Genomic DNA, 72,089 nt, shown 5'->3' on the forward strand with positions numbered 1-72,089 from the left:
AATTCGAACTAACGGCGCACTAGTGTAGCGCCTATGAAAGTTAGTTCGAACTAACATCTGTTAGTTCGAACTAACTTTGTAGTGTAGACATACCCTTTTAGAATTGAGGGTACTCAACCGTTGGAGGTGACAGATTCTCCATTTCCTGAAGTCTTCAAATCAAGCCTGGCTGCCCTTCTCAAATATATGCTTTAGTTAAACATAAGTTATTGGATTTAATAAAGTGATAATTGTGGTGACATGTGATGGCCTGTACAATAGAGGAAGTCAGACTAGGTAATCTTCGGATCCCTTTAAAAATCTATGAGAGACAAAGGCTTGTTCTGGCTCCCATTAAAAATGTTAAGACTCACATAGACTAAAATGGGAGTACTATGAAATCCTAAAGGTGGGAGGTTGACCAGTGCAGCATATCATTGCTCTTTAAGAAAAGTCCCTTCTCATTAATTCTCAGTCTCTAGCTAAGGCCTAGCTAAAAGTACTTGAAAGGTCAAACAGCGGCTGTGTGACTCTACAAGAAAGGGAAGGTGCAAAGAGCCCTCTTACCTTTGGAGCCAGTCTTAATTTAGTTGACGAGAACAAGTACTAATCCATTCAAGTGCTTCTCTGAGGGGAGTCATGTCAGGCTAGAACTTGCCTGGGTGTGGAATATGGTCAATGCTTATTCCTCTCCAAAGATTTCTTAGTGAGGCCTCCATTTCAATATGAATGAAATTGTAGTTCAGGGATGGAGAAACTCTAGATCACAGGCCAGATGCCATTCGTGGGTTAGCCACTGGTGGGCTCCCAGACTTTTTGTTTACACTGCTCCTACTGGCTGTGGTTCACTGTTCTCAGCCAATGGGATCTTCCAGAAGCAGCACTGGGCCACTGCTGGATCATCCCATTTATTCTTTTAAAATATTGGTGCAACTTTAGCTTTCTTTGAGTCCTCTGGAACTTCCTCAGTGTTCCAACACTTATTGAAAATTAACATTAATATACAGATATGGCACTAATGCAGGGTGGGGAACCTGAGGCCTGGGGGGCCGGCTGCGGCACCTGAGTTGTCTGGATCTGGCCCCTGAAGCTTAGGGCCTCCCCCAGTATTGACGAGCCCACACTGGCACTCCAGGCCCCTTGCCACCTCAGAGTCCCCAGCCCCTGACTGATTTCTCTGTGGATCAGCAGCTCCTAACCCAGAAAAGGTTCCCTGCCCCTGCATTAATCCATTACAATAGGAAATAAATACCCATATCTGCATTTTTCCCTTTCTGAAGAGGATATACTAGTTATAGAACCATATCCCTTTTAACTTTCACCCTGTGCAGATTCGCAGATTTCCCAGGCCGCAAGGGACGATTGTGATCATCTACTGTGACCCCCGTATAACACAGGCCATAGAGCTTTCCCACAATACTTCCTAAAGCAGACCTTTTAGAAACAATTTGTCAATCTTTAACTTCCAGATATTGGATTGGGTTATGCCTTTCCCTGGCTTGACCAAAGAACCCTTATTAAATATTTGTTCCCCATGTAGGTATTTCTTGATTGTAACCAAGTAATCCCTTAATCTTCTTTTTGGTAAATTAAATAGAATTAACTCTCTGGGTGCGTCTACGCTGCACTGTTATTTCGAGATAACTAGTGATATTTCAAAATAACACTGTGAAATAATTTCAAAATAACAGATGGTTTATTCAGAAATCTATGAACCTCATTCTATGAGGAATAACGCCTATTCCAAAATAGCTATTTCAAAATAAGGTGTGTGTCGATGCTCCACTGCTGGTATTTCAAATAGCCCCTCACTAAGGCCATTCTAAGTTATTCCTCCCCAGTGTCTCCTGGGGCTCTAAACTGAGATAGCATATCTACATTAGGGAAGCTTGCCTCTGACTAATTTTGAGGCTTCCCGGCAGTGTAGATGTACTATTTCAAAATAAACTATTTGGCTGTGTCTACATTGGCACCCTTTTCCGGAAAAGGGATGCTAATGAGACAAGTCGGAATTGCAAATGCCACGGGGGATTTAAATATCCTCCGCGGCATTTGCATGAACATGGCTGCCGCTTTTTTCCGGCTTGGGGCTTTGCCAGAGAAAAGCGCCAGTCTAGACGGGATCTTTCGGAAAATAAAGCCTTTTCCGGAAGATTCCTTATTCCTGTTTTCTAATCCTTAATTATTCTTGTTTGGGGCCAGTGTGAAAATGCAGAAGACTGTCTCCTGAGCATTGAGTTGGCCATACTGTGATTTTCCTTCAGTAGGATGAACTGTCCACAGCTCTGTGGGCCGCCAGATTAGAGAGCAGAGTGGGGCACTGTCTCTGCTATTTCCATTTCTTCTTGAAGTAGCCAGTTCATGCATACCCCAAGGATAGCAATTTCTGTGTGCCCCTTCCTGGGGGTGGCTTAAGAAGGTTTCTTTCTCAAGGGCTGGAAATTTTAGCTTGGAAGAACTTATAAAACTTCATAAACATAATTTTCTGGATTCTTTTGTGAATGAGGAATTTGCACAACAAATAACAAAGCAAGATAGATAAAATGAATTTGAATAGTGGCAATGCGCTTATTGACTTCATCATCATTCCATTGTCATCCTCTCTGTTAGTTTCTTTCACAATTTGGAGAAGTGCTTCTCACCGAAGGTGTGGGGAGTCACAGGGTCCTGAACCCCCATCTGCAGTGAGAGGAGGTTCTCAGTCAGCAGGTAGAACAAAAGGTTTATTAGTCAGCAGGGACACATCATAGAACAGACCTGTCAGCACAGTAACAAGAAGCAGTCAGTACAATCCATCTTGGGGAGAGAGGCCTCAGAGCCTCAAGCCCTCTCCCCTCTCAAACCAGTGAGACTAACCAAGTGTTTCTCAACCAGTGGTACGAGTATCCTTAGGGGTACTCGAGAGAAGTCCGGGGGGTACGTCAACACAACTGAAATTTGGAGAAAACTGAATTTTTGTTTCAAGTTTTACAGCGCTTTATTTCTTTTGTATTTTTTACACCCCAAAATTTCATTGCCCACCTGGCTACAATTAAGTTGTTTAAACAAATGTGTTGCAATGGTAGAAAAAAATTGTGTGTCTGAAAACTGTAGGTACTGGGGGCACTTATTTTTTTAAAGGGGTACTTTATAAAAAAAGGTTGAGAAACACTGGGCTAACCCATACTCAGTAGGCAGTCGCAGCCCTGCAGCCAGCCCCACCTCTGGCCTTTGTCCTGCTTCTTGGGCAAAAGGTGTCACCTGGTCACAACCTCCCCCCTCCCCGGCTCAGGTTACAGAAAGCATCATCTATTGCCATGGTCACCAACCAGTAGATCGCGATCTACCAGTAGATCTCAGGGGCTCCAAGAGTAGCTCTTGAGCCCTCTCTGAACTGCGCACCTGCACAGTGCATTTACATTAGATTTCCTCATGTAATGTAGGCGGGGCTTCAAGGAAGGGGCGGGGCAGTAGATCTTCGCCTGTTCTGAGACTTAAAAAGTGATCTTGGGTGTAAAAAGGTTGGAGACCACTGATCTATTGTGTATGTGGGGAAGGTTATCACACTATAATTCCCATCAACATCTAGCTATTGGTGCAGTGTCCAGGGAAACTGAGGGCGCAGACACACAGGGTTACCACAGGCCAGTAGAAATCACATGCAACATAACAAGGGGAATAAAATCCCCACTTTACCACAGTGTTCCTTAGTGTAACCCTTCTGCCTGGTAGGCCTGGCAGTAACCAGGGCAGAGTTCAATATCTTGGGGTCCATCTCACACAGAACCGGCTTGAGCCCCCACCCAGTAATCTGGGAAATTCACACACCCCTGGGTGCCTCTGAGAGGCAATGCTTCCCCACTCACAAGCACTGAGTCTGAGTGTAGGAAAGAAACATTTAGTCTATGTCTACATTGGCAAGATTTTGCGCAAATATTTTTAACACAAGAGTTTTTGCGTTAAAGTATTTGCGCAAGAGTGTCTACACTGGCATGTGCTTTTGCGCAAGAGATATGCTTTTGCGGAAAAGCATCCGTGCCAGTGTAGACGCTTTCTTGCGCAAGAAAGCTCCTATGGCCATTTTAGCCATTGGGCTTTCTTGCACAAGAAATTAACTTGTCTATCTACACTAGCCCACTTGCGCAAGAGGGTTTATCCCTGAGTGGGAGCATCAGAGTATTTGCGCAAGAACCACTGATTTTGTACAGTACAAAGTCAGTGTTCTTGCGCAAATACTCACGGCCAGTCTAAACAGGCAGCAAGATTTTGCACAAAACCAGCCGCTTTTGCACAAAATCTTGCCAGTCTAGACACAGCCCCTTTGTTTTAAGGACAGACCTAAAGCAGACTCCCTGAGGAGTCTTTTCTTTTGCTAATCCCGTGAAAGCTGGATCCCTTTGCTAGTCCAGCTGGTGGCTAAAGAGTTGAAATCACTGGTTTGGCTGAGAGCCAAACCCATTGCAGCCACTGAAGTGGTGGCAGGCGTGGCGCGGTGACCAGCAGCATGGCACGGAGCGGCAGCAGGTGAGGAGCGGTGACCAGTAGTGGCAGCAGGTGAGGAGTGGCGGCAGGCGGCCAGTGGAGCGTCCGGTGGCGTGGGACGAGACAGCTGGTGGAGTATGGCGGAGTGTTGTAAGGTGCCTCCATTCTATCCCCCCATCCCCATTTCTACCCAGGTTGGGAGGTGAAACCCTGTGGGTGAACTTTGGGACTCTGGGTGGCACGGACCAGGGACAGAGACTTGGGGTGTCAGACTCTTTGGACTTCAGGTGATTCTTGGCTGGGGGGGAGGGCTTAGCTCATGTTTGGGTTATGAACTCTGTTTGTGATGTTTTTCCCTAGTTAATGCCGTATGACTTCTCTCTCTGTTTCATTGAGGCTACATCTACATTGGCAAGATTTTGCGCAAAAGCAGTTGCTTTTGTGCAAAAACTTGCTGCCTGTCTACACTGGCCGCGAGTTCTTGCACAAGAATACTGACGTTCTAATGTAAGAAATCAGTGCTTCTTGCTTCAGTGTAAGAACTATGACACTCCTGCTCAGGGGTTAGCCCTCTTGCTCAAATGTTCTTGCGTAAGAGGCCAGTGTAGACAGGCCCTCTTGCGTAAATACTTTTAACTGAAAAACTTTTCCGTTAAAAGTATTTGCACATAATCATGCCAGTCTAGACACAGCCAGGGGAAAAGGGGTAGCTTGGGCCCTTCTTACAGCTCACACCTGGCAGGTGTGGAGCAGGCTGACTCAAGCCCTTTAACCCTCCCCCCAAGCTCAGTTCACTCAATTCTGGAAGGGGGGAGGCTTGTTCCTCAGAGACCTCTTACCATGATGGTGGTGTCTCTCCTTCAACCACTGGTGGCACGTTTTACAGTTCCCACATTTAGGGGTAGCATGCTTAGTGACCCCCACAACAGTCCCAAATTATTTACAATTCTCCACATTCCATTCCAACACTGACCCTCCATCAGCCCTGGCTGAATGGGATTTACAAAGCCACACCTCGGATTCTCTCCTGAGCTGTATTTACATATCAACAGTTAACAGTTAATTACCTTGCAAAGCTAAACAATTGTAGCGGGCACACCCACCCTTCCTTTTATCTGGCTGACAGCAAGCAGCAGTTCAGCCCCTGCTTACATCAGCACAAAATGTCTGAGAGAATGCTGCAATATCTTTGGAAGATATTATAGCACTTATGATATCATATGCACGATCATATGTCCTTATGATAAATCATTATGCATCATTTAATTTAGAAAAAAGGCAAAAACATACAAACAGAGTTACTTTTCCTTTCCCCTCTTTTCTTTGCCCCCCACCCTCTTCTTGCAAAGAAGAAGAATGTAATTCTTTACTGAGATCAAGCCATTATAAGAAGATTGTATTTAGATTAAGGAACCGAGGATTTATTGAGGCCTCAAATTTATTGAAGATTGAGGATTCATTTAAGGGCATTTGAAAGCCTTTTATGGATTATACATATAAGTAGATGCTGCGTCTTAGAAATACTTGTAATTCATTGTCATATCTTACTTGAATATAGGTTGGGAATCAGCCTGAATTGTGTTATGAGCCAGGAAATTTCTTTCAGCAATGGATCTGTTTTCTTTCCTTTCTTCTGTTGGGAGGGTATTTTGTCTGCACTCTTGGGGTATGCCTACACTACAAATAACAGCAGTTATTTCAAATTAACGTTAATAGTATCTACACAGCCAAACTGCTATTTCAAAATGAATTCAAAATAGTGGAGCCCTTATTTTGAATTTGGTAAACCTCATTCTACGAGGAATAACACCAAATTCAAAATAGCTAATTCGAAATAAGTGCTGTATAGACACTTATTTCAATTAGGGGGCCTCCAGCCCTTCCCAGGGAGCCCTGGTGGACACTCTGGGAACAACAGGAAAACTTGTTCCCCCCCAGCCCCGGAGCCCTTAAAGGTGACTGTGCCTGTTGCCTGTGCCAGTTGCTAGCTTGCCAGCACACAGCTAGCAGACCATGCACCTGGCACAGCATGAGCCAGCAACCCGCTGCCACCCAGCCCTCCACTGCACCCCAGGACCAGGCTGGCGGCTCCCAGGAACCTACCAGGGGCCACAAAAGGCAGGTGCCTTCCTGGTCTAGTGCAGAGATCGTGGACCTCATTGAGGTTTGGGCGGAAGCCTCCAATGCCCATGATCTCTGCACTAGGTGCAGGAATGCGCAGCCAGGAGCATGTGCGGAGCAAGATCAAAGAGCTGTGGCAGGCCTATGCCAGGGCCTGACCCGCACTATGAGGCCCTGGACCATTTCCTGGGGGGGTCAGACGGTCAGTGCCCCCCTGGTGGTCATCGACCCCAAGGCAGAAGGGCCCTGCTCCTGACGCAGGGGAAGAGGAGGAGGATGGCAGCCAGGAGCCTCCAGGGAGCGTGCCCTGCACCCAGGACTCCCAAGCCGTACCGGAGAGCCCATCAGCAGCCTCATCTGAGGCCAGGGAGGCATCCATCTGTGAGTGCCATCATGGTCTCCTCATGCAGGGTGGCGGGGGGAGGGGGAGCCCAGGAACCATGTGCGTGGGCCTTGCCAACCATGGAGCAGGCAGAAACCTGTGCATCTGCCGTGCCATCCAGGACATATGGCCCCAGTTGGGTGCCATGCAGGGGCCCTGGCTTGTTCCCTACATGCGTCTATGTGTGAAGGCACATGACAGGCTCCTGACCCTAGGGAGAGACACTGCACACTGCCCTCTCTCCAGACGCTCCCTCTACACAGAGGCAGGGCACATCTTCCCTTTCCCCTCCACACACCACACTATAGGCAGCACAGGGGCTGGGGTGCAGTCCTGGGCCAGCTAACACTCCCGGGGATAGCAGGACGTGACAGTGTGGAGACCTGCCGTCTTCGCCTTGCAGAGGGGGGCTGGGTTTCACCCACTGTGTCCCCAGAGGGAACTGACCACTTCTCTTGTTTCACCACAGCCACAGCCCTGAGAGTGCAGAGTGCACCACCCCGCCTGGAACATCCACCTGCACCCAGGCCAGCAGACGCACCCGCAACCAGGAGGAGTTCCAGAGGCAGCAGCTGTGGTTACAGAGACAGCAGGTCCACAGCTAGGAGCAGTGGGTGCAAGAGGACCTGCAGCTGTGGCAGGAGAGCTTGTGGGAGCTGTGGGAGCAGGGCCATGCCCTCCGCGAGCGCTTGCAGGCCCTGGCAGACCCATTGCTGCCTCCTGCTGCTCCAGCCCCTCTGGCCGCCCCAGCTATCGCTCCCCCATCCCTCCTGCCCCACTCTTCACTCCCCCCTGGGAACGCAGAGGCCCCCACACCCGCAGTGCTGCGAGATGGTTTCAGCCTCAGACAGCATCCACACAAAGCAACTAATGACCTGATGCCCTGGTGGAACCGGTTTCAGCTGCCCTTAAATGTGATCCAGCATCCAATCAGTGTGGATGCACTATTCTGAAATAGCAAAATGCTATTTCGAGTTAGTTTTTGTGTCTAGATGCATTATTTCGAATTAGCTTATTTCGAATTAACCAATTTGAAATAGCGCTGTAGTGTAGACAAACCCGTGTAGAACACAACACCTCTTTATGCTTTTATTTCACAAGATCATGTGCATCCAGGATCATTTCAAGGGCCATCAAGAACAACAAAGCAAATACAGGACAAGCAGAGCAATACCTTTCTTTCAAGAATTCACTTAAGTAGAAATCATGTAAAAACACTTATAGGGGTCACATTAACTCTCCTGTGGAGAAGGAGGGGAATCCAGCTCTGGACTGATACAGTGATGGGCACAGGGACCACTAGTGATCTGCTTTGACCTCTGAGCAGGTTATGTTGTTCTACAATTATATTATCAACATACCCAAAACATCTCAGACCATGTCTGCTCAGTTATCTTCCCAGTGATCCCATATCCATGTTGAACAAGAGATGTGTTAAGGCCACCTGCAGAACATCATGAGTGCATGCTGGGAGTTGGTTCTGAATGCATTCTGAGAATGTGCTGCAAGGAGGAAACAAAGTCTATTCCAAGCAGACCCATCCATCCCCCTTTGATCAACACCACCTCATAATCAGTTTTCCCATAGACTGAGCACTGGGCAGCCACCCAGAAGAAATTCAAATGCCACCCAACTGATTAGCAGAGCTCCCACAGCTGGCAGCATGGGTTTCTATTAGTGGTATGCATCTCCACATGCCTTTGTGCACACGACAAAATGTATGCTGCACATCAAAGGAAAAATTAGGGGGAACATTGCTCATAATCTGTGGTATCAAAGGAAGCTGACTGATCTCATTTCATCATGAACAACTGATCTTCATCTATTGCCAGGAAGAGGTCATCTACTGATGCAATCTCTGTTCCATACCCAAACTGTAACTCAAATCAACAAGGGTCAAGGAGAATTGACATAACTAGTTAGTGCAGGGGTAGGCATTAAAAAAACCCGCAGCCCGCAGGGCTATTCCCTGGTGGGCCATCACCACTATGTATACCTGAGCCCCAGTGGGTATCAGAGGATTGCAGCTCTGGTTGGCTATGAATACCCATTTGTGGCCAATACAAGTGGCAGGAAGCCCATGGACCGGGACGTCACTTCCCACTGCATGCGTTGGCTGCTAAAGGTAATCCGCGACCAGTCAGAGCAGCGATCCTCTAATACCTGTGGAGGTGCAGGCAAACATGGAGGTGGGAGCCTGTAGGGACTAACCCTGCAGACCGGATCCTGCCTGCAGGCTGGAATTTGCCCACCCCAAGCTAGCGTTTATTGTCGATCCACAGCCACTCTATACACTATATATATTTTTTGTATGTCTCTAAGGGTTTGTCTACCCAGCAGGACTAACGTCGAATTAAGCTACGCAACTTAATCTGTGTCAATTGCATAGCTTAAGTCAAAATAGCTTAATTCGCCTTTTTGTCACAGTCTACACAGCAGGAAGTCAAAGGAAGAACACTCTTCCTCTGATTTCCCTTACTCCTCATGAAATGAGGGTTACCATGAGTTGGAGTAAGAAGTCCTCCAGCTCAACAGTACATCGAAATAACGGGCTTGCTGTGTAGATGCACTGTTTGTTATTTCGAAATAATGTCAGTTATTCCAAAATAATGCTGCTCTGTAAACATATGTTTTGGTGCTAGAGGACCACACCCAAATTAGGTGTCTGTAACTTTCTTTAGGACTGTATTTATAGTCTTCAGAAAGAAAGCAGTGTGCAAAAAGTAGAAACAAACAATGTAGGGGTTCAGATGAGGGGCATCTGGTAGCTCTTTCCAATCCCAGGTGCTCCACAAGGAAGATCTGCATGCTCGTTACCAGCAAATATCCTCTCACCCAATACCTAACCTCCACTCAAAGGGCGCAGCATTCTCCTTTATATTGTCCAAGTGAGTGTGGTCCAGTCTCGAAGGGCTAATCAGCTGTGTCCACTGATTTCTGGTACCTGTGTGCTGGGCATCTCTTGCTCTCCCTGCAATTCCAGTCTCCAGGCTATTAAAGGAGTAGATTACCCTGTTACAGAGGGCCTAAATATTACCAAGAGACTAAACATATGTTTTCTGTAGGACTGAATTTTCAAACCTTTCTGTAGAATTCCAAATAGAAAATGTAGACATCCCAGTAAAAGTGCCTTGACTTTGAAAATGTTGGTTTTAGTGTGTGAGACTTCTGAAAAAAATATTTGCCAGGAGCTAATGTGAGTAGGTTCAAGATTCACGTTTTGTATGTGATGGGAAATGGTTCTTTTCTTGAAGTGACCTTAAAAGTTATATTGCTGGGCTAATCAGCATGTCTGCACCTCCCACACAGGGAAAGGAAGTAGTGCTTCAAATAAAATTGTAGTAAGCATAACGACAAAGAGAGTTGACTTCAGTTTGCTCTTCTGGGAGCCTAGTTCTGAAATGTTGTCTCCAAGCACATAGTTACATCATGAGAGGGTTGTTTTAGAGTGTGATATCATTACTGCCATTATTTGTCTAACTTGTACAATATTGTAAATCTTTATCTTAAATACAGAAAGGAAACAATCTCATCTCTGAGCTCAAAGCAGCTCTTCACATTCTGCCCATTAATAAGTTTCACTTCTCATTTATACAGTGCTGCTGGTTTTTATTATTACAGTGAAGGAACGATGAGGATCAATGCACACCCTTGCTGTAGAGTGTGGCTTCTTTTACAAACACCTATGACTCTGGGGCCAAGATGACTTCGACTTTTAGCACTCAGTTTTATTTATCCATGACAGCATGCTGTTAACTACATCTTATCATTTATTGTGAAGTGTTTATAGCAAATTCAAGGTGAACTCAGATGAATAAATAAATGTAAGGTGGATGTTTTCAGATGCTTGAGTGAAATCTGGAGGATTATATTCACAGTGCATTGTTACACTGAACATAATGAAGATGGAAAATTTTCTTCCCTATGCACATTGTGTAGTAAATATTGGAACATTTTCAGCACAAATATTTTAATTCTTCATTTTTTAAATCCCATTAACCTTGGCTCATTCTCTGGGTAGCAATATACTGCTACTAATAGCCATGGGCTGGACAATGGCTGAAGTGTGCCACAGGAATGCAGAAGCACACAAAGATCTTTAATTACCGGACACTGACGGCTGGCTATGCTTATAATTCCAATGAAAGGAAGCTGGTTAGTACTTTTTGGCTCAGAGTTGTGTACATGTATTAGAGGCAAAATGGAACCCTCAATGACAGCTGGAGTGCTAGAAGTGCTCCATGCAATGGAAATCTAGAGAATCAAAACTTGATCCAATATATTTATATTGTACAGGCAGTCCTCAGGTTACGTACAAGATAGGGACTGTAGGTTTGTTCTTAAGTTGAATTTGTATGTAAGTCGGAACTAGTACATATTGTAGGGGAAACTCTAGCCAAACATTTCTCCAGAGCTCAGTTTTATTCTCCCACACCTCACTTCCCTCAGTCCTTTATTCTCAAGCTGAGGTGTCTGCTGAGAAAAGCCGCTCCGCGTCTCCCTGGTCTGCTGGGGGAGGCGCTAGCTTCGCGTCTCCCTGGTCTGCTGGGGGGAAGCAGCTAGTGCAGGGTTGCCTCACCCCGTTTGTAAGTAGGGATCCGATGTAAGTCGGATCCATGTAACCCGGGGACTGCCTGTACTTTCTAGATGAAATTCCAAAGCACTAATTACACACAAACACACCACTTCTCTCACCACTTCAAAGCACCACTGACTTTGAATGTGATAAATCTTCAGTAGAGCACAGCACCAGCCTATAGGATTTTAGACTAAGAAATGAAGAAGGGTGTCACGTGTCACATCCATTTAAACTGCAATGCAGTTTGAGTTGCCAGAATGTCATCACCCACAGTGGAAATTTGCTGGGACAATAGGACAAATAATACAGGAAAATATTGAGCCCATAGTACACTGGGCCAGGCTATCCCATGGACATCAAAACACACATGGCAGTTTACTGAACAGTAGGGGGCTTGCTTTGATTTTACTCTCTAGAATTTCCACTGCTATTATATATCAGTTGATGGCTGCATTTCCATGTTGCTGTACTTCATTGCTAGAATGAATAATAAAAGGTGTGGTAAATACATTTTTCAAAAGTTCTTAACTTACTTCTCATTTTGAACAGTAACTTGGAAGTCAATGGCACTTTGGCTCCTATGAGCCAAATGTTAAAAGACATTTATGTCCTATAAGATGTAGATAGGTAACTTAAAAAAATCCTACTGGCCACCTAAATCCTGTTAAAATTCTGGCTCTGGGTGACTGCAATGGAACTTCCACCATACATATTTTAATATCAAACTAAAATATATTCCTATGCCAATCTTTTCTTCTTGCTCTCATACTTCATTATTATCATGTAAACATGTATGAGAGCTGGACTTTAGTGTTGGTATCTTTTTAAAAAAAAGGTACAAGTGGATTAAATATTTGTATTAGAAGATGGAATACATTGCACTGAAAAAAACTCTTGCCCTGGGCAAACAGATACATTCATAAGCTTCAGGGGGTAGCCGAGTTAGTCTGTACAGGATAAACTTAAAAAACAACAAATAGTCTGGTAGCACTTTAAAGACTAACAAGACATGCAGATAGTGTGGGCTGTGCCCATGAAAGCTCATGATACCATCTACATGTTTTGTTAGTCTTTATAGTGCTACCAGACTATTTGTAGTTTTTTTATGTTGGATACATTCATGTTATGTATGTTTGTACTTTCCCCAAGATAGATCAGATGTATGAAGAGAGAAAAGCTTGGTCAAAATTTGTTCCTACCACCTTTATGTCTCATCTAATAGGAATGTTGTGAATCTGTCTGACATCAGAAAGGCAGCCCTCTCCCACACTTGATACTCTATTTGCAGTGTAAGTAAACAATAGATGAGGCTCTTTGAATGTTTTGAAGGTAGCCATCTTGCAGCAACAAAACTTCAGGACCAGACTTCAAAGAGATACTGCTGAGCTTCAGTTCATCTTCAAGTTTGACACAATCAACTCAGATTTAAACAAAGACTGTGAATGGCTGGCTAACTACAAAAGCAGCTTCTCCTCTCTTGGAATTCACACCTTCAGATCAGCTACTAGAAGTGGGCCTCATCCTCCCTGATTGGATCCACCTTGTCATCTTTAGCCTGAGTCTGGCCTGCATATTTATACCTGCCTCTGGAAATTTCCACTACATGCATCTGATGAAGTGGGTCTTTGCCCACGAAAGCTTATTCCCAACACTTCGGTTAGTCTATAAGATGCCAAAGGACTCCTCGTCACTTTTGAATGTTTTGTGTGCTTACTTACACATCACTTAGGAGAAGAAATAAAGATGACCCAAGAAATTACCCTGATCCCAAGGAAAGAGTGAAAAAAATCTGAAGGCAAACCTTTTGTTCCTTCCCATACAAGGAAAAAAATAAGCCATTTTCCTTTGATCAGTGTGGGTGGAATCTTTAAAACATGTAAACAAGCTTAACTTTTGACTTTAGGTCTGGATGTGGATCTGACCTGCTGCAGTTTGAGGAATTACTGGTGTCTTCAGGAGACAGAGTGCAGAGAGGGCCACCCAGAGGGGCAGGTGGCATGTGGGGATATGCCATTTTAGCAGTTAAAATTTTGTCAGGGGCAAAGGGTGTGTCTAGACTACATGCCTCCTTCGACGGAGGCATGTAGATTAGCCAGATCGGAAGAGGGAAATGAAGCCGCGATTAAAATAATCGCGGCTTCATTTAAATTTAAATGGCTGCCCCGATCTGCCGATCAGCTGTTTGTCGGCAGATCGGGGCAGTCTGGATGCGATGCGCCGACAAAGAAGCCTTTCTTCATCGGCACAGGTAAGCCTCGTGAAACCAGGTTTACCTGTGCCGATGAAGAAAGGCTTCTTTGTCGGCGCGTCGCGTCCAGACTGCCCCGATCTGCCGACAAACAGCTGATCGGCAGATCGGGGCAGCCATTTAAATTTAAATGAAGCCGCGATTATTTTAATCGCGGCTTCATTTCCCTCTTCCGATCTGGCTAATCTACATGCCTCCGTCGAAGGAGGCATGTAGTCTAGACACACCCATAGAAGGGAGGTGCATCTCCTGAGTGGTACCACAAGTCACCTCTTTGCAGTTTTGTGAAAGAAAGAGGGTTGAGATTGAGGTATTGTGAAAAGCAAGAGTATGAAGTATGGTTTAGAAAAAGGACAAATTGGCATAGTACAAGATGTTTCTTCTGAAGAAGTGAGTTGTACCCACAAAAGCTCATACCATCTACATGTTTTGTTAATCTTTAAAGTGCTACCAGACTATTTGTTGTTTTTAAAGTTTTTCTAGTTACAGACTAACTCAGCTACCCCTCTGAAGCTTCTGGTGTAGGGTTAGCAAAGAGGAAAAAGATGCTTCCTTTTTTTCTCTTCCCTATTCTTTTTTCTAGAATTCAGTAAATATTTCATTGTGCATTTTTTATTTGGAATTTTCATTATCCATGTGCCATAGTGATTGCAATTACTGTGCTTATTGTTCTTGAATACAGAACTTAATGAATATGATTAATTTAGTTTGAGGTTTCCTTCCCTCCCTCCCACTCTCTGCTTTCTGAAATTGACTTATGGACTCAAATATGCATAACTCAAAGATGCTTTGGACAAAATACCTCATGTAGCCTATCAATTGTAATGTCTCAGTCTGCTGGATCCGTAAATCTTATTTTGGTGCATGTATCATTCTTTTATGTAAAGTTAGATATATGGCGCATAGAAGGGTTTATGGTTTTACATGTGCAAATGAAATCTATCAAGGGCGTTTCCCTCTATGTCTGGGTGATCACCTGTAAACAGCCCTTTTTGTCCTTAAAGTCTTAGCAGTGGTTAGTCTTAGGAAGTCATGTGACTGCTCCACTGGTAGGGGCTAACCAGGTAATTTTCCATGGGGGGGGGGGGGAATATAAAATTCGGAATTCCTGCTTGAAAGGCAGGCTATTTACAATGCAAAGTTCTGATCCCATTTGGGGAGTGATTTCTCTGGAAGCTGGGCCCAAAAGTGCATTTTCCTCTGACTTGAAGAGTTTCAGTGTCTGTACTGATCCTGGGGAGTGGTGGTGGTGGTGAATCTCAGCTCTGTGTTTTGGTTGAGGGAGACCAGATGATCTGGCTCAGCAGGAGAGGGTAGTAAGATGCCCCAGAGAGCAACAGATAGGGTTTCCTCTACTCCCAGTCTGACAACATCTTCTTTAGGCCACTTCCCAAATGATCCCTCCTAGTACCTTTCCTCTGGTACCTGAGCAAGTCCATCCTGCTCCTCCATGGTATTCTGCCTTGCTCACAGTCCTCAACTATCACCCAGTGAACCTCTTCACACTCAGACCTTGGGTTCCTGCCCTTCCTGCACAGAGACCTTTTAAACAAACCCCAGCAGGTCTTAATGGGCTGCAGGTGCTGTGGTTAGTCTGCTGCTTCTGGCAAGCTCTTACTTGACCCCAGGTGCCTGGTTGATTGTGCTGTACTAGGCTTGGGCCTGTTTACCCAGAGCCGAGCATATCTGTCTTCCTTTAGAGTATGACAGATAGCAGATCTGGGTCTGTCACATAAGCTTTTGGGACCTGTCAGTTTCTTCTTATTGTGTTCTGCATGGACTGAACTGTTCAAATTTTACTTGTGGTTGTCTCCTTATTTATGTTTATTGTAACTGAAGATAATGTCCATGGGTTATAATATAGCTATGTTATGTTGTAAAATTAAACTATTTTATATAGTTGCTTAATTAAATCAATTTCTTTAGCTCCTTTTGGGACTTGTGGGGAGGTTGACCCTGTGCATTTCTTGCTGAAAATCCTTAGAGACTGAACACTGTCTCGGTCTCCAGCTACTTTTCTATGGCAGTTGGGTTTTTTAAGTCATTAGAGAAGAGTGGTGAAGTGAATTCTATCTACCTGAGGTTAGATACAAATGAGCAAACTCGCAAAAGGTTGATCTTTCTTTTGCAAGGAAAAGTTGTACCCACAAAGTTTGTGCCTGTAGTTTTGCATACATATTTGAATGACTATTTGTGCCCTAGCTGCTTAGTTTGTATCATAGCTCATTTAGTGGGTATGTAACCAATCAGGACTCACTGCCATGGTGCCACCCGCTAGTCATTCAGTCAATCAGCTCTTTTGCCTCAGAGTGCTGTCTTCTAGGTGGTGATTACCCTCAGTTACCTGCTTTCTGCACTCTGAGGTCCTACCCTTTCAGAGAACCCCAACCCCTATACCCACCTTGTCTCAGTGATCCACTGCCATAGAGGCAAGGGCTAGATGACAGCTGGCAAACTGCAGTCTGAAATGGCCACTCATCATTGGCATGGGATGCGGACCTGCTGCCTTCTTCTATCTTGGCTTTCTCCCTGCAGTCCTAGTACCCTCAGCCTTGAGAGAAAGGCCTTACCCTAGGAGTATGCCTGTCCAGAGCACGGCAGCTTTGCCTGCCCTTCCCCAGCACTACTCTGTCTCAGGAAACCTCTGTAGCTTCCCTGGCAGCCAGGTCTCTCCTGTTACACAGCTGGAGCAAGAGTGAGCTGTCCTTGCTTCCTTCCTAGGGGCCCTTTTTTATATAACCCCAGGTGGGTCCTAATTATCTGCAGATGCACCTATGGCTGCCTGCCACACAGCCTCCCTAGACTGGTTTTAGCTCTTGTAGGGCCAAAGTGGGGCAGATGCCCATCACAGGGTACAATTTGCACCCACAGAAAGGGAGGCACCTGCACAAAGATACCTCTCATATAATTTTAAAGTTTGTAGTCAACAATGTTTTTCTTAACAAGAAATGTATACAAAAATCCTGCAGTTAGTAAATTTTTGATTAAGGTTTTTGCTATGAAAACAAGGCATCAGAATTTTTATGCTTGTGGTTATTATGGCCATTAATATGCCCTCCAACTTAAATGTTTTCAATATCCCATAGTATGAAGAACCTCCTCGACATTCTGATTCGGGGAAATGAGCATGAAAGTAGTAAAAAGGGGTCATTTTAGAAAGAGGAGCAATTGATATGTAATGAAATGCATAGTTAATGAAACCACACAAATCAGGAAAATCAAAATCTTATTGAATATATCATCATAACTCAATCATATATAAAGAATAAATATTCTGTGAAACATTCTTCTGAGAAAGATTATAAATAAAAGCAGAGACACAAACAGTTCTCTCATTTGTTCTGGGCAGTATCTAAAAACATCAACTACCCACATCTACACATACGTAAGGGAAACATCTCTTATTCTGACTGGAGACTTACATGCTTTTATCTTTGGAAGCTTCAATGGGTTCCTCCTAATCCTGCTTTTTAAATGTGAGGTTACATGTGGACAGATTCTGCCATTTAGATGTTGGCAGTGTAATGGATAGAGAGAAGACATGCTGCTGTGTAAGGAGTTTGTTGTGTAAGGGATTGTGCACTTTGTCCTAAAATACCCTAGTGATAAAGATCATGCAAATACTAAGTGTAGGTAGATCTTTTAGGATAGTGCTACTAGATCTGTCTGATGGAGGTACAGTGAGATCAATAGTTGGCCTCCTTTCTGCTATGAGGCATTGTGTATCATTCACAAAGAACAAGCTTTGCGTTACTCTGAGCACAGGGGGTGCAACTGGGACAGGTCCAGTGTTTCCGCCAAGATTTTCCATCCATGAGCAGAGTGAGATTAATAGAACCATAGAACTGGAAGAGACCTCAGAAGGTCATCAAGTCCAGCCCCCTGCTCTAGTCAGGACCAATCCCAACTAAATCAACCTGGCCAGGGCTTTGTCAAGCCGAGACTTAAACACCTCTAGGGATGGAAACTCCACTACTTCCCTAGGTAACCCGTTCCAGTGCTTCACTACTCTCCTAGGCTATGTCTACACTACCCCGCTAGTTCGAACTAGCGGGGTAATGTAGGCATACCGCACTTGCAAATGAAGCCCGGGATTCGAATTTCCCGGGCTTCATTTGCCTAAGCGGGAAGCCGCGATTTTTAAAACCCCGCTGGTTCGAACCCCGTGCAGCGCGATTACACGGGGCACGAACTAGGTAGTTCGAACTAGGCTTCCTAGTTCGAACTACCGTTACTCCTCGTGAAATGAGGAGTAACGGTAGTTCGAACTAGGAAGCCTAGTTTGAACTACCTAGTTCGTGCCCCGTGTAGCCGCGCTGCACGGGGTTTGAACCAGCGGGGTTTTAAAAATGGCGGCTCCCCGTTTATGCAAATGAAGCCCGGGAAATTCAAATCCCGGGCTTCATTTGCAAGTGCGGTATGCCTACATTACCCTCCTAGTTCGAACTAGGAGGGTAGTGTAGACATACCCCTAGTGAAATAGTTTTTCCTAATATCCAACCTGGACCTCTCCCACCACAACTTCAGACCAGAACTAGACACAATACTTCAGATGTGGCCTCACCAAAGACGAATAAAAGGGAATAATGACATCTCTGGATCTGCTGGCAATGCTCCTCTTAATGCAATCTAATATGCCATTAGTCTTCTTGGCTACAAGGGCACACTGTTGACTCATATCCAGCTTCTTATCCACTGAAACCCCCAGGTCCTTTTCTGCAGAACTCCTACTTAACTGGTTGGTCCCCAGCTTGTAACTATACTTGGGATTCTTCCGTCCCAAGTGCAGGACTCTACACTTGTCCTTGTTGAACCTCATCAGATTTCTTGTGGCCCAATCCTCCAATTTGTCTAAGTCACTCGGGACCCTATCTCTGCCCTTAAGCGTATCTACCTCTCCCCCTAGGTTAGTGTCATCCGCAAACTTGCTGAGGGTGCAATCCATCCCCTTATCCAGGTCATTAATAAAGATATTGAACAAAACCGGTCCTAGAATCGATCCTTGGGGCACTCTGCTAGAAACAGACCGCCATCCTGACATCGAGCCGTTGATATCTACTCTCTGGGCCCGGCCTTCTAGCCATCTTTCTATCCATCTTACCGTCCATTTATCCAATCCACATTCCCTTAACTTGCTGGAAAGAATATTGTGGGAGACCGTATCAAAAGCCTTGCTAAAGTCAAGGTATATCCCATCCACTGACTTTCTCATGTCCTCAGAGCCAGTTACCTCATCATAGAAGCCAATCAGATTGGTCAGGCACGACTTGTCCTTTGTGAATCCATGCTGACTATTCCTAATCACTTTCCTCTCATCCAAGTGCCTCAAAATGGATTCCTTAAGGATCCCTTCCATGATTTTCCCAGGAACTGAGGTAAGACTGACCACCCTTTAGTTCCCTAGATTGTCCTTCTCTTTTTTGAAGATGGGCACTACATGTGCTTTTTTCCAATCATCTGGGATTTCTCCCGATTTCCACGACTTTTCAAAGATAATAGCCAAAGGCTCCTCAATAACATTTGCCAAGTCCCTCAGTACCCTCAGATGCATTAAGTCCGAACCCATAGATTTGTGTACGTTTAGCTTTTCTAAATAGTTCCTAGCTTTTCTAAATCGATTTGTCTTGTGCACCAATTTTCAGGTAATGTGCACTTATTCAGATGTGTGCCACTGTGGCACCCAAGTTATAAACCCCTCCCTTTTCCTCTCTGCTGCTATGTCTCCCATCTTTCCCTTGCTCCATCTGCTCCTGTGGTGCCTGCTGCTCCCTCCCGCTGCTCCCACTGTCCTGGCTCTTGCCCTTCTCACTCTCCTCAGCCCTCCTGGGATCTGGCCCCCTCCCCATCCTCTCTGACCCCTGCATCTGTCCTTCCCTTTCCCCTGTGCCCACCCCTCCTTTAAGTCCCCTCCCTATCCCCTCTCCTAACTCCTCCCTCTACCCACTTACCCAGCCTCTCTGCTTTCCGGTGCCTGTCCCTCCCCTCCCCATGTCTGCCCTTCTGTTTTACCTCCACAGTCCTTCTGGCACTTGCACCTTCCCTGACCCCCTGCACAATCCTTGTGCCTTCCCCTTCCCTCATTGTCCCTGACTTCCCAACACTTGCCCCCATTGCCCTTTTCCTGCCTGGTACCCACCCCCTCACCACCCTCTGCCTCAATTCTCCTCATGCCCTCTCATGACTTGTTCCATCCCCCACCTTCCTCATGCCCAGCTCTCCTGTCATTCCTGATACCCACTCCTCCCCTATTATCTTCCTTCCTCTTGACCCCATTGCCCCTCTCCTCTCCTCTCGTCTCCTAGCATCACCTGTCCCCCCCTTTATCCCTCCCACTGACACCTTTCTATCTCCCCCGCTCCTCCTTCCTTTTCCCTTCATTTTCTCCTGTTGGCCCCCTGGCATTTATCTCTCCTTCACTCTGCCCCTTGGTGTCTTCCCCTTTCTTCTCCTGCCTTGCCCCTTCCTCTCCCCTCAGCACAAGTGCCTTTGTCTCCTTACCCCCACTTTCCCCTTAGTTCTCCCCCATTCCTTCCCTCACTTTTTGCTTTCCTGACATCTGCACCCCTTAACTCTCTTGTGCTGGGGTGGGCAGCATGGTGGGCAGAGCCAGGGCTGCAGTGCTATTTTTAGTACCATGCACAACTCCAGTTCTGGTACATGGGGCAGCCACCCACCTTGATTTTGGGCTGCGGTGCTATTTTTAGTACTGTAGACGGCGGGCGTGATGTAGATTACTTTTGATTTTTCAGGCAGCAGAGGCTTGTCCGGCTACAGCTATCCACAGATCAGCCATGAGGCAACGAGAGTCCCCGAAGTCCCTTTGGATCCATGGGAGGGCTCTACTGCTTCTGGTCCAGTCTCCAGTTTGGAGAGCTGTTACATTTTTTCCTAGGGAGAGCCACCTGGCCACCTGTTAACCAATTTATACACTTTGCAGGATTCTTCCTTATAAGCACAAAAGGTAATATATGTTGTACTACCTTATGATTGGCAGTTTCTCACTCACACTTCCTCATGCACTTCATACCTTGAAAGGTTACATATTCATAAGCATGAATACAATTGAGTCTATAGGGCAATATGGCTTTAAGCAAGTATCTAACATCATTGATGAGTTTCTGCTGCTTGGCATAACAGGAAACTGTTCAGACTGCACCTGAAAGAGCAAATGGGGAGGGGATGCGTCCGGCTACAGTGAGAGGGCAAGAGCTGCTGCTATCTGACGGTGTTAAGAGCTGTGTGCTTTACTCAGAGTGCAGAAAATGAATAGTTTTGTGTAGATTTGGTGTTGCTTTTGCTGTGTGCGTTCATCGTGATCAGACCTGGATCTACTGCCAATAAGTTAGGCTTCAAATGCTCTTTTTTTGCCTTGCTTGCTCATCTCCAAATAAAAAACCATCTCAATCTACAAATCACAAATGTGACTTAGGCTATTCAGTGGAAGATACCATGTCTGTTTTTCTTTAAAAAATATAATTAACTGGATGAAATTTCAGTGCTAATTGATAGTGAAGAACAAATCTAACTAAGTAATGGTACCATGAAATACAGCCTGCATCTATACCTGGGACAAGGAGGTGCTGTCTCTTAAATACAAAATATAAACTCGTTGAACCGCAAAAGATTGATTACATGTCCCATCGTGTGGGCCCTTCCAGAAGTCTGATTGAGGTCATTGTCCCTCTCCGAGAAACTCAATTAAAAGGAAAAGAGAAAGTGTAAAAACAAAACCACAGTTTCTTGCAGTCTGTTATTTTATAATTAAGTCAGGCCATGCTGTCTAGTGAATACTAACATAGGAGTTCAAAACCAATATGTGCTTTCTGAGAACTTAAGGGACTGTGGTATAAAGCTGGATGGAAACCAAGGTATTTTGTCAGTGCTGAGCAAATCTAGCAACATGTTTTCATTTGCTCTAGTAAGGGGAATGTAAGGGTGTGGTGAGGCCTTGTTTAGCTTGTTTAGAATCATACAGTTGGAATAATGGTAATTATGGGCTGATTCTTTTGTGGTAATAGACCTGCAGCTCCATCTGTGTTTACTCACTACCAAGAAATATTAATCATAAGGTGTAGGCAAAAAAAACCATTTTTCTAATTGGAGAAAATCATGGTTGGGAAAGCAAATTATCCTACAAACTACCTTGTGAAAGGAAGATGTTGCTTTAAATCAGTGGTTTTCAACCTGTGGTCTACAGACCCTTGGAGGTTGGCAGATTGTCTGAGATTTCCAAAGGGGTCTGCACCTCCATTCAAAATGTTTGGAAGTCCACAAATGCAAAAGAGAGTTCAAAATCACTGCTTTAAATCATTAATCAATCTTAACAGACTCTACCTGTTGACACTGTATGTGCTGTGTCATTTAAAATGTTTCAAGCATTATTCATGGTGCACATAACCTGAATGATGTTCTGAACAAGTAAAATATAAAACAGATCAATTCATCAATCAGATTAACTAAAAACTTTCATAAATCAAGCTTGGTAAGATTTGGCTTGCAGAATGGAAATGTATTCTTACAACCACTCTCAATGGATGAATGAGCCTTCATAATAGGGCAGTTGAATTTATGACTGTCCATAGTATGTACAAGTTAGACCATTTAATCTTTACAGGTCTTCTGAGTGTGAATTCCTGTTAGATGTGTTCAGAGACACACAAACTGCTAATTCGGCTGCGCTTGGGGTACTATCGCAGCTAAACTGTTGACAACAGTCCTCAAAAGAATTAACTTGCACTTACCTCTGATGTACAAGAAAATTCACACTTGCCATCTGGCAATGCCTCCCATTGTTGGGATTCTTCATTATTGAGTGCAGATGGTGCCATGAAGCTACTTCAGATTCCAGTACAATCATTTCTACTCCTGAAAACCCGAGACCACACATGATACCAGTTTGCCTACTGTCACACCCAGGGCTGTAGTGTCCATGCTTTTCAGGTAAATTAAACTTGCATAATAAGGTTCTTAGGGATCCTTGTGGAGTCTTAAAACTTAATTTTGTTGTAACCATCGCCTTGACATTGAATACGAGTGTCAGGCAACTGATTCTTAAAATAGGCACAAAATACCTAGTCTCTCTCCATAGTTGAATAGTAGTCTTTCTCCATAGTTGAAGAGGATGAAAACTCTAGGGAGGGGTAGGTATGTCAACTCTGTATTATAGAAGGCCTCCCCCCCCCCAATTTCACAGAAACTCTGCTATACAGGAGACAGTGCTATGCAAGGGGAAATATATTTCACCTCACCAATGGATTTTGTGACAGCTGGCTAGGCATGATGTTTTGCATTTCCTATCTGGGTGTTTATAGAGACAGACCACTATCTGAATGCAGGTAGCCACAAACCATGACACACATTGCTGAGCACTGCAAAATGATTCAACTTCATTCTCTGTGCCTTGAACATTATTGTTAAGACCATTTTGGCTTGGCTTGACCAAATTGCCTATGCTAAATAAGTAAATTCCCTCTCTGAAAACTGGGATTCACCAAAGTTATCTATTTATTAGCAGTGGCTGAGAGGAAAGTCATTGGCAGTGTTGCTCTATTTCCATATTCATCAAATTCATACAAACATAACCCCCCTTCCCAAAACCCTTGTTTCTTTCACATACTTGTATGTGCATCTGAAAACACAAAAAGGAGATTATTTCAGGCCAAAGGTTGCTGTGTGCTTTATGACTGGCTCTGTTCTTTGTCTGTTTTTCTGTTTCTGTGGTATTGAAGTGGATCCTTGATCTGATCCTGTCAGTGAAAGATGTCATTTCAACTTCAGTCATAATGCAGTCAAGCACGTGGTATCAGATCTTTGTTCTCGCCAAGCTCTTATCTACCATATGTATAAACTGCTTTACGGGATGAAAGCTATTTCCTCTGAACCCTCAGTTTAAATGTATAAAGCTAGTGAATCAATCTGATTTTTAAGTTATCTAGATATGCAAAAAGCCTGGCAATTTTGCTTCCAAAATAGTTATCAACTAATCAAACCCTGCAGAATTTGATTTAAATCTGTTCTGTTGCTCCCATCACAGTTTGCAAATCACTGTTCTCCTTTCAGTGGGCTAAGCCTGTGGTGCCACTAGCATCCATTTCTGTTGGCAAGGAAGACCTTCACATTTCTGGGATGACAGGAATAATTATCTCTTTCAGATGGGCTCCTACCAGCTGCAATGCCTAGGTGAATTCCTGCCTGCCTGGGTGATTAGAATTCTGCAATTTACAGACTCCGGCAGTGAGATCAGATTCCCCACTCGGTCTGGCAGCTGCAAGGCTCAGTCTCCAAACCCTAAGGACAAAAAGCTGTAGCGTCACATCACCCTGACCTACCTTTTGGAGGGCTAGAATTTCACATTTAATAACTGTGAAGACAATAGGCCAGTGCTTCTTTTTAAGTGAACATTAATATTAACCAACGACGGAATCCCAAAGGAAAAATGTGGCTGAAGCTTGAATACCAAATGAATTAATTACGAGTGGGGTTGAACATTAAAACAAACCCTGTCACAGCCAGGTGAAAGAATGTAACTAAGAGAATTTATGATAAAAAGGCAGGAAAAATCCTCATTGGGGGAATAAAAACCCCTTTAGATGGTGTTAGTGTCTAACCCAACACAAAATAGTATCTTCTGTCTGAGACAAGATATTATTTTAAGATAATTATGTTAAAATTAGCTATGATATAATTATAACGCTCACCACCTACACAGATGCTCAGAAGCACTAATCTTACAATACCAAAAGAATCAGTACTAATCCTTTTTGGCTTTCACTATACTTTTCCTGATCAATTCAGTTCTGTAGCTAAGTACATACTTTGGAAATATTTCTTGTGTAAGTTTTAATATTTAAAGAGCTGTTCTCCATTTTTGCCTATATATTAGCTCTCCTTGATGCCCATTGGACATGTGAGCAAAGATTACCTATTTCTTTATTATATGGGCTCTTAGTAATTCTGTTAGTAGTTGCTAAGGCATAACATACAAGGTACTATATATATAAATTTGGAATGATTGCATATTAAAGTTGAGCAAATAGTTGAAAATATTGTCCATGAACATTTATTTATCTGAGATGCAAACACAACCACCAGTCTTTTTTATTTGCTTTCTGTGACCATTTAGTCCTTGAGATTTAAAAGAACATTCTGAGCTCATATGGCTGGACAGTTGTTGGACGTTAAATTTGCTTTTATTTTGATTGTATAAGGTGAGAGTCACAGTTTGCACTAGCCTGCACAACATGAAATATAAATTTCACAACTGACCACAATTAAAAATTCTCTCTGTGGGAGAGACTGGGAGCTTACTCCTTAGCAAGGAGCAGCATATAGTTAGGTTCTCTCAAAAACAGACCTGAGAATAAGTTTGAGAACCTTAATTCCCTCCTTTGCTCCAAGGGGAAGTAATTTGTTATGGATTTGTGCTGGCTGGTGCACGGGGGTAGGAATGAAGGCTCTGGGTATGTCTAGGGTTGACCAAGCTGTAGAAAATAATTTGTGTTATCACAAAAGGAAAGATATAATCCAGGGGCTGGTAACCTTCAGCACACAGCCCATCAGGGCAATCTGCTGGTGGGCTGCAAGACATTTTGTTTACATAGACTGTAAACAGACATATGCCCCTTCAACTCTTTGTGGCTGCAGTTTGCTGTTCCTGGCCTATAGGAACTGCAGGAAGAGACAGCCAGCACGTTGTTGTGACCTGTTGCCATCACCTGGGAATGGTGAACTACAACCACTGAGAGCTGGGGGGGGGGGGCTGTGCCTACAGATGGTTAAAATCACCAAAATGTCTTGTGGCCACCAGTGGGTTACCTGGCTGTGTGCTGAAGGTTGCCAACTCCTGATATAATTCCCTCATGAAGATTATAGTCAGAAGTAGAATTCATAAAATCAAATGGAATTCATAAGTTTGTATAGACAGATTCCCCAAACTGCCATAGTTCCTTAAGCCCCTGGGCCTCATATTGTAATGAAATTGGTTATCTAGAGGAGTGAACACTCAAACATTGTGCTTCCTTCTCAACTCAGCCTCAAAAAAGGTTGAGTTTCTCATAGAATTTAACCTCAACTGGGGTACGTCTACACTACAGCGCTAGTTCGAACTAACTTAGTTCGAATTAGTTAATTCGAACTAAGCTAATTCGAACTAACGCATCTAGAACTAAAAACTAGTTCGAATTAGCGTTTTGCTAATTCGAACTAGCAAGTCCACATTGAGTGGACTCTGAACAGGGCTTAAGGATGGCCGGAAGCAGTGCCGGCAGGGCATCAGAGGAGGACTTAGAGCGTGGAGATGCTGTCTCAGGCTAGCCGAGGGCTGTGCTTAAAGGGTCCCGACCCCCACCCCGGACACACAGTTCTAAGGGGTGCCCCGCTTGCAAAGAAGTTCTGGCTTGGAGTGCCCGGAGTACCCACACTGGGCACATCACACCACTCGGCCATCAGACCGGCTGCTCTTGCCGCAGGCTGCCATCTGGGGAGAGGGGGCAATTGGGGGGCTGCAGGAGAGCTTCCACCCCCAGAAGCCCGCAGAGCCAGCCCAGTCCTCCCCATCGGGGGCTCGTACCCCATTCCTCCCTCACCTCCTTCCACTTACCCTTCCCTAGCCCCCCTTCTTATTGATGTACAAAATAAAGATAAAGTTTCTTCCAACATTGACTCTGTCTTTATTGAACAAAACTGGGGGAGACTGGGAAAAGGAGGTGGGAGAGGGGAAGAGAAAGGCTGGGAGAGGGGAGGGCAACTAACATGATCAGGGGTTGGGAACAGGTCCCAGATGAAGAGAGGCTACAGAGACTGGGACTGTTCAGCTTAGAAAAGAGGAGACGGAGGGGGGACAGGATAGAGGTCTCTAAAAGCAGGGGTTGGGTGGAGAGGGTGCATTCAGAAAAGTTCTTCCTGAGTTCCCATAAAGGAGGACTAGAGGACACCAAAGGAAAGGAATGGGTAGCAGGCTTGAAACTAGTAAGAGAAAGTTGTTCTTCATAAAGCAAATAGTTAACCTGCGGAACTCCTTGCTGCAGGAGGCTGTGAAGGCTACAACTAGAACAGAGTTTAAAGCGAAGTGAGATCAAGTCATGGAGGTTGGGTCCATGGAGTAGTCTTAGCCAGGGGGTAGGAGTGGTGTCCCTGCCCAAAGTTTGTGGAAGGCTGGAGAGGGATGGCACGAGACAAATGGCTTGGTCACTGTCTTCGGTCCATCCCCTCCAGGGTCCCTAGGGTTGGCCGCTGTCGGCAGACAGGCTACTGGGCTAGATGGACCTTTGGTCTGACCCAGGACGGCCATTGTAAGCTCATGGCTCAGGGTCGGGGGTCTCAGTGGACCCCCTTGATTTTCATGCACACCTGCTCCTGGGTGGCCAGGCTGGCAGCTCTCCTGCCCTAGACGGCACTTTCCTGTGCCTAGTGCGGAGATTGTGGACGAGGTCCACGATGTCCGCACTAGCCCAGGAAGGTGCCCGCCTCTTGCGGTCCAGGGCAAGCTCCTGGGAGCCGCCAGCCTGGTCCCGGGAAGAGGGGGTGGGCTGGGGGACATCGGGTGGTTGGCTCTGTGCTGTGCCAGGTGCAGGGTCTGCTGGCTGGGTGCTGGCAGGCTTGCACCTGGCACGGGCACCGTAGCCAGCCCGTGCTCCTTTAAGGGGTCCGGGGCCGGGAGGGGGGCATAGAGTTTCCCTGGTGTTGGCCAGAGTGGCCACCAGGGAAACCTGGGGAGGGCTAGCCTCCCACTAGTTCGAATTAAGGGGCTACACTCCCCTTAATTCGAACTAGCTAGTTCGACCTAGGCTTAATCCTCGTGAAATGAGGTTTACCGAGTTCGAGCTAAGCGCTCCGCTAGTTCGATTCAAATTCGAACTAGCGGAGCGCTAGTGTAGCGCCTATTAAAGTTAGTTCGAACTAACGTCCGTTAGTTCGAACTAACTTTGTAGTGTAGACATGCCCCTGGTTCTGTTTCCAAAGGAAAAAAACAAACAAAGCCTTGAATGGTAGGGTATGTCTAGACTGCATCCCTCTGTCGGCAGAAGGATGCAGATTAGGCAGGTCGACATTGCAAATGAAGCAGGGATTTAAATATCCCGTGCCTAATTTGCATAAAAATGGCCTCTGTTTTTGCCGAGGCATAAGGGATCTTGCAGGAGGCATCCCTGCTTCATTTCCAATGTTGACCTGCCTAATCTGCATCCTTCTGCCGACCGAGGGATGCAATCTAGACATACCAGTAGACTCTGTGATTAGTGGTGGGATGCTCTAGTAACCCTTTCCCCTCTTTCAACTGATCAGTTTAATAATTATATGTAAAGTACTCTTTCACTGCTAGTACAAACCTGTGGGCCAGGATTTCAGTTTCCCACAGAGCAAATAAATGGAATATCAACATGTCACAAGCATGCAGAAACAATTGACAAAAGATAAATGCGTGGCAAAAGTGTAATGGTTCTGCGTCTAATATTTGCCAAAATGCATAACTGACACATATATTTAGTTTTTCTCTCCTAACACCTCTATAAGTATTTTGCCTGCTGAGCATGTACCCCTGAAAGACTATGGGATTCATCTTTAAAAATATTAGTGATATAGGTAAATCTCTATATTCAGCGTTTTAGTGCTTTGGAATCGCTTCTTTTGGGAACTTGCTAAAAGCAAAATACTATATTTTGTTTTTTTTAAGATCACTTGAATCTTGAAACAATTAAAGCTATTAACTATCTTCATTTGGATTTTGTGATTGAAGAATATTTTTTCCCAAATGTCACTAATCTTGCTTGTGAGTCATTTGTTCAAATATATATGAGTTACAGTTAAAGTATTAATGGTCTGTGATGGGTCAGGTTTAATTTATGCTTATATACGGAGGATACAAGGTTATAATTGGCATTACTGGATGGGGTGAAGGGAGAATCTTGGTAATAGCTGCCATCTTGTCTAGCACCAAAAAATGGACCCAGAAGCTTCAGAATTGAAAGCACTGCAACTTGACATAGGAGCCAGAGTTTATAACAGACCCATATATTCTGCATCAGGCACAGAGGGAAGTATCTCTCACATGCGTATTCTGGATGGAGAGATTTGTCCCAAGCAGTTCAAATCTAGCACAAACCCCCATTTATGTGGTAAAGTCTTGATCAACACTAGCAATAGAACTAGGGCCCTCAAGAAATGAAAGCACAAATTGCTTGAGCTAAAGAGCCAGTCTTTGCATCTGGGGGCTATAGTAGACTCATTTGTGGAATTAGCAGATGACCACTGAAAAGTGGGTTACATTGTGCCTCTTTAAAGAATTAGGAGGTTACATTGGGTTACATTGTAACCCACACAAGTGTTACATTGGGAGGTTACAATGGGTTACATTGGCTTACATTTGGGTTACATAAAGTGAGTTACATTGTGCCTCTTTAAAGAATTTAAAGCTTGCCCTTCCACCACAGACAAACATTCAAAGGGTGGTTAATTACCAACCCAAAGGACTTTTCAAGCAATAAAAATCACCTTGAAGATTAGGAGATGGGAACGTGTGCCAACTATTATGTCGCTATACTTCAAGAAACATAAACAGACAAAAAGAGAAACTCAGAACTGGTTATCCAAAAGGATGGTTTTGGGAAACATTTTGTGGCCATTTCATAAGAAAATGTCATACCCTGATGTCCAGAGGAACATCTGTGTAAATACATTTGCAGAGGATACTTGGAATTATTATAATGAACAGATACTTTTAACATAAAAATATCATAGACCATAACTGGGAACACTTGTGTGGGAAGGTCTAATGACACCAAGTCATAGTTGGCATGGGATCCAGCCTCAGTGTGCTACCTATTCAGTCCTTAGCCTCCTTGCAGCAAGGGTACCACTTAGTGTTAATCGCTATGCTGACACCTTCCCACAAGGAACTGGATCAAGAGCATCGGCTCACTTCATACAGGCCACTGAACATCTGTCAGATGGTAACAACGTACAGTTGCTGCTGACCTGAGCAAGATTTATATCAGTGACTTACTGGTGAAAAGCTCTGTATGCCATTACCAGTCCCCTGGGTGATGTAGCCCCTGTTTTAGAGTTGCTTGACAAATGAGGTTTTGTTGCCAGAGAAATGTTGCTAGGTAGCGCTTTCTTCCCTAATATTAACTTATCACACCTCCCACTGTCTTTCTTCTCTTACCAACAAAGTCAGATAGATGTTAAACAATAGAAAAAGGAAACTAAAGGGAAGGTATTTTATTGCAATATGGTTTTATGTAGTTATCATAAAGAACATTTGAATTGGCCATTTAAACAAAGCAGGAAATATATACAAACCTCTAATGTTGTGAAATTACCAGCACTATTTAATTTTCATAAAAAGAAATGTCCTTTTAAAAAAGCATTAGCTGTGTGTGTAAATGTGGCATTAGATTCTCAAGCTTTCTGCTGGGAGTCCTTTAGTTTTATTGTTTTGGTGGAAGTTTATATTATCATTCTGTCTCTCTAATGCTGATACTTAACATGCCAAATAAAAAAAACGACTACACAAAAGATGTTGAAGGTTTTTGACAGCAAATAATTAAACTAAAGAAAAGTTCCAGGTGTGATATAGAAAAGATGATGTAACAAAACAATAAAATCAAGTTGTTATGGAAACTGGAATCAGAAAGGACATAGGTTTAAAAAAAAAAGAAAAAAAATATTCCATCTGGTCTAATCGCTGTGTTAAAACACTATTGCTTAAAAAAACCCACCACCCAATAAGGATAATTTCACATCTGGAGTCAAGTCTGTACAATATTTTACATCAACAAGACTTCCAGGTGCAAATCAAATCTTGGTCAAATGTCTCCGACATTATATTGATCATGTTGAATTACTGACCGAACTTGGCAGTTTTTAAATTATATTATTTTCCATTCAAATTCTTGAGTCTGCTCATTTTTGCTACATACAGCTTTTATTGATTTTGATTAACTGCATAAGTGCCTGCTAATTAGCTAATGTAACATATCATTCATTGCTTCTGTTTTCTGTTAGATAGCAATGCTCTGGGAAATGAAATGCTTCTTCTTACTTGGTGCTGCAGCCTATTAAACAAAAATATGTATTGGAAATTAGAATAGGGAATGTCTGAGAAGCGGCTTTGTGGAAGGGCTTTTGGGTCCCATAAGGTATTAAAATCCATTTAATTGAACTCCACGGGGAAGAACATACAACCATAAACAAAAACAGGTTTTGAAGATAAGGTTATTTGAGATAGCACACTGGCACCTGTACTGTGAAAATAGAACTAAATTATAGTTCTGCTGCTTCCCAGTTCACTAATGAATCTCTGATTGCCCATGATCATCAACAAGGCTTTCAAATGTGCATAAAAAACAATTTTCTAAAGTGGTCATTATGCCGTTTCTCTATTTCATTATCTAAAAACTATCCACTTTCCATGTTCTCTAGATATAGTTAGTATCAAGCCAGCAAGGAGGTTCCAAATATGGAATCTCTTTTCATGAAGGTTGTGCTTTCCTACTTTGAGCTTGACCTCATCATTGCTGCTTTCTTTCTCCACCAATTTATCAATAACAATACTTGGAATAAGAGGCTACATAGTTTGAGAGTGTTTATTCCACTCAATCACTTTTCCCATTAAAATCCTTTTTATCTTTCATTTCTACACTTATTGGACATGCTCTCTGCAATTGCTGTGTTTGAAGTGACTCTACTGCAGTTACATGAGAAACTAGACCCTCTTCAATCTGGCTTCCATTCCTTGTATGCTGTTGAGACTGCTTTTGTCAAAGACCTCTTCTAGCAAAGCTCAAAATCAGAATTCCATCCTTGTGTTCCTTGATCTGTTAGTTGCCTTAGTATAGTTGACCATGTTCCTTTTCTTGAAATCTTGTCCTCCCTGGGCTTCTGTGATGGTCCTCTCCTTCTCCTTCTCCTCCTCCTGTAATCATTCCTTCGGTGTGTCCTTGAGAAGAGCCTTCTCTTCCCTCTCCAACTTTGTGACTTCCACAAGGCTCAATTGTTGGTCCCCATTCTCCTCTCCATGTTTCCCTTACAACTGAGTAATCTCATCACAAACACAAATTCAACCACTATCTTTATTCTGGTCATGCAGCGATCCACACGCGTACTCCAGAACTTTTTCCTTCTTTCCAAACTAAAAGCTTGATCTAGCTGACATCTTCTCATGGCCTTAAGATAAACCACAAGATGGTTAAAAAGACCTCCTGATCTCTACTCCAAGCCCACCTCCCTGTCTTCCTTCCTGACACAGGAAGTCCTTGGACTTATGACACAATTGCTTCCCAAAAATTGCATTGTAAGTTGAAATATCACAATTCAAAACCACAATCCACTCTTTTGTCACAAAGCCAAAGGTGAAAGTTGAATCTGATTGTCAATTCAGAAATGTTAAAAGTGCCATTCCCCATAAGTCGAGCACCATAAAGGCAAGGACTTCCTGTATTGTGGCTAAAACAAAATCCAATCTGTTACTCTGGCCTGTAACCTGGGCATCATGTTGATTAAGACCTCTTTCTGGGTTTTCACAGATAAATAAATATATCCAGGATATAAATATATTCGGCTATATTTAACTTTTGCAGATTCTGTCTGCATAGCATCTCTATAATACAGCCTTTCTATCCACACACACAGCTAAAACTCTCCTCCAGCCTCTCATCATCTTGGTTATTGCAATGTCCTTTTCTCTGGACTTCACACATGCAGCATTTCCCTTCTCATCCATTCAGAATGCTGCAGCAAAGATCACACTCTGAGCTCCTCACTTTTGTTGTCATCACTTCTCTTTAAATCCCTCCATTGGCTCCTTCTCTTCTATCACATCAGCCTTAAGCTACGTGTTTTCACTTTCAGGGCTCTTCTTGGCCTATCCCCACATTATGTATCATTTCTCATTTTTTGCTGAACATGAGCTTTTGTGCTTTTCCCCATATTGTCCCTTGTGCATCAAGGGAGCTCCTTATAAAAAGCCATAAATCTAACACATCATCCTTCTTCATACCCTCTTTTGCCATAAAAGCCTGAACTACAGTTGGGCTGTTGTTGTGCTGTGACTACTGCTGAGCAGTCTGACTAATGTTCTTTTATTGTTTCCTTGTAATCCACCATCTGTCTGTATTCGTCAGTTATCTCTTGTCTTATACCTAGGGCTTGTTTACATGAACAGTTAATCCATGGCAAACTGGGGTGTAAATCTACCCAGCACAACCCTGCAGTGGACTAACTCTCCATGTGGACCCTGCTGAGTGGTGAGTTAATATGCTTTGATCTAATCCAGTTTCAGAGGACTAGATCAATAGAGCTATGTGTATCTGCATCAGCATCTGCATTTGCAAATGTGAGCCATGGTTATAAAGCATATATCTGCAAATTTGCAGGGTTCTAGATACAAAATTTGTATCTGCATCTGCAAAAAATGAGCAGTGGATATCCACATCCATGTCTGCAGATGTCCACGGATATAAAGCAGATATCCATGGATTTGCAGGGCTCTATAAATCAAAGATAATTAACATACTTTTTCTATGAATAAGATGGACCCAAACAAAATTAGTCTGCTGTCAGCTCCCAGTACACCAGTGAGGTACCAAAGACTGATACAATCCTTGGATAAATAGACAGTAAAATCTCCAACTGGAGTAGAAATTATTTCATCTCTGGTACAACTGCTGGAATACTATGTACATTTCTGGAGTCCATAGTTCAAGAAGGATGTTAGTACATTGGAGATGTGTCAGAGAAGAGCCACAGGAATGATTAAAGGAATAGAAAAAACATTCCTTCTAGTGATAGACTCAACAAGCTCAGTTTATTTAGCTTAACAAAGAGAAAATAAATGGGTAACTTGATTAGTTTAAGTACCAACACAAGGAAGAAATATTGGGTGTTTCAAGCTAGCAAACAAAAGATATAACAAAGTTGATGCTAGACAAATTCAGACTGGAAATCGCACATACATTTTTCGCAATGTTGAGTAAATAACCATTTGAACTATTTGCCAAAGGTCATGGTGGATTCTCCATCACTGACAATTTTTAAATAAAGAACGGATATTTTTCTGAAAGATCTGCTCTGGGAATTATTTTGGAGAAGTTCTATGGATTGTATTACACAGGACTTCAGACAAGATGACCACAGTCTTCCTTTCTGGCCTTGGAATCTATGAATCAGGCTAGTGTGAGGTACATCCCCACCTCCCAGTTTGCTGCAAACCAATTGTTTGTGTCGATAAACACTTTGTTTGTAATCTGTCTTGAACAACATGGCAAGTTATGCACATATTTTTCTATTAAAGCAATAACAAGCTTTATATGAACTTGTATTGTCTTGGAGAGGACTAGGCACGATAGGACATATATTTCTGGGCAAAAATACAAAAACCTGGAGTATGTTGACTCTTACCAACCTGCAGTATAACTAAGGCTGGTGTGGTAAGAGCCAAGATGCGGTTGACTAGCTGGCTGTAGCATAAGCACAGATATAGCTGGGAGTAACTTGCATGCTGGAGGCTGTTTGTGAGGGGTCCGGGTAGGAGGATATAGCAGCAAAGTAGGTTAAAGGGCACCTCATTTAGTGGGCAGAATTGACATGGTTAATTATTAGTCTGGTTTGTACCTGATTGGGTGCCACACCGTGGTACAAGCAATACAACACCGTATGATTTGGTGACGATCATTTTCAGTTTAACTCATCTGTCAAGCAGAGGCTGTTTCCTCTGTTTTATCCATCCACTGTTCATTTTGAGAGTATTCCAGGTCCAAGCATATTTGTGATCTTCCTCATAGAAACATCATTAATGCTCAAAACTTCTCTGAAATGTTAGAGCAAGTAGTTGTTTGTTATCTTGGAGGGAGTAAAATGAACTAGAAATGACTCTCAGTTCCTGTCCAGATCTTATTAGAGAGAATCTGGCCTCAATATAAAACTAGAAGCCACCAAAATGTCTTTCAATCATAACTTTAATTTGTCATTCCATGTTGTCACATAAATTTCACTTTAGACCAACTATGGAAAAAGAATGTTTACGGGCTTGCTTGTGCTTTGGCAAATTATTTTTCAGTTGAAAAACTCTTCTGTGAAGGGCTTCTGTTTTCTGCATTAGACTGAATAATAACAAGTGGTATAAATAATTATATTCATGTTAAGGATATCCATATATCCAGTGTCATTTACATAGTTTGAATCATGCTAGAGACATTTATTGCTGAGTAAGTATGAGGCAACAGAATAGTTGGTTTTTTTTATTAAGGGAAGGGTAATACTTATACTTAGGTTCAGAGAGGATCAGAACATTTAGAGAGAAATTTATCTCAATGCAAATCTTTAAATTAATCTGCTTAAATTCATATTTAAAAATCTGAAGTGAGGGCAATAAAATGTTTTAAATCATCACATTCTTTCAGTTAGCTGAGGAATTGTCAATTCTTTTAGCATTGCCTTAAATAGCTCCCTAAGCATTCTTTATATTTCTGTAAGTAATACTATGCCTGGGTTCAATCTCAGGTACTCCTTACACCTTTCACTTTCTCTGCCATGTGCCTTTACATTTTTATGTGGCTGGATTGCATTTTTGTTTGTTGTAAAGATCACATTTTGGAAAAGCAAAAGTGTGTTATCACTTGAAAGAATATGTCATTCTAACCTCTGGTAAACCCAAGGTCAGAAAACAATTATCGGGTTCCAGGGTTTAAGTTATTTGCTTTCACAGGTTTCTGATTGATTGCTCTAGTAACTGCTATATAGTAACTGCTAGAGCACAGTGAGTTGCATTATGTTGTGAAGAGAGTAAAAAGCAGCAAGGAGCAGTAAACAAAGACAGCTTCTTCAGAAAATGGACCTGATTCTGCAGTCAATAAGGAATAACTCCACTGAAATCAGGACATTAAAGAGTGACCCCAAATGGAGCACCATTCTGTAGTAGGCTCCGATACAACATGTGTACCTTCCTCAGTTTCCCTCCTTCAGAGTCCAGAAATAGTCCAGCCTTTCTTGCTTGAAAAATAACCCTCATAGGGAGAGCCAATTTATCAGAAGTATAGTGTAAGAGCCCCCAGCACAATCTATTTATCACTCTAGTGCACCTAGTCCTTAGAATCCCATAGCATCATGTCCCATTATCTCGCACTAGCATAATCTATCACACTTAGGCGCCCTGTCAGTCATCTTCTGTCAACACTGCCTTTTAAGATGGAGTGGAACCCTGCTCTTTCCAGCAGCAACTCCTGAAGCCTCTCTGATGGGAAATCATGCTCACCAGGGGACTATCCATCACTCTCCACTGGCCCTCTGACTGTTTCCATGGACCCAGCTCTGAGGTTTGGCTACATCAGTGGCTAAGTCCCTCTGCTGCTCCCCTAACTTCAGTTGTGTGAGTTAGACTCAACAGGCATCTACCTCTGTTGCTGCTGCTGCTCCTCCTCCTACCATCAGTCTTAGCTCTCTTTCTTGGGGCGGTCAGCCTTCCCTCAGGAAACACCTTCTGGCTGAGGTCTCCTGCCAATCATCTCCTCCCAATCAGACTTGACCCACTCATTCCTCCTGTCATTGGTTTCCCTGATCCTTACTAGCCCCACACTCATAAATGGTCATCCTGCTGTGGTTCAGGGATGCTGTGCATGATGGAAATACACTGGTGTAAGTGAGAAGAGAATGAAATTCAAATACAGAACAAGTTGAAGTCCACTGACTGAGGCTATGTCTACACTGCAGACCAAGGAACGCGTCTGCTTTTCTGAATTTTTTTTGGAAAAGATGTGTTTTTTCAGTATCCTTGTAAACCTCGTTCTACGAGAAAGAAGGGATGTTTCAAAAGAGTTCCCCCCCCACTCCCTAAAATTTGGCCCCGTGTAGATGAGCCAAATGTTGGAAAAGCCTTTTTCAGAAGAAAAGTGGAAAAAGATAACCAAATTGCGTTTGCAATTTGCATATCTTTTTCTGACTTTTCTTTGTAGTGTAGACATATCAGAAATAGTGAGAATTTTCACTCACTTTCAATATTTAAACATTAAATATTTGTTTAACTCCTTACCCAGGGAAGTTCCAGGCAGCAAGTCTAGTCATAGCTAAAGATTGAAATCAAGTAATCACAATTTCTGATGCAGAGTTTTCTTCCACAGTGAAATATAATGTATTCCATCTTCAGTAAAGGAGAAAAAAATCCCTCAAGAAGTTACCATAGTGGAGAGCTACAGGTTGTTCTTTCTATTTAAGAGAAAAAAAAAGGAACTCAATTTAAGTTTAATCTACCACACTAAATTCAATGTAAATGGAATATAAATAGGTATAGTTCAATGACATATCACCCTCTTATGCTATGCCCCATTTCTCTGCAAACTTTCAAGTGAAATTGTTGACACACTTGACACACTTCACAAATGAATTAATGTTGAGAAGTAAAGAACTGGGGAAATACAAGTGACGGTTAATAGTGATTGGTATAATCATTCTGTTTTGGAATGAATTGGATTAGACAGAGCTCTAGAAACATCATAAGACTTATTTTCAGATTTGAAGAGGCAATAGAAAGCCATGTTCTGATCTGGGTTGTTAACTGACCTTTCCTAAATGTCTAAAATGGTTCACTTGAGGTTTGGCTCAACGAGACCAGGGCTTTTTCTTGTAATTAAGCTGTTTTATCCACTTTCAGTCATAAGCTAGTGGTAGAAAATTTCATTGGGTTGCTTAATTTAGTCCCAGTTTGGTTATAGAAAACAGTGAAGCAAAAAAATAAATATATATGGAGATATACCTATCTCATAGAACTGGAAGGGACCTTGAGAGGCCATCAAGTCCAATCCCTCACCCTCATGGCTGGGCAAAGTACCATCCCTGACAGATTTGCCCCAGATCCTTACATGGCCCTCTCAAGGATTGAGTTCACAAGCTTGGGATTAAGCAGGCCAATGTGCAAACCACTGAGGTATCCCTCCCCACAAAGTAAGAAGTGATGGAAATATTCAAAACCTACTGTTGCCTGCATTTTCTTTCTTCTCTATTGATTAAGAGATTTTCCAAAAGCATTTCCTGCCATTTTTTAAATTATTTGCTACAATTAAATCAAGTAATTTGCACAATCACACACAATCACTGCAATATGTTAATTAAATAATTTATCAGTAACATAGGGCCACATCATGCATTCCCTTAGTGAAACTTGCAGGAGGGGAGTGAGGAGAGAAGAAACCCCTGTAAGGTCCCTGTCAGGAAATTCCATCCGCGGAGAAATTCTCTGTAAGGAGAAAGAGGAACAGCCTTAAACCCTACAGGAGGTTTAGAGTCATCTATATCAACCTAGTTCCTGTAACAGCTACTTGGAACTAGAGCTGCCAGGTGTTTGATTTTGAACCAAACAGTCCAGTATTTGAGCTTTCTGTTCGGGAAACAGATTGAGAAAATATAAATGTCCGGTATTTTCTAAATAAGATGTAATGTAGATTGTGATATAATGTCAAGCGTGTCCAGTATTTTTGTTGAAACCCTCTGGCAACCCTACTTGGAACATCAGATTACTGTAAAGAAATTTGTTAAATGTTAGTATCCCTAAAGTACAGAGTTATTCATCATCTTAAGTTCTAGGGCGAAGTGCATATGTGGGCATGAGTGAATAAACTTTCCGGGATTATATTGGAAGGCAGCTAGGCTGGACAGAAGTGAGGGGGCAAGCAGGAAGATGCTAGAAGATATTTCAAGAAGCAGTTTGTAAGATATAAATATACTTTTGGTCTTGTTAAAGTTTGTGGAGTCTAGGTCATAAAATATTTGTGGAAAACATTAAGAAGTTGCAAAAGAGGTGAGGAGTCCTGTGGCACCTTATAGACTAACTGAAGTGTTGGAGCATAAGCTTTCGTGGGCAAAGACCCACTTCGTCAGATGCATGTGACGAAGTGGGTCTTTGCCCACGAAAGCTTATGCTCCCATACTTTAGTTAGTCTTTTAGGTGCCACAGGACTCCTCACTGCTTTTGCAGATTCAGACTACCCCTCTGATAATTAAGAAGTTGGTTCACAGAAATTCAGCTAATTTGGGGGCATGACCCTCCTGAAGCTGGTACAATGATAGGATTGATTTAAGGATTACAAGAACCAGTTTCTAGTGGAGTTCATCTCACATTTGGCAGAAGAAGCCTGGAGCTCCTTCATCCTTTCATAAGCAGTTGATTCACCATCCGCTCTTACCATTCAGGTAAACAATTTGTAGCTGTGAAGAATTTAAGCTAATAGTCATGAGCGAGTAGGCTATGTCTACACTACCTCTTTTTATTGGAAGAAGGTACGCAAATTGTGCTCCGCAATTTGCATACCTTTTTCTGATAGTTTTGTCAGAAGAGACTTTTCCAAAATTTGGCCCATCTACAGTGGCCCAAAAACCCTCTTTGAGAAGATTTGTTTCTTCCTTGAGGCACAAGGAAGATAGGGCTTCTGAAAGAGCACCTCTGCTCTTCTGCAGAAAATGTTGGAAGAGCACACATGTTCCCTGGAGGCATCCCGGAAAAACTCCATAGGCTAGACATAGCCTAGGTGTAAAGATAAAATCAGGGGCAGATTACTTAGGAATTGGTGACTACATTGTCACTGCTAAAAAGGTGGTTAGGTAGATTTTTTTCCCCCAGATAACCAACACATGCTAGCTATGCCACTGTAAATTCCTAGTGGAGTCAAGGCACTGTAGTTTTAACATGGGAGGAACCAAGGGATGGGGGTACAGCATTGACCTTCACTAGTTTTACTGTAGGATGACTAATGCATATTAGTTGTCCTATGATTAAAAACGGACCATTTTTGGTGGTGAAAACAAAGTCTGCCTCAGTAACAATCAGGCTAAAAAACATCGCATTTCCATTGATTGTTCAGTGAGTGCCAGTAGAATATTGCTATTGTAAACACTTTGGGAGGTGGGGAAATAGTAAAAAAAGTGACCAGTTTCTTGCAAGTGTTTGACATCCTAATTGCATGTAGAAAAATTAGCAGTTTGCCTCTCATGTTAGCATTTTCTAAAGGTTGCTTTTGGCAGGGATTGTCAACATGGAAACAGAAAACCAGAAGAAAAACATTAATAGATTTTGATAGCCAAACACCTTGGAGATGTTTGTTTGACCATTCAAGCGTGAAAATAAGTTCTACACTGCAGAATGAAAGAGGGCAGAGAATATGATGGGGGAGGGAAAGGTTTAGAAGAAAAATGTTTAATTTGGAAATTTGTTTATAAAATAATGATACTGTTCTGCATACCTAGCAAATGGATTTTTTTTTTAGGTTAGAGATTTGGAACACACAAGAAACCTGCCCCTTTATTATCCCCAATGTGTATGTGTATTACCTTTGCGAAGGGCACTTCCTGGAGAATTAATGACTGGTTAGGGCTAATGGACCTTAGCTATACATCAGTCCATCAACTCTCCTATCCAGCTGTTAATCCCAAGGAATGTCCTGTGCTTTCACTGTTACTACTTTAAAAAAGAGGTCATAGATTCTGGAATGTTCTGTTGTATTATATTCTATTTTTTGCTAGGACTCTTATTCTCTCCTATTCTGTATATCTTTTGTTGATATAGCACTTGATATAACACATTATAGAATGGCAGAATGTGAGTTGTCAAAATGAAATATAATTGAACATGCTGAACATAAGCACTTGCACTGAAAATCTGGTCCAAAGGGACTTAGGAACCTAATTCCTTTCAACTTTTAATGGGAATTAGGGTCCAAAGCACCTAAATCACTTTTAAAAGTGTGATTTAAGAGCATTAGCACTTTCTAGCTCATATACTTGATCTATAAAAAAGTAAACTTGAGAATTTTTATGAGTTTTCTTTTGGGAATCTCCAATTCACTTGCTGATCAAGCCAGACAATAGTTCACTCACGAGAACTGACAACTAGAGAGGAATGATTTTTTTAATGAAGTAAAAAATGTCATTTAGGTGAAGCCAAAATGTTTAATAGAAACGCATCTATTTTGATGACATTTTCCTCATGTCAAAGATGGAATTCCTGGTCAAAACCAGAGAAAGAGAGAAATCATATGGCCTTAAGGTGAAGCCCTGGGCTCAAGCAAGTAAGTCTAAGCCAGCCTTGGTGACCCCATTTAAAAAAAAAAAGGGTCACAAATCACTCTGGAGTCTCAAGACACAATTTGAGAATCTCTGAAATGTAGAGTACCTGGCTGTTTCTTTGGCCCATTGAATAGTTAATTATTGACCCAAAGTGAAACAGCTCCACCAGGAGGGACTCTAGTCTGATTATCAGCTATTCTGGTCTTGCTAATTTTTTCAGAATATTTTTTTAAAAAAGTCTCAGTTTCATTACCCATCAAAATAGAAACACATTTCAATGACTTAACATTTGTGACAAACAGAGCTGTTCTTTTCTAATGAGCCTTACTGGCCATATCAGTGTGAGGGTAGGTCTGTACAACAAAGAAAACCCACAACTAGCCTGTGCCGGCTGACTCAGGCTTGAGGGCCTCGGGCTGCAAGGCTGTTTCATTGCTTTGAAGACTTTTGGGCTGAGGCCTATGCTCTAGGAAAAGGTCACAGAGCTTTATCACCAGCCTGAGCCCAGAAGTCTAGAAAGCAGTGAAATAGCCCGGGGGCTTGCAAGCCCAAGTCAGCTGGCATGAACCAGCGGCAGGTTTTTCTTTGCTGTGTAGTGCTAGCTTTTATATGGCAGTAGATAGGCCAAACTTGTATGATTGCCTCACAAAATGGGCAACAGATAGGAAAGGTTCATTCTTTGCTGGTCCACTAAACTCAGGGCACAAGCAAAACAAAGAGCAACATATGTTGTTTCAGAAGGGAAAAAGGTGTGGGGTGACTTAGCCTCCCTGTGTTGCAATGCTTGAGTACAGAGCTATTTGTAAGGTTTGGTCCATTATTAATGTTAATAACTCTTTTTTTCCCTCTTATCTGTCACATTTTCCTTCAGAATGGCCAGAACTGCCATATAATAGCAATCTATTATATCTGCTACTGAAGACAGGACCATTTCAAACTAAATGAAATAGATTTTAAGTGATGGGTGCATTAGAAATGCCTGGATAGAGCAGATCAAGTACAGACCTGCACTTCCAGGTCAGGCATTAATGACTGTTAATGTGTGATTGGAGGTCTTAATTTGTCTTGGACCTTCAAGCAGCTCATCATTAATTACAAGGAAATACATTCCCCTATTAATCAACTGCTTAAATAATTAACCCCCTACTTATTCTTTCATTGAGGAAGTGCCTCAACCAAGGTAGATTTCTTTAAACCTAAAGCATCTTATTTGAAAATGAACTTGTTAGAGAAGTGATTGAGATGATTGTAAAATCAGTATCAGTTTAATTAATAGCTTTTAGGAGACAAATGATGTTGTGTGTAAAGCATTGCACCTTCAGGACATTTTCTTCTGTTTTTGGTACCTGTTCCATAAAAAAGACTCCTTCTGAGCTTACTAGATCTATATACATGGATTTTCTAAAGTGACACCAAACTGTAAGGTCTAAGGTTTTAAACTGCAATTTATTATGATCCTTGTCAATTTTTGCAATCTGTGTAACTCTCAAATTTACTGTAAACTGCAACTTTGTAATCTTTGTAACATGCAGCTACCTTGCTTGTAACTTTCCCTAAGTTGCATTCTCCCCTGAGTGAATGGAGAGTGTGACTGTGTTTGAAGAAAACTTGGAACAATGGAGTACATTTCAATGAGCCATCACAGTCTGGGCATGCTCCTTGCTGGATAAAAGGAAATCTGGGCATGCTCCCTGGTGACAAGGTGAATGAGTCACAGGGGCCATTCAGAAATATAATTTATGCTATCATGAAATGTACATTGGACAAACGTCTCAGACACTTCGCCAAAGGATCAATGCCCACAAAACAGATATTAGACAGGATCACAGAGAAAAAACAGTTTCTTGCCATTTCAACCAGAAAGGACACTGTCTCAATGACCTAATTACCGGCATCCTAATGCAGAAGACTTTCAAATCTGCACTTGAAAGGGAATCCTCTGAACTGTCATTCATGCTAAAATTCGACACTCTCCGCGGGGGGCTCAACAAAGACTCTAGCTATCTTACCCATTACAAAGATAGCTTCCCCAATTATCACCTCTAATACCATTAGCTCACAGACTTTTACCTTTCCCCACCTCTAATATCATTAACTCACAGACATTTACCTTCCTCTCCCCCCCCCGCATTGCCTTTCTGTTCTGAAATGTGATTTGTCCTTTTCATATGTGTTCACTTTTTTTTTAATGGTATCCTTTGGTATATATGGTTGTGACTATTTTCTTCCACTATCTGATCTAAACAGTAATAGAAATGTATATCTGATCTGAGGAAGTGGGTCTGGCCCACGAAAGCTCATCATCTAATAAACCATCTTGTTAGTCTTTAAAGTGCTACATAGTCCTGTATTTTGTTTCAGGGGCCATTCAGACACATTATAAGGAGAAGGAGCACATGTTCCTGAGAACATGTTCCTTTCCACTGATCCTGAGAAGCTCCCCTCCAGTTCCTTTCTTCCTGACCAGCTTCCCCAGCCATGGCAAGCAGACAGACCATCCAGGTTCCACATGCCTTGACGCCTTCTGCAACTATATGTCTGTGTAAGTGTGTGCTTGCCTGAGGGCAGGAATGAATGGGTGTGAGTGAATGGAGGGGTGTGTGCTTGCTTGCTTGCCTCTGTGTGTGTGTGTGTGTGTGTGAGTGAGAGAGAGAGAGAGAGAGAGAGTGAGAGAGTTCTATCTTCTTTAGTTTAAATCTTTGGTGGCTGCTTTCTCCTCTTTACTTTTACCTAGTGGAAATAAACCCATACTAGTGTAACCCTGGGTGGTCTCCAGTGAGAATATTTTTGGGGTAACAGTACCAACTATAAAAAACAAATATAGAAACTCTTGGCTCCCAGTGGAATTAAAAAAACAGAAATATGTTTTTAAAAAGTCCAACCCTTTTCAGTCCTCAATGAATGATATTATATTATCTGAAAGTATTCTTTTTCAGGGTACATTAACTTCCAAGTGCAAGTTGCAATCATTTTGTTTTCAACATATGATCACCCTCCTTAAATGTACCAGAAATTGAAAAGTATATATAACATTTAAATCTGACTATTACTTAAAACCATGTGGTCATCATCACAGATACTTTCTTTCTTATGGTCTAGTTGTTATATTTACTTAACCACCATTTGCCTAATCACATCTTGTGGAGGATCCTGCTGTGGCAAATCTTTATCGATGGGTTAAAAGAGGAGGTGTGTCTTTTAAAATGCACAAAGTAACATTAAAAAGAATATTCTAATTATAATAACAAAATGGAATTCTAGGTGGAAAATGCAAGTTAATATATTGGGTCTGGAGGTATAATTGGGATCAGAGACTTTGTAATCATAACAGAAGGAGAAAAGGCAAATAACTACAGCAAGGCTAGAGCTAAGAAAATGTTTACACTGGTCTACAGTAAGGAATAAATTCAAATTAAGATACACAACTTCAGCTGTTAAATGCATAGCCTAAGTTGAATTTTGGTGCTGTCCACACAGCGGAAAGTTGAAGGGAGCAAACTTTCCCTTCATCTTCCCTTACTCCTCATAGAAACAGGACTACTGGCGTCAATGGGAGTGCCCTTCTTACTTTGAATTAGCATGTCTTCACTAGACCCACTAGTTCAAACCCCAGAAGATCGACTGCAGCTGCTTTGATCTTATCTGTAGTATAGACATGGCCTTAGTGAATTTAATTTCCACTACTCCCCCCCAGATATCTGTGAGGTAGGGAAGCATTAATCCCTTTTCATAGATGAGGCACAAAAAGATTTTATTGTCTTGCCCAGTGTTCTTGAAATCTTTGGGAGTTGTATATGCTGCTGTGGAAGAAAGAGCAGCTCACTTCTTAAAATAAGACCTTGGATTTTCTCAAGCACTGAAAACTACAGGCCATTTCTGGATATTTTTGTACAAGGTGTGTTGTTTTATAGGCAAAAGGATAGATTACACATAAAACATCCTAATTTTCTAAAATAGCTTTTTATAACATCTGAGCCATATAAGGCATTGATGTCGTACAGTGGTTTACAGTGCTGTACATATGTTTACTCACATACAGTTGAGGGGATCTGCTGAATTCCACAATTCTGTCTTTTTGAGAAAGGTCTTTGAACATCAAACTACCATGTGAGGAGTTCAACGATTTCAAGTACCGATGAGCAAGTTCTCTAAAGCCTGTGTTATCCAGAATGTTCATCCCTCAAGGTTGGCATCCCTGAAGGTCATCTCTGAGAGATTGCTGCTGCTGCTGCTAAGGATGCTGAAGGCTCTAATATGATAGCCTGCAATTCCCAGGCCGGAGTCATCCACTGAAGTCAATGCAAAGTGACAATCAGTCTTGGAAAAAAAATCAGTATACATATATGTAAAATGGTTTCTTTATTTAAATATGAATCACAATTCTGCTCTTCCTTGTGTAAATTGGGGAATGTTCATGGGTACAGTGGGGAGATCAGGCACTATGTACATTAACTAAAGGAAAATGTGGATCCCTTGAGGAGGAAAATAGCTGTATTTCATAGTCAAGGCTGAAAATGAGGCTTTGAAGGAATTGTATGGCTAATGCAGGACAGAACAAAGGAATGAACGATACTATTTACTTAGTGTTGAATTAAGTGGGAATCAGGTAACTTAGGGTATGTCTACACTACAATGTTAGTTCGAACTAATGGATGTTAGTTCGAATTAACTTTGATAGGTGCTACACTAGCGCTCCGCTAGTTCGAACTTAATTTGAACTAGCGGAGCGCTTAGTTCGAACTAGGAAAACCTCATTTTATGAGGATTAAGCCTAGTTCGAACTAGCTAGTTCGAATTCAGGGGTGTGTAGCCCCTTAATTTGAACTAGTGGGAGGCTAGCCCTCCCCAGGTTTCCCTGGTGGCCACTCTGGCCAACACCAGGGAAACTCTATTGCCCCCCTCCCGGCCCCGGACCCCTTAAAGGGGCACGGGCTGGCTACGGTGCCCGTGCCAGGTGCAAGCCTGCCAGCACCCAGCCAGCAGACCCTGCACCTGGTACGGCACAGAGCCACCCACCCGATGTCCCCCAGCCCACCCCCTCTTCACGGGACCAGGTTGGAGGCTCCCGGGAGCTTGCCCTGGACCACAAGAGGCGGGCACCTTCCTGGGCTAGTGCGGACATCGTGGACCTCGTCCACGACCTCCACACTAGGCACAGGAAAGTGGCCGTCTAGGGCAGGAGAGCTGCCAGCCTGGCCACCCAGGAGCAGGTGTGCATGAAAATCAAGGGGGTCCACTGAGACCCCCGACCCCGAGCCCTGAGCTTACAATGGCCGTCCTGGGTCAGACCAAAGGTCCATCTAGCCCAGTAGCCTGTCTGCCGACAGCGGCCAACCCTAGGGACCCTGGAGGGGATGGACCAAAGACAGTGACCAAGCCATTTGTCTCGTGCCATCCCTCTCCAGCCTTCCACAAACTTTGGGCAGGGACACCACTCCTACTCCCTGGCTAAGACTATTCCATGGACCCAACCTCCATGACTTGATCTCACTTCCCTTTAAACTCTGTTCTAGTTGTAGCCTTCACAGCCTCCTGCAGCAAGGAGTTCCGCAGGTTAACTATTTGCTTTGGGAAGAACAACAACTTTCTCTTACTAGTTTCAAGCCTGCTACCCATTCCTTTCCTTTGGTGTCCTCTAGTCCTTCTTTATGGGAACTCAGGAAGAACTTTTCTGAATGCACCCTCTCCACCCAACCCCTGCTTTTAGAGACCTCTATCCTGTCCCCGCTCCATCTCCTCTTTTCTAAGCTGAACAGTCCCAGTCTCTGTAGCCTCTCTTCATCTGGGACCTGTTCCCAACCCCTGATCATGTTAGTTGCCCTCCCCTCTCCCAGCCTTTCTCTTCCCCTCTCCCACCTCCTTTTCCCAGTCTCCCCCAGTTTTGTTCAATAAAGACAGAGTCAATGTTGGAAGAAACGTTATCTTTATTTTGTACATCAATAAGAAGGGGGGCTAGGGAAGGGTAAGTGGAAGGAGGTGAGGGAGGAATGGGGTACGAGCCCCCGATGGGGAGGACTGGGCTGGCTCTGCGGGCTTCTGGGGGTGGAAGCTCTCCTGCAGCCCCCCGATTGCCCCCTCTCCCCAGATGGCAGCCTGCGGCAAGTGCAGCCGGGCTGATGGCTGAGTGGTGTGATGTGCCCAGTGTGGGTACTCCGGGCAATCCAAGCCAGGACTGCTTTGCAAGCGGGGCACCCCTTAGAACTGTCTGTTCAGGGTGGGGGTCGGGACCCTTTAAGCACAGCCCTCGGCTAGCCTGAGACAGCATCTCCACGCTCTAAGTCCTCCTCTGATGCCCTGCCGGCACTGCTTCTGGCCATCCTTAAGCCCTGTTCAGGGTCCACTCAATGTGGACTTGCTAGTTCGAATTAGCAAAGCGCTGTAGTGTAGACGTACCCTTACTTCCTTGTGGAAGAAAAGGCTATAGACTATTTGTCTGTTTAAAATAAAATGGATCTAGTTCCCCAGTAGACCAGTGCTCTTGACCTTACTTCAGTAGATATCTGTGAATGCTCTGGGAATCTCAGACTTGCAAAATTACAACTGAATCTGCTCTCAGAATATCTTGTCTCTGGAATAGTCTGCCCCACCTATGTGACTACAGTCTCTGGGATGCGTCAGATTTTCCACATGCAATAATCTCCAGGTTTAAGGGCCAAGACCTTCTAATCCCTTCAGACTCTCAGATCTAACTATCTTTCAAACTGGAGGGAAGAACCCTCTTTCCCCCAGAAATCTAGAAATGTGCATCTGTCTGCCCATCTGTGAGTCCATTTGCTCAAGAAATCCCCCTAAATATTAAGAGGTAGGACTGTCTGTCTGACTGTCTGTTCCCCAGTCAAGAGACAAGGGACGTGTTTGTCTGTCTGTTCCTCCCTCAGCTGTGCCCACTGCAGTAGCCATCGACAGGTGCTTCTCACCTGGCCCCAAGTAGCTGTGGTGAGAGGGCTGGGGTTGTCCCCTCTCTCCAGGGCAGCCTGCATCCTCAACCCCACCCCAGAACAACCATGTAAATGAAGAAAAAAACCCATTTGAGTTAAGGACCCGAGTAACACTGGGTAAATCTTCTACTAATTAACTAAAATAGCTTCAAGTATCTCTAGGGCAGAGCTATACACTGTGGCTGTTTGTCAGCAGGGTCTGTTCCAGACCCACTGGCTGGCCACTATGTAGCCTGATAGCAGCTGTGTGCTGCCCCTTAAGATGGAGTATTCTTCAAGCAGCTGGCAGACCTGCAAGCCTGGATCTACCCTGCAGATAGTCACTTCCTTTAACATCTGTTCCCTTTTGTGCTGGTATTATGTATACACAGATCTATTTTCATGAAGGATATAAGAAAATTAAACTCTCTGGAAAGTTTTAGGCCACATTTGGCGACTTTTAAATGAAAAAAAGGCTTGTTGTATAGACATGTTTCCTTAAGAGCTCTCAGCTCCACTGAAAAGAAGGGAAGTGAATAATCCTAAAGACATCTCCTCCACCAAGTAATCTTATTGACTCCAATTGGATTACGCAGTGATACAAGCAGGAGCGGCTTTCTTTTTTCGCTCAGTTTTCCACCTCCACATCAACCAGGAAGAAAAAAAAATCAGAGAAGCAGAAAAATGAAATTTAGAATAGAGAGCTGATATGTTGGGTCTGATTGTTGTAGTTATACTGACATTCCAAAACACTTTGCATCCTGTGGTCTGATCCTGCTCATTTTGAAGTCATTGTCAAAACTCCAACTTTCAATGGAAGTAGGATGTAGTCCTGTAATCAGATAGCTCCATTTTAGGAATGGGCAGCTAAATCTCTTGGATCTTCATTTCGCAGTTATGCCCCTCCATCCATTCCTCGAATGCCATGAAAAAATAAAGTTTCCATTCTGATTGCTGGGAAAAGATAAACTTCAGGGTCCTGATTCTTTGGTTATAAGTTCACATTTTAAGAGGAATCCTTTGAGATTTGTATGGCTGATAGTTTTCCCGAAGCAGATGGATGCACATTTTTTAGGACAATATTTGATTTTGTTTACTAAGGCCAAGCCCAATTCTCTTGTGACCTCTAGGGGAATGCTTTTAAGTTTTATTCAGTTAATTCAGAACACTGGAGCAGTAAAAATGGTGCTTAGATATACATTGTAAAAATGGTGATTTATGGTTTCAATGACATTGATAGCATTATTAGATTAAATTATTTATTGCTAGGGATTCAAGCACAGACTAAATGCAAAAGTGATAGTGCTGGTATTTGTTCTTTTTTTGAGAAAAGATTTTTCTTCCTTTTCTTTTTGCATTATTTCTCATCAAACAGACTAATGTTATGTCTCTGAAATGTATGTCCCTGATGGAACATTACATACCACTACCCAACCTGCTCCTAGAGACTGTATAAGTGAAAGGTCCTCTCTAATTTACTGGCATTTTAATTTTCAAAATCTTGTAAGCATACAAGTGTAATCATACTGGACAACTAACCCTTGCAACTATGATTCTTTAGTTACTGCAAAAAATGTGCGTTCTTGCAGAAGTAAATTTACAGCAAAGCGTCGGAAAACAGGGCTTCTTGCACAAGAGTTATTCCTCTCCCCATGAGGAATAAGCCCTCTTGCACAAGAGCTCTTCCACAAGAAGGCAGTGTAGAAAGGGCAATAGGGGTTTCTTGCGCAAGAAAGCCCTATAGCTAAAATGGCCATCACATGGCACATGGCAGTGTGGACGTACTCTTGTGGAAGACCTTTTGCACAAGAACTCTTGCATAAAACAATTGTTGCACAAGAAGCCTGCAGTGCAGACATAGCCATAGGATGCATCTATGCTGTACCATAACTCAAAAAAAAAAAAAAAAGACACAATTTGAGCTATGCAAATTTCATATCTTATTTTGATGCCATTTCAAAATAACTTATTTTGTCATGTGGCGCTGTCTATACAGCACTCATTTTTTAAATAAAGCACTATTCCAAAACGTCCCTTACTCCTCGTAGAATGAGGTTTACAGGGATATTGGAATAGCAATCCCGAAATAACGTGCTTGCTGTGAAGACGTGGGAAAGGTATTTTGGGATACTCCGGTATACTAAAATAATGTTGCAGTGTAGATGTAGCCTTAATGACTTTAGCGGAATCTGGATCAGCCCCCAATTCCTATTTTACTTATGTTTTCCTTTTTACACTACACCCATATCTGGATCTTTCTGTTAGTACTTAGGCAAATAATCTACCAGAGTTAATATTTTTATAATCGATCCGCAGATCGATCTTCTGGTGTTCAATTTAGTGGGTGTTGTGAGGACTCACTAAATTAAATGCTGAGGGTGTCCCCATTGATGCCAGTACCCCTACTCCTCACAAGGAGTAAGAGAAGTCAACAAGAGTATTTCTCTCATTGACCTCCCATTGTGGAGATGATGCCAAAGTTTGAACCAAGGTACATCTACTCCAGCTATGTAACTAATGTAGCTGGAGTTGCATATCTTTATTTGAACATCCAGGTGAGTATAGATGTGGCCTAAGGCACAACAGGACTGCTCGTTGTTTTTAAAACAGTTGTGTCAGGGTAACCCCAGTTCTGGGTCCCAGTACCCTGCTCAGTCCTTAGAATCATAGAGCTGGAAGAGACCTCAGGAGGTCATCAGATCCAGCCCCTCTACCCAAGGCAGGACCAATCCCAACTAAATCAACCCAGCCAGGGCTTTGTCAAGCCAAGACTTAAAAACCACTAGGGATGGATTCCACCACCTCCCTAGGTAACCCATTCCAGTACTTCACTACCCTCCTAGTGAAATAGTTTTTCCTAATTTCCAACCTAGATCTCCCCCACTATAATTAGACACCATTGCTCCTTGTTCTGCCATCCGTCACTACTGTGAACAGCCTCTCTCCATCCTCTTTGGAACCTCTCTTCAGGAAGTTGAAAGCTGCTGTCAAATCCCCCCTCACTCTTTTCTTCTTCAGACTAAACAAACCCAAATCCCTGAGTTTCTCCTCATAGGTCATATGCTCCAGCCCCTAATCATTTTGGTTGCCCTCCACTAGACCCTCTCCAATGCATCCACATCCTTTCTTTAGTGGTGGGCCCATAACTGGACACAGCCCCCCTGCTGTTAAAATGAGAATCAGAAAATGAACAGGCATGACAATATGACTGATTCCACTATCCATTAGTGAAGCCGTGCAGAGTTTTGGAAGCAGGAAACATCACCTCATCTGATAATACTGCACTTTCCACAAGTATCCAAGATGAGTTATACAGTAAATTCCCCATCAATATCAGTTTCCTCAGCATCTCTGGTGAAAGAGAAGTCAGAATATATAGAGGTTCCTGGTCTAATTATTCCTTGAAAGCTTAAAAGCATCTTCACAAAGTATGACATGACTTATAGTCTCCTCAGAAATGAAGAAAACAGATGATATAATCCCAGTCTTAGAAAGAATTGGCATCCATGCACTAAAATAATTAGGGCCAAAATCAGAAGATACGGCAACTTTGACATTACTATGAAATGTAAAGGAACTTTTGTAGTTTGAAAAGTCTTAGGTTTTGAACATTTGGAAATTGGGAAATGATTCATCTTGTTTATTTAAACATATCCATTATGTCACAACCCCCCATATTGAACTGTAGATGCTTTCCCCACATATTAAAAGTTCACTTCTGATAAATGAACTAGTAAATTAGTTATTATACTAATTATTCTTCTGTCTATCATCAGTGATTATTTTATGGGATTGTAAAAGAAACTCCCTAAGTGTTGGTATACAAACAGATTTTGTACTGATTTAACTATATTGGTTTCTAAATGTTTATAATTAAACCGATGTAAGAAACTGTGTGTAGATCAACCTCCACCTTTTTCCTGCACAATTGATGGTTTTGTCTCACAGCATGTCTTCACTACCCACTGGATCAACAGTCAGGAATTAATTCAAAGGGGTTCAAATTATTGCATCTAGTGTAGACACAATAAGTCGACTGCAAAGCACTCTCATGTTAACTCTGGTACTCCACTGAAATGAGAGGTGTAGGCAGAGAACATCAGCTGTTTATTTACCACTGTGATTATACTGTGGTAAGAAAACATAAATATATTAACTTCAGCTACATTATTCACATAAACTGAAGTTGCATAATTTGGGTTGACGGCCAAAGTAACGTAGACGAGGCCTCAGAAACTTATGTCAATTAGTATAACAAACAAACAAACAAACAAACAAAAACAAAATAGCTGACTTTATCCCTAATTGATCTGAATAAGGACCTTGGCTGGCAGGTATGGAAAATCCTCTCTTCATTGAGATTCAAACGTGACTTCTTGTGCCAGAAACTTTGGTGCCTGAGCAATCTTGTTTCTGTTTCTGAACAGGTGTATTATGGTCAGTATTTTTTTCTGAACTGCTGTGAGAAGGAGTCACACATATTTAGTGGGACAGTTTTGAATTAGTCAGGTCTGATGGAAGAGGTTGGCATAAAATGAAGAAGAGTAAATAATACAGAACAACAGTGTTTTATGGTTGGTTACAAAAGAATCAAAAGGTTGGACCTTCATGGTCCCAAACAAGTGAATTTGATGGACCAGTGGAGGTCCCCTGCCACTATCCTCCCAGCTCCCCACTGGCTCCCACCCTGCCGTCAGCCCTCAGCCCTGAGCCTTTCAGCCATGCAGCCGCATCCCCTGCCTCAGGACTCCAGGCTTTGCTGCTGGTCTCCCTTGGCTTAGGGCTCTCCGTGTCACTTGCTACCCCGCCTGGGCCTCCCTGGGGCTGCCACGGGGCTCCCTTCACCACCTGAGCCCCTACTTATAGGGTCCCCATGATTCCAGAGTCCTCTGCTGTGAGGCTCCTGGCCATGCCACGGAACTCCTGTACCACCTGAGCCCCCTGTCCTGGGGTTCTTGGCCTGCCGCTGGCCTCCCTGACCTTAGTTTCTCTGGTCCAGGAACATCTGTGCTCCTGCCAGACCAAGGATATTACTGGACCAGAAAGTCCCACTTTAGGGAGGTACAATCTGTGTTTTTAATATTCAGAATACCATTTTAGTAAGGGCAGCATAAGAGGTATGATGTATAAGTCTTACCCAAGGCTGGATTACCCAACAGGCAGCCTAAGCACGTGCTTAGGGCACCAGCAAAGCAGGGGCACCAAAAAAAAAGAGAGATTTAAAAAAAAATTTGATATTTCAAAAAAAGCATCGAAGTTGTCATCATGGGAAAAATCAGAACTCCGCAGAACGCTCTTTTTCTCAGCTGAAAAGAATAAAAAACCCTCGGAGAACATCAGTGTGTCAGGACAGACCTGATTCACTTTCCCTATTATGTATGGAAGTGGACATGCTTCATCGAGTCAGCTTTGATGAACTTATCCAGAATTTTGCAATTAGAAAATCTAGAAAGAAGCTATTTTAATTTCAACATACATGTAAGTTTTGTGTCATTTTGAATTTTTTTAAATTTTTCGGTAGAGTATTGTTTTTATTTTGAATTACATACGGGGGGCACCATAATCTTTTCAGTGCTTATGTCCTCTAAAGGTCTTAATCCGGCCCTGGTCTTACCCATCGTCCATTTTCCCGCTACAGTCTATGTAGTAACATGATTAGGTAGGAATATGTGATCATGGCTAATAGTGCTCTCATTGTTTAGATGGGGATCTCAGTGCATTTTGTAAATATTAATGCATTTAGTATCACTACATCCTCTGTGATGCAGTAAGTAGGCATTTTAATCCTCATTTTCCAAAGGAGGAAACTGAGGCATGGAGTGGTTAAATTGCTTACTTAAAATAATTCACAAAAATTGGTCAGAACTTGAAAAAGAACTCGGGCCTCTTTCATTTCAGTCTTGACTCTGAACCACAAGACTATGCTTTCTCTCTGAAGAGAGGAATTGAGTGACAGTGTGAATGGAGCAGAAGAAATACTATGGCAAAGAATGCCATAATTCAATATAGCATAGATGCAATGCTTACAAAAATGAATAGCACTTACTTGAAAGTCTACATACATAAGAGGAGAGAGAAGAAAAGCAATTTGGCATTTATGATGGACACACTCTCTAATAATAATGTCATTTTTGCAGATGAAATGGCTAGGGAAAAGCAGGTGGGAAATTTTCAGCAAAACTGAGTGAGCATCAGAAATGAATCAAATTATTGTGGAGGCGATACTAGCAATTACTATAGCTTCATCAGTGCACTTGTGACATCTTAAATAAATAAAGTGATTCCCCACCCTCCTTCAGCAGTGAGGAAAGTTTTCATTTTGTCTCTGCCAGGAATGAGAGAGAAAATTACTACCATTTACTTGGAGTAAGAACTGGAAATACAGCAGTAGGCCTTAAACTTGTCAGTTATCTTAGATTAGTATTTGCAACAAAACAATCTCCATCCTTTCACAATTAGTGAAGGGCATGAACTTGGTAGTTGCAGTACATTTATCTATATATCTTATGTAAAGGTGGAAAAGTAAAGTGCTACCTATAATAGTTTTTGAAGACAGGATTAAAGAATTAATTTAATTCTTACAGGTAAGAGCAGGAGTTGGGTTAAGAAGAGAAAGAATACTACAAGTAGTTATTAAAAATATATTGTATAGAAAAGGAAACAAGTTGACATATGCAGTCTGAATAATCTAATTTCAATTGCTGGATATTGTAGTACAAATCACTGCACATTTATTTTGAAGGTAAAACATAAGCATACCAAGCTAATGAAGAGAAGAGGGCAAAGAAAAAATAAAAATGAATCCAGAGGCAATTATACAAAACAATGTATCATGGAGTGCTGAAAAAAGTGTCAGTCAAGTAGAACCCAAGATAATTTTCATTAAGCAGAAAAGGGAATCAAGTTAACAATGCTTGGAGTTGATAATAAGTAATATTAGAAGGTTTATTGTAGTCAGTGACAGTAATACAAGCAAAGAATGACACTGATATAGAAATAATTGAAGAAATTAGTTGCCTGACATCCATAAAAAAGCATTACTTCCAATACAGTTACATATGCAATCAATCAATTCAAGCAAGGTCATTCTCCTGGGAAGAATGAGAAGACCACAGTAAGTGATATGCTATTGCTAATGCCCTGGAGGTCTCTGAGAAATGTTTAAAAACAAGCTTTAAGGAAGCTTTGGATTTCACTAATGACCACTGGAGGCTGTACAATAGTTGTGAGGAATACAATGGTTTGCTCATCATGACACCATCCATGAGGATGCTGAGAAACACTCGATTTTGCCACTCCATAATGACCAGATTGAATCCGAGTATGGTGGAGTCATGTAATCCCAAAAGGCATAAAAAAATCAGTCTCAAGCAGACAAGACTTAGGACTTCATTGATGGTTTATGCCAGCTGCAGATCAGTGCTTATTATCTTTCAGTTAATCTGTCTTAATCAGGGAGGGATGAGTAGACAGGTCATGGTAAAAACATATTTACAGGATTTTTCAGACTGCCATGGGATTCAGATGTCCAGATCCCAACCATGGTTTTGAAAGGTAGATTTAAATGCTAAATCCTTCATATTTTGCAAATAAACTTTAAAAAAAAATAATTTCTCATGAGTGAGAGCTTTTATTCATAATGGTGGGTAATGTATCTGTCGGAAATATGAAGACACTGTACAGATATTTGACAGACTAGCTCATAATGGATTGTCTAGTGTAGGATATCAGTCCATATTATGGAGATGATGTGTGAGATCCTCAACTCGGCTTTTGCCTTTTTAAGCTAGGTAAAAAGGGCCAGAGTGGCATAAACTTTAAAGGGACTCCTAAAAGGCACTTATAAAGCAAGGGGACTGTGGACAGCCACAGTACCCCCTCATCAACTGAAACAGAAGGTGTGGTGGGGCAAGGCCAAAGCACACAATACTGTGGAAATTTGGGGTAGTGCAATGACCCATAGAGTATCCCAGAGAGGCTACTGTAACTTAGGCACCAGGGCGCTCTCAGTTACTCTGTAGGCCTTTCCACCCTCCACAGTAGCCTAGCTTTGGAGGTGTGCAAAAGTCTCTTAAAGTCACCTTAGTTACCTATTCCCCTGAGTCTCAGAGGCATAGCACAGAATCTCACCCAGTAGGTAGAGCTTTGAAGTGGTTCCTTTACTATTGTGTCATTAGATTCTATATTTCAGAGTAATTTTGACATCAATATGCATATATGCAGAATATTTTAAGACATGCTATACTGCTGTTTGGTAGGAGGGCTGGAGGGGAGCACAATGTGGGACTGGAGTAGCAGGAAAATTCAGTGAGGTGAATCTCATGGTGTTTCTTACACAACTTCATGGGGTGAGAGAAGCAATGGGAAAGGCAAAAAGTTTAGAAGGAGTGAGTCTTCTTAGTGATAGCTCTCATTCTAGAGGAGTGGCTTTCATTGGCAGTGTTGTCAGCTTTTAGTTATAACTCAGCAAACATAACAATCTAACATGAAAATATACAGATTAGAAACCGAAGACACAATGTCTAACTCTTTCTTTTCTATTTACTCATACTTTTACCTCCTTGCCCTATATGCCCCATAGTGGCTACCCTGCACAATAGTTCTAAATATTCACAACCAACACCAGGTAAAGACCATGTAAAAATAAAGCTATGCCACTTTAAACCATGAAAAGATCTTTGTTATTGACCATAGCGATAACTTTGTAGACTCAGCATACTTGCATGTGGGAAAGTGTTAGCTGTACCTGGAGAAATGGAGAGGGTGAGGATGAAAGAGTTTACCATAACATGAAGGCAAAATATCATTCACAGGGCTCATACAGGAACTTATCTTGGCTAAAGAGAAAAAGATAACCGAAATAGACAGAAAACACTCATCATCAAGCTAAACAAATTAATGAGGACAATAAAAATGGTAGCAGAGGATAGAGCAATTTCTGCAAACTATAGATATCCTTATGGCCTTAAAGACATTAGGTTTAATTTAGCCCAGAAAAAGCATGTGTAACTTCCATAGATTCTCTAGCCATTGTGTCAGTCTAGTCCAAGGTTAAATTTCACCCTCTGTAGGTGAATTAGATTAAAAGAGAGTGAAGATGAAGAATGGTTTTGAAGAATTAAATGTGTATAAATGAATAAAGTTAAAAAGCATCAGAGTGGTAGCAATTAGGCCGTAACTGGAAAAACTAAAAACACAGTGGCTACGTCTACACTGGCCCCTTTTCTGGAAGGGGCATGTAAATTTCACCAGTCGTCGTAGGGAAATCCGCGGGGGAATAAGACCCTCCGGAAAAGGGCACTTTTTCCGGAGGATCGGGGCCAGTGTAGACGCTCTTTTCCGGCTTTTTTAAAAGCCGGAAAAAAGCGGCGGACATTTTTATTTAAATGCCGCGGGGGATATTTAAATCCCCCGCGGATTTCCCTACGACGACTGGTGAAATTTACATGCCCCTTCCGGAAAAGGGGCCAGTGTAGACGAGCCCAGTAGCTTCAGGGGGTAGCCAAGTTAGTCTGTACAGGATAAACTTAAAATAGAAAAGCTGGTCTGGTAGCACTTTATAGACTAACAAAACATGTAGATGGTATCATGAGCTTTCATTGGCACAGCCCACTTCTTCAGATAACCAGAGTTTTGAGTTTAGGATATGCAGATCCAAAATAAATAGGGGAGAAAGGAGAAGGGGGAAGGAAAAAAAGGAGGGGGGGAGGCGCGGGAAACAAGGAGCAGAGGTTATGAAAAAATCAAAGGGAAAAACAGGAAGGCAGACTAGACAATCAGTAAGTATCTGAAGATTGGATAGTTAAAATGAAGCAGATAAGGATCAAAGTCAATAGATAGGGGGGATACTAACACAAGAATGTACATAAAGAGCTGTTTGCATCTTCATTGAATGTTAGGTTGGTAATAGCCCAGCCATGAATAGTCTAGCAGCACCTTAAAAGATAACCTTCCACATCATAATGACTTAACCAACCAAACAATGGGTACTTAAGGAGGTGCAAATTGTTCTTATCAGCTTCTTGTAACTTGAACAATCTAATTCATTATTTTTTCCTATTTTTTTTCTTTTCCCTCCTCCTTTCCCTCCACCCTCCCTCCTTCCCTTATTTATTCTTGGATCTTGACTTTTAATACTCCAGTCATCTGAAGAAGTGGGTTGTGCCCACAAAAGCTCATGATACCATCTACGACTATGTCTATACTACGATCCTCTTCTGCAAGAGGAAATGCAAATGGAGTGCTCATTTGTACATGCCACACTCTCATTTGCATTTCCTCCTCGGATCCCTTTTGCTCAAGAGGATTTTGTACAAAAAAGCGCTGTGTAGACGGCTCCTTTTTGCACAAAAAAACTCTTTTGCACAAGAGCCATTCTTCCTCATTTTTTGTGCAAATGGGGTTTACATTCAATACTTTCCATGATTAAGATTTATGTTCTTCAGTGGGGGATCCTGATGCTAATTATCCCTCCATGTAAAGTGCTTTAGGATCTTTCAGGATGAAAAAGAAAGAAAGAAAGAAAGAAAGAAAGAAAGAAAGAAAGAAAGAAAGAAAGAAAGAAAGAAAGAAAGAAAGAAAGAAAGAAAGAAAGAAAGAAAGAAAGAAAGAAAGAAAGAAAGATTTTTGGTCTGGAAGAAAATTAGTCCTGATTAAGGAACATGATAGTCTAGTCTTTCCCTAAGACTAAAAAACAATATTTTACCCAGAAAATGACTTTTGGTAACTCATTTAGGTTTACTCAGATTACTCATGGGTTCAAAATCATGATGTAACCAGGTGTTAACAAATTAAAGTTAACCAGATAGATGAGAGGGAGAAATATTAGCATGTGAATCAAAAGAGATGTTAAATAGGGTACCCTCCATATGGAATACCAGTGATGTACAAACCTGAAATTAGCAATTAGACATTTCTGAGGAGATAACAGCTAAAGAAGGGGAAAGATCCATGATAGATTACTTATGTGATTGGTATTTTCACACTTGTTAGGTGTCTCGAGCCTTAATAGTATGCTCATATGCTCTCTCATCTTATTTTGTTTTACAACAGAAAAAGGCCAGCTCCTTAGCTAGTATAAATGAGCAAAGGTCCTTGTGACAGAGTGCTGAGGCCTTACAGATGAGTCAACACCCTAACCACTGTAGTCTCAGTTAGTTTACCCAGTGATAGCTGATTGAGGAAATATGGTGGAATTAGCTATTCAGATAGGAAGGCTGGGTGAGGTAAGGAATTAAATGGCCCATCAGATGACTATTTTTGATGGAAGACAGTGTTAGGGTGGGAAGACAGCTCTAGCTCTGTCTGGATCAAAGAAGATCCCAAATAAGGGGTTCTCTTTTTCTCCTAGGGTCAACAGTTATACAGGAATTAGGAATAGCGTGGTGAACTGTAGAGGTGTTGGAAAGGATATGAGCGGCGGACATTTTTATTTAAATGCCGCAGGGGATATTTAAATCCCCCGCGGATTTCCCTACGACGACTAGTGAAATTTACATGCCCCTTCCGGAAAAGGGGCCAGTGTAGACGTAGCCTACAGGTATGTCAACACTGCACGCTTATTGACTTTTTTCATTGTATCCCTCTATTATATTATGGTCATGCCAATTCGCTTTGGGTATATCTACACTTGCACCCTCTTTTGATAAAGGGATGCAAATGAAGACATTCAAAATTGCAGATGAAGCCGGGATTTAAATATCCTGTACTTCATTTGCATATTCGCGTTATGCACTATTTCGAAATAGCGCTATTTCAAAATAACAGCCACGGTTAAGACGCTGTATGAGAAATAAGGGTTATTTCGAGATAAGGGTTTTCTCTTGAAATAACCATGTCTTAACAGTGTCTGTTATTTCGAAATAGTGCCATAATGCAATTATTCAAATGAAGCGCAGGATATTTAAATCCCTGCTTCATCTGCAATTTCAAATGTCTTCATTTGCATCCCTCTCTCAAAAGAGGGTGCAAGTGTAGACATACCCTTTCAGAATATGATCTGAAGAACTGGGTCTGCCCCACGAAAGCTCGTCACCTTGTTAGTCTTTAAAGTGTTACATGACTGCTTTTTTTGTTTTACCAAGATCAGACTAACACGGCTAGCTCTCTGTTACTAGTCCAGAATAGTTATTCCAAAATAGGTTATTTTGAAATAGCATGTCTGTGCTACAGAGAATCCTCTAAACTATTCCAAGGCAAGCTTCCCTAATGTGGACATGATACCTCGATTTAGAGCCCCAGGAGGCACTAGGGAGTAACTACTTTGAATAGTCCTAGGGAGGAACTATTCTGAAATAGCAGCAGTGGAGCACCCATACTACTGCTATTCCAAAATAGTTATTTTGTAATAGGTGTTATTCCTCATGGAATGAGATTTACAGAAGTTGGAATAAGCCATCTGTTATTTCAAATTTATTTCAAAATAACAGAATTGCTGTCTAGACGCTCACATTTTTATTTTGGAATAATGGCTATTGCTGTGTAGATGCATACTAAAGGAAGAGAGTTTGAGTAGTTCCTGGGGCTGGAAGTGAGACTGGTGCCTTGTCATTCAAGTCAATGGAGCAATACCCACTTTTACCAGCTGAATGCCTGGCTCCAATGTCTATATTTCACCATATTGGCATCCTCCTGATTAATAGTTTAGGTGCCCAACTAAAATGTTGTCATGTGTGTATTTTAAAATATAGTATGAAGAGGTTGTTCTCAGTAGAAACCTTATAAAAGTGAAATTAGATAATTTTGAAAACATTTTAAATATTGTTTTCAGCAAAGGTGGGGAACCTCTGGTACCCCTGCCACACCTGGTTCATCAGGGTTAGCCACAGGTTGCCAGACACTTTGTTTACCTGTTAGCCACTTGCAGCTACTCTTGGCCCATGGGACGATGGGAAGTGATGGCTTGGCCTGTATGAGGCTCCATGCCAGCTGACAATCAGGTAAACAAACCGCCTGGTGGCCAACCAGCAGCTAACCCTGATAAAGCACTTGTGGTCCACATGCTGATAGTTCTTCCTCCTCCCCCGTTTACTATATGATATGTATAATATTTTAATCAAGGGTTGAATCTGAATGTAATTGCATACTGCATATATATTTTAATTGCCATCTAGTGAACATTGCAAAGTCATATGTTCAAAGGTATTTCACAGTGCAATGCAATCATTTTTCATTCTACATTGAACATTGCAGTTCTCATCCTTCAAACTACACTAAATGCCCACATGAGCTCTAGATATGCTTTAAACAGATTATGTCAGTAGTTAAGCTTGTTATTTGCTTCTCTCTAGCTCACCAGTCAGCAATCAATTCTTTGAAAATGGTCAGTCAGTTGACACTGAGGGGAAAAAAGGCTCAGGGATAAATGAAGACACTGAGCATTTATGAACTGGCTTTTCATCAGTGAAAATGGAATTTACCTTCACTGATGTGGCCCTCATGATCCAAATCAGGGGAAGTACCTGAGAGAGGCAAGGCTGGCTACAGATTATATAATGGTCATATTGTATTGCATGACACCATGGGAACCATAAGGGGGAAAAAAATCTCTGAATATTAGAATGTCTTTAATGTGAAAAGGTTATTTTACTTTGCAGTTGTCACACAAAAATATTAAATAGCCATAGAATCATAGAATACTAGGACTGAAAGGGACCTCGAGAGGTCATTGAGTCCAGTCCCCTGCCCTCATGGCAGGACCATGTCTAGACCATCCCTGATAGATATTTATCTAACCTACTCTTAAATATCTCCAGAGATGGAGATTCCACAACCTCCCTGGGCAATTTATTCTAGTGTTTAGCCACCCTGGCACTTAGGAACTTTTTCCTAATGTCCAGCCTAAACCTCCCTTGCTGCAGTTTAAGCCCATTGCTTCTTGTTCTATCCTCAGAGGCCAAGATGAACAAGTTTTCTCCCTCCTCCTTATGACACCCTTTTAGATACCTGAAAACTGCTATCATGTCCCCCCTCAACCTTCTCTTTTCTAAACTAAAGAAACCCAGATCTTTCAGTCTTCCTTCATAGGTCATGTTCTCTAGACCTTTAATCATTCTTGTTGCTCTAACACTGTATTCTGGCTGAGTAGCAAATTTTAATCCCCTGTTATCTCCACAACATTGTTGAATTCTTGGCAATTCCTGTCTTAGAAGCCTCTACGAAGATTTTTTACTTGAGTGGAGGACTTGGCCTGAAGAAATTTTAAATCCACTACCAAGTTTTATATACCTGAAGTGCTCCTGATCACAAGAAGCCCAATACTGATCTCATTTGCACCAGTGTAACATGGGGCTAAATCCACTGAAGTCAGTAATATTTATTCTAGTTTAGTGTAAAACCAGTATGGAGAACAGAATCAGACTCCAAACATCATCGAGATTGTTTTTATTTATAAATGAGTCATGATCTACAGCAAAATGAACATTTATCATGTCTTATTTACCACAACCATCTGTACATATTTTAAGAATGAAACATCACTAAGTGAGTTCTGTTCAGGGTATCAACCTGGTTAGCATGTCTTCATTTAATTCACTCAGACAATAAAATGTACTTCTTGAATTTGGCAGTTGAAACAAGAAATAATGAGGCACTCACATAAAGTTAATTTCTACATTATACTATAATCAGCTTTTCATTATACAAGTAACATATGCCATTCATAATATTTTGGCATGAGAAACCTTGCACAATCAACATAGGTTTCTTTGGTCATCAGGAAACATTCAAGTGATTTACACCTTGATGTAACAATGTTGTACTGTCTGTTATGACATTATACAACTTCTATTAATTCTCCATTATAGGATAATTGGACATCTTATTGTTTTTTTAAATGACAAAGTAGAGACCTTAGACCTTTTTAATTTCATGCTTGTCTCTGACAAAATATTTGCCATAAGTCTAAGTTCAACAAAACACAGATACAGCATAAAGTATAAAATTAAAAAACATGCATTGATTAAAATTGCATGCAGAATCAATTAAACTAGTTTGTTTGAAGCTTGTACTCTAGTAGGTCTCTGATTGAGCCAAATTAAAAATAAAATAGCAACAGAAAGACAATGGGTGAAACTATGTCACCTTTGTCTGATTTCAGTAGTTATTTCTAATTTACATTGGTTATTGAGTGAGTCCATGCTATTTACATATATATACACAAGGCCCACATGCTCCTTTACACCCTAAGAATGTAAGAAAAAAAACAAATAAATACAAATACTCCACGGCTCCAATGTGAATATTCACTACATAGGTCTGCAGGACCAATATGGTGAAGAAAGACTGTACTGAAATAGGCATCTGTGTTCTCAAGGTAGAGAAGGATCAGACGTAGTCATTTAAATAGTGACGAGGAATCATTTAAATAGCATCTGACAAAGTGGGTCTTTGCCCACAAAAGCTTATGCTCTAATAAACCTGTTAGTCTACAAGGTGCCACAGGACTCCTTGTCGCTTTTGCAGATTCAGACTAACACGGCTACCCCTCTGAGTCATTTAAATAGGGAGCCATGTTGAACTCTCAGTTTTTACCAGGCTTCCAGCTGAAATCAATCCTGGTTAAAAACTGCTGAGGTAAAATCCTTTTACCTTCCTCACACATGGTGGGACAAATTCTGTGCCAATTTATGCCTGAAGCATTAGGACATGCTAATATTTAAACGAGGATGACATAGAATAGCTCACATCAGGATTGCTACAACCTTCTTCCCAGCTCAGAAAGGACCCACTGCCACACATACAGTCTCTTTCCAGGGAATTTTATTTTCCAGAACGATTCCTTAGCCCATCCTAGACTACACTTTCTAGGGTGTTTTCCCTTTAATTTGTAATCCTCCTTACTGCACTTGTGTTCTGTTCTCTGAACTCTGTTATCTCAGGCTTTCTCCCAAAGGGTCTTTTTCCCCCCAAGAAGGTTCCCACTTCTTCACCTTAGATCCTGTCAATCTTTGTGCTGCTCCCACTTCTTGCAGCTCCTTAGCTCTTACACACTAGTTTTCTCTGCCTCCTAGCCTCAGAAGACCACACAGCTGACGTATCACAGATGTACAGGTCTTTTAAAGGGACCAGTTGCACTGTGACTCTGCCCCCCCCCACCCAGAAGACATTACTCACCCCCTACGGCAAGTCTAACATTCCATGCTTTCACCACAATCTAGAGAACCAGCTAGAGAGAAAGAAGGAGCTCTTCCTTCTCCAGAGCTTCTATGTTCCGCTCCTGGCCACTGACTCAGACTTGCTGAGACTTCTGAATCAGTCTATGATCTCCAGTCCCTGGCTTATGACCACCTCTGCTCCTGCCTGGGACATGTCCCCTTGCAGCTATTTCAACTCAAACTTCCTCCACTTCTTTTCTGAGTGACTGTTGGGTTTCTCTGCCCTAGCTTGTTGCTCTGAGTTTACAACACTTTTCCTCACCTCCAGCTTTTGTGCTTATTTTGCTCTGCTTTGAGGCTAGAAAACTTCTAGCTTTTTCTTAGCATTAATGGCAATGGTCTCTGCTTGTGAGTAGATGTGTGTCTTAACATGTACTTAAAAGACACATGGGGGCTGTGTCTACATTGGCACCCCTTTCCGGAAAAGGGATGCTAATGAGACACTTCGGAACTGCAAATTCCGCGGGGGATTTAAATATCCCCCGCGGCATTTGCATGAACATGGCTGCTGCTTTTTTCCTGCTCGGGGTTTTGCCGGAGAAAAGCGCCAGTCTAGACGGGATCTTGTGGAAAATAAGCCCTTTTCCGGAAGATCCCTTATTCCTACTTTCAAGTCTTGAAAGTAGGAATAAGACTTTCAAGTCTTGAAAGTAGGAATAAGGGATCTTCCGGAAAAGGGCTTATTTTCCACAAGATCCCGTCTAGACTGGCGCTTTTTTCCGGCAAAACCCCGAGCCGAAAAAAGCGGCAGCCATGTTCATGCAAATGCCGCGGGGGATATTTAAATCCCCCGCGGAATTTGCAGTTCCGAAGTGTCTCATTAGCATCCCTTTTCTGGAAAGGGGTGCCAATGTAGACACAGCCATGGAGAAGTTCAGGTTCATCTACTTTCTGGGCAACTGGAAACAGGGTTCATTCCACTCCAAGATTGCTGTTCAATTTTCCATTCCTTTAGTTTCTGTTTCAGCTCAGACATCCCTGCAATCCAACCACAGGGACAGACAAAGGAAACTGCAAAATCACATCAGTCCTAAAATTTCTCTAGGACTAAAACTTTAAGAGTGAAAGAATCCTGTATACCTATAGGACTATATCTGTTTGCTTTTCTCATTCTGCTTTCCATTACACATCTGAGGGTATGTCTACACTACAAAGTTTTTTCAGAAAAACAGCCATTTTTCCAAAAAAAACTTCAATTACATCCACACAGCAATCATGTTCTTTTGAAAGAAAATTGAAAGAACAGAAGGGTTTTTCCAACATTGGTAAACCTCTTTCTATGAGGATGAAGCCTTTTCACAAAAGAGCTCTTTCAGAAAAAGGCATGTGTGGATGGAGAAGAGGGAGTTCTTTGGAAAGAAGAGGAAAGAGGAAAAAGCACAGGTGCCCTGGTGGCCACTCTGTCCATAGTAATCACAGCTTATATTTGAGATAGAGTCCATTCAGTCTAGATGCTATCTTTCAAAAAAGCAAATCACGTTTTCGTTATGCTTTGGTAGTGTGGATGCTCTCTTTTGGAAGAAGTTTTCTTCAGAAGATCTCTTCTGGAAAAGCTTCTTCCGAAAGAAGCCTGCAGTCTAGACATAGCCTAAGGAGATAAAAGGGGACTGCTCCATTCCTTCATACATAAATGTCTGGTTTTATTCCTTCTTTCACATCTCTTTACATTTGTCGGTGTTGCTCTTAATTCATTCAAGTTTATTTCTTTTACACAATGTGAAGAATTATTCAGATTAATTTAATTAGCATTTCATTCTGTACCAAACATCAAGTTTTGCCTTTTTGGCTGTCCCTCAGTGACTTTTCTTTTTGGCTGTCCCTCAGTGACTATTCATTCACAGCTTAGATGGTGTGAAAATGTTTTCTGAATAAGTGGCTTGTCCTTTTAAAATTCCTCAATTCCAAACAATCCACCTGAGTTTTTTAGGAAGTTACCCACTTACTTCTTTGGCAAAATTTGCCTTCTAGGACCTTTTTCTTGATGCAAGTTATTTGGTTTAGGAGTAACTTATAGTTAATAGATTCGTAGATTCTAAATTCAGAAGGGACCACTATGGTAATCTAATCTGGCTGCCTGTTTGACAGAGACCAGAGGAACATTCCTGAATTAATTCCTCTTTGATCTAGAGCATATGGTCTAGGGGACCGGATTACATGATTTCTCAAAGTCCTTTCCAGTCCTAAGATTCTGTATCTTTCTAAAGTTGACTTAAAAATTGCTAGTGATGGAGAATCCACCACAACCTTTGGTACAGTGTTCAAATGGTTAAATATCCTCACTGTTATCAACCACTCAAGACAACATTCACTGTTAACAATGAACACTTTATTCCTAGTCTTTGTGTAGCTTTAGCTTCCAGGTTTTGGATCTTGTTACATGTTTGCTTCTTAGACTGAAGAGTCCACTACCAATTTTTGGCATTCTAAGTAGGTCCTCATAAACTGTAACCAAGTTACCTCTTAATCTTCTTTTTTTGTTAAGCTAAATAGTCAGGCCTTACAAGGCACATTTTCCAATCTTTTAATCATTCTCTTGTCTCTTCTCAAAACCCTCTCTAATTTACCAGTCAAAAGCAGCAGGCTTTTTTATATGTCCAGGAGTCTCTTAACATTCTATTTTCATGGGGCATACTATATTTTGTTTTTCCTTCTAACATCTGCAAGCTGGTGCTTCACACAAGAGTAAAAGATGAAGCTTAGCCACTGACTCACAAAGCCACAATTAGTGATGGGTAAACCTTAGTTGGACTAAGCATCTTCTTATCTCAAATCTTTGTGTTTGGGAACATTTGGACTGGGTTCAGGAAAAAGCCACAAAACAGATTTGAGGACTGGAGAAAACACCTTATAGAGAGAGACATAAAGAGTGCAGTCTGTTTAGTTCATTAAAAAGCAGATTGAGAAGTGACTTGATTACAGTGTGTAAGTAACTTCATGAAAATAGCAGGTACTGAAGATTGCTTGAATCTAGCAGAGAAAGGCATAACAAGAATCAATGACTGCAAATGAAAAGCCGACACATTCAAATTATGAAGCAGGCTTTCATTTTTAATTATAAAGGTGATTAACCAGTAGAACAAATCACCAAGAGAAGGCACAGATTTTCCATATCTTGATGTCTTCAAATTAAGACTGGAAGATATGTTTTAGCCAAACACAGGTTATTGGGTTCAGTGCAGGGGCAATTTGGTGAAAATCTAGGGCATGTGTCATACAGAAGGTTAGATTAGATGATCTAATGATTCTTTCTGTCCTGAAAAATTGATGAATCTATACAGTGTGAGTTTGCAAAGTGAGACTGAAGTCCCAGGAGAACTGGCTGTCTCAGTTCCTGGATTCAGTGCATCTCTGACCGCCTCATGGTCTCCTTGAGGGCCCCCTGCTAAGTTCTCAGAGTACATCTACACAGCAGCATTATTTCAGAATAACATCTGTTATTCTGAAATAACTATGCAAGTTACTACACATCTAGCCCATTGTTTTGAAATCATTCCAAAATAAGAGGCAGCTTATTTTGGTGTTTGTAAACCTCATTCCCCAAGGAATAACACCTCTTCTGAAATAGCTATTTCGGAATAGCAGTTGAGTGGATGCTCCACTGTTGCTATTTTGAAATAGCTCTTCTCCTAGGCCATTCAAAGTAATTACTCCCCAGTTCTTCCTGGACCTCTAAATTGAGATAGCGCATCCACATTAGGGGAGCCTGTCTTGGACTAATTTCCAACCTTCCCTGTAGTGTAGATGCACTATTTCAAAATAAACTATTTCAGAGTATTTCTTCTGGAATAGCTAATTCCAAAATAATTGTGCAGTGTAGACGTATCCTTTTTCTTTGAGGCAGACTCCCATAATTCTTTCCCTCCAGATCAGGGCCTTGGGCTACAGACTCCTGCAATGTACTATGAACTTCTCAGCAGGTGTGACCTTAGTTCAACCTCTATAATTCTGTTCTTTCAGGTCAATGACCAGCAAACCTTCATATAGCAAAGTAGAATTTATTCAGAACAAACACATTTTGAGAAAACATGTCTTAAAATCAACAAACATCTTATAAACATGCTTAGCTTTCCAGGTGCAACCCAATTTCCACGTACAGACTTTGTCCCGTAGGATGCATTTCTGGTGGTTGCAGCCTCATGCCCGTCATTTCTCAGATGTGTCTGAATTTGTCTTCCAGGTCAAGGTTGTCATTTTATACCGTTTCAAGTCATTTGCCATCATCAGCCTTTTGAAACAGGCAAAAATCAGTCGGTGTGCTTCTTCTCCAATGGGGATGAAACTTTGAAAGACTTCTTATCTGTGTTTGTTTCAAGTATTTGGTTTTGTATTAATTACCCTCCCTCCCCCATAGTTTTTAATTCCAGGAAGAAACATTACTTATCCATTTAGCCAGGAACACAATCACTTACAAGCAATTTAAATATTCCTAGGCCTCTGTCAGACAGTTTTGTCACAGGGCATTCCATGTGTTTCATGAAAATATGCTCATGAAAATGAATATGACATAACTGAAGAATGCTTTATACAAAATGCTTCATGTAAGACATTACTGGAAAGCTTGTAATTATCCCATGTGTAACTATTATATATTTTGAAGAGTTGTTGGCTTTGTAGATTTGTTTGTGCAAAAAAAGTCATACTTCCTGATTAGCTACAGATATCAATTTCTGCATAAACAATCTTGCCACTTACATTAGCCGAGTGCACTACTTTTTACTGGAAACCTGGCTAAAAGGTTTAAATAATTATTTTTGTTTATTATAGAAAAAAGTCATGACTATTATGATTAGAGTTAATAAAAATATTTGCTTACAAAATTAAAATCGAGTCGCCTATTCAATTGTCATTTTAGTGCAAAGAAAAACTTTAGTATTACAAATCACAAAATAATTCAAATTAGTTACGGAAAGAATAATGGAAGCTTTATGAGTTTCTGATTCAAATTTACTATGTATGATAATTATTCAATAAAATGAATAATGTTTGAACTCAAAATCCTACAAATTTAAAACGTTTCTTTTACTTCATTTTTGCAAGTACATTAATATAAAATTCTATTACACCTATTTAATTTCTTTGAAAGGGAAAAAAGGTTTAAACTGAACACATAGGATTCCTGTTGGGAAGTCAAACAATAGGGGCGGCTGCCAGATGTCAGGACACGCCTGCTTACCACTCAAGATGATTCATGGAAACATCTAAGACTGAACAGAGTGAAGGATTAAACAGTGACTGGGAGGCTTTTCACTCTGTAAAAAAAGTTTATAAGAATAACTCAGTGAGCTATTATTTGTACCCAGATTCTTGGGCTACGTCTACAATGGCCCCTTTTCCGAAAGGGGCATGCTAACTTTGAAGTAGGAATAAGAGATCCTCTGGAAAAGGGTTTTTTTTCCGGAGGATTGGGGCCAGTGTAGACGCTCTTTTCCGGCTTTTCTAAAAGCCGGAAAAAAGCAGCAGACATTTTTATTTAAATGCCGCAGGGGATATTTAAATCCCCCACGGATTTCCCTATTACGACCTGTAAAATTAGCATGCCCCTTTCGGAAAAGGGGCCATTGTAGACGTAGCCATAGTGTATTAAGCGTAGCTTGCATGTTTTGTTTTATTTTGTTTAGTAACTTACTTTGTTCTGTCTGCTATCTCCTAGAAACATTTAAATTCTACCTGTTATACTTAATAAAATCACTTTTGTAAATGAATAAACCCAGTATATGTAATTGTTACCAGGTTTGGGGCCAGGGGCAAAGAGTCTGTGCATATCTCTCTTTAAACTGGGAAAGAAGGCAAACATGAGTTTACCTCGTATGAGACTTTATACAGAGTAAAATGGATTTTTCTGGGGTTCAGGTCCCTCTGAAGCTGTGCATTTGAGTGCTGAGGCAAGTCCCTTTGGTTGAACCTTACCAGAGCTAATCTAATCTGTATTATACTGCAAAGGGCTGGAGGAGATCAGAGGGCCTGGCTCAGCAGGATAGAGTTGAGGGGCAACCAGGAAAGCAGGAATGTTGGTTCAGTGGTATTTTAGCACTTCAAGCAACATTTCCAGGGATGTCTCTGTGAACAAACCTGTCACAAGGCTTTCTTGTGAGATTTTCAGCACTTCCATCATGGGTGGAAGCCCAACCAAATAGCTGTTTTTATAGAGCCCAACTGTGAACTCTTGATTCATGATAGTGAAGCCTACGAGTCTGATCAAGTGATTCAGTGTGAGTAAGAGATTCACAACCTAGCTATAGTATTGTAACACTTTTATTTCTGATATTGAGCAGAACCAATAAGCAGGGCTCGACAAACTATACAATCTACTCGCCCATGGCGAGTAGATTGTAACCCAGAAGAACCGGGTTCGGGTGATCTGCGCATGCGGTTCGGCGAGCCCTGCCAATAAGTATAGAGAGACACAAACATGAAAAAGAACAAACACATTCAGATATGCCTTTTCAAACCATAATAAAGATTTAGTTTAGAATCAGCTTGAATTTTAGATTGCTCCACACTTTGTGCACACCGGTTCCTCTTATTTGTGGAAGGAAAGCTCTCTCATTTACATCTTGTTTTTCTAACAATCAAGATCAGTTTTTTCCTCTTTAATTTCAATGAAGGATTCTCTTTTTCCCATCTTAGTCCCTCCCCCAATAAAAGTCTCTCACAACTTTCCACCTTGGAACATATTTTGTTTCCAGTTACTTGTTCCAAATTATTAAGCTACATTGATCTGCAGGAAGCTGTGACTATTATTTATAAAACTAAATAGAGAAATGTAAAAATATCACTTTTTCCTTATAAATAGTTTGAATTGTTCTCTGTCTCTCAGTTATGAGATAAATAAATCATGATGGTAAAGTCATTAGGTAAGCCTGAATAGCCATCTTAATACTTATCAGCAACTTTTTCCTAATTCAAAAGAAACAAAGTTAAAAAAAAAGTCAGAAAAGTGAACTGGGATTGGAAAAAAAAATCATGCAGTGAAAAGGAAGGAAAAGAAAGTCAAACAGCATTCAAAGGTGGTGCACAATTTTTAATTCCTTACCATGTGAGCCATTTCCAGAAAATGAACACTAACATATCTGAGTTTTTAACATGAATATAGCAAAAATGTGATCTATTGCTCAGAGAGGCAAATAAAAGAAAGATACACAGTACAACAAAATATTCTGTAATTAGGGCATACTGCATACTTATTTCAGAATAAGCTATTTTGGAAGAAAAACTCTGAAATAGCTTATTTCGAAACAGCACATCTACCCAGCAAATGCCCTTCAAAATAAAGTGGAACTGTTTTGAAATGGAGTGTCCACACTCATTGGACACTGAATCACATTTATGGCCACCCAGAAGCACTTCGGGCAGGGCATCAGGACAACAGTCGCTTCTGTAACTAGTGCCTGAGGCTAATCTGAGTGGCGGCTGTGTGCTGTGTCCTCCACAACCTTTGTTAATATAAGATAGTGATAGAAATGTAGCCGTGTTAGTCTGGTGTAGCTGAAACAAAATACAGGACTATGTAGCACTTTAAAGAATTGTATCCTTTGGTTTTTATGATTGTGACTATTTTCTTCCACTATTTGATCTGAGGAAGTGGGTCTGGCCCACGAAAACTCATCATCTAATAAACCATCTTGTTAGTCTTTAAAGTGCTACATAGTCCTGTATTTTGTTTTTGTTAATATAAGAGGGAGTCATTCCTGCCAGGGTAGAGGGCAAAGGCAGAGTGGCTTGGCAAGACCTTCAAACACATGCATATGTTCTAGCCCTACTGCAGCAGCTTCTGCCAGGTGTCACGGTGCAGCTGCAGGTCCTCCTCCAATGTCACCGTGGCTTAACCAGTATGTAAAAGAAGCAGTGAGGGACAAAAAGGCATCTTTTAAGAAGTAGAAGTCCAACCCTAGTGAGATAAATAAAAAGGAACATAAACATTGTCAAATCGAGTGTAAAATTATAATAAGAAAAGCAAAAAAAGATTGAGGAACAGCTAGCCAAAAAACTCAAAAAGAAATAACAAAATGTTTTTTAAGTGGGTCCCCTAGATGATCGAGCTATAAAAGGAGCAATCAAGGACGATAAAGCCATTGCAGATAAACTAAATGATTTCTTTGCTTCAGTCTTCATGGCTGAGGATGTTGGGGAGATTCCCAAATCTGCACCGTCCTTTGAGGGTGATGAATCTGAGGAACTGTCCTGGATTGAAGTGTCATTAGAGGAG

Source organism: Pelodiscus sinensis, chromosome 1 (assembly GCF_049634645.1).
Source record: "Pelodiscus sinensis isolate JC-2024 chromosome 1, ASM4963464v1, whole genome shotgun sequence".
Lineage (NCBI taxonomy): Eukaryota > Metazoa > Chordata > Testudines > Trionychidae > Pelodiscus > Pelodiscus sinensis.